Source organism: Lactuca virosa, chromosome 9 (genome assembly GCF_052849685.1).
Source record: "Lactuca virosa cultivar CGN04683 chromosome 9, Lactuca_virosa_CGN04683_v6, whole genome shotgun sequence".
NCBI lineage: Eukaryota > Viridiplantae > Streptophyta > Magnoliopsida > Asterales > Asteraceae > Lactuca > Lactuca virosa.
In genome coordinates, this window is record NC_136434.1 from 138,013,639 (window position 1) to 138,085,727 (window position 72,089).

General features: G+C 36.5%; 1 protein-coding gene, 1 long non-coding RNA gene and 1 pseudogene across 2 annotated transcripts; all 3 read left to right on the top strand.

Annotated features, from left to right (window-relative positions):
• The first annotated feature begins 31,954 nt into the window (after positions 1-31,954).
• LOC145135633 (uncharacterized) lies at positions 31,955-42,799 on the top strand. The gene is made up of 4 exons (XR_013719937.1): positions 31,955-32,393; positions 41,872-42,023; positions 42,353-42,449; positions 42,559-42,799. It is a non-coding gene; the product is annotated as an uncharacterized LOC145135633 (long non-coding RNA).
• On the top strand, positions 32,566-41,646 carry LOC145135805 (ribonuclease H2 subunit A-like; annotated as a pseudogene).
• A 5,194-nt stretch (positions 42,800-47,993) lies between the features above and the next one.
• LOC145135758 (histone H4) lies at positions 47,994-48,561 on the top strand. Its single transcript, XM_079069980.1, has one exon. It carries the CDS (start codon positions 48,084-48,086, stop codon positions 48,393-48,395), a length of 312 nt encoding a protein of 103 aa, XP_078926106.1. The 5' UTR covers positions 47,994-48,083; the 3' UTR covers positions 48,396-48,561.
• Positions 48,562-72,089: the final 23,528 nt, after the last annotated feature.

Below are 72,089 nucleotides of genomic sequence, written 5' to 3' on the forward strand. Positions count from 1 at the left end.
CTCATCTTGACCTCTTGTTTGTTAGATCCCATTTTTGGGAGCTTTTAGGGTTTTCTCTCAAGCATATTGTGTTCTTGAGCTATTTGGGCATGGTTTGAGGTTAGAACCTCAGACCTGGACTAGAAAGGACCTTGAGGGTCCAAAGATTCGAACTTTATTGATATAGAGGCAAGTCCCCATGCATTTGACCTTCCTTGGAGCTTGTGATGGCATTATGGAGCATTTATGCCATGCATAGTCATCAAGATCGAACCTTTACGTGACTTTTGGGTATTAGGAGGCTAGATCTAGAGGTTGGAGTTGCAGATCTAACCTCAGGCGTCCAAATGAGACATCCAGATGAGTCAATTCGTCGAGTCTATGAGATGACTCGACGACTCGGATCGGGTTGCCCAACGATTTGTGGCCCTGTGATAACCCGTCGAGTTAGGGGTTAACTCGACGAGCTGTGTGGGACCCTTGGAAGAATTCAGAGGATACGAGTAGACTCGGTGAGTCACCTGAGTGCACTCGGCGAGTCGGGTCAACTTAGGTTGTTGACTCATATTGACTTCTGTTGACTTGAGAGTGGGTCAATTAGGAACATTGAGACCATGGAGGGGTAAAATGGTCTTTTACCCATCCAAGAGAGTAGAAAGAGAAAATAGGACTTTAGGTGTAAATGAGGAAATGAGGGATAATTGATTGTAATGTTTGTCTAATGCGTTAGGCGGAGGCTAGTTTGGGATTCTCGAGTGCGTGTCTATTTCCTACTAGCTGCGAGGTGAGTTTTCTCGCTATACTTTACCTATAGTGGTAGTTATGTGTGACCAGAGGGTCTTATGTGCTTACTTGAGTTGTGAATTGTTTATGTGATATGTATATTCGTGCTATATTATGTGATTGCTGAGACCGGACCAGAGGGTCCAACGAGCCATGAGACCGGAGGGTTCTCACTTAGACCGGACCAGAGGGTCCAACGAGCCATGGGACCGGAGGGTCCCACTGAGACACACGAACCGGAGGGTCTTACAGTGTTATAGCCTCGAGTGGCTAATATGATATATGTGGTATTTTAGGGAACTCACTAAGCATGCGTGCTTACCGTGTTATGTATTATGTGTTTCAGGTACCTCAGAGGATCGCGGGAAGGCACCGGCATGATTGTACACACGCTATGGAGTTGGAGTTATATTTTGTGGATTCTGGATTGTGAATAAATGTTTTTGAAAACTATGTTGAACATTTGTATTTGGAGTTTTTGAGAAATGTGACATGTGTTTTTTTGATAATTAAGAAAATGAAAATTTTGGTTTAAAATTTACGTCGTTACAAGTTGGTATCAGAGCCTTGGTTTGAGGGATTCGGATACACCTTCGGGTATGTCTGGACTCAAACTGAGGATTTGAGAAAAAATTTCAAGAAAAACGATTTTTCCTAAAAACAAGTAAGAGTTTTCAAGACAAAAGCGGAAAGGAGCAGTGTGTACAATCAGCCAGCGCCCGAACGGTGATTTCCCAAAATACCCCTATTTTATGTGTTATGAGATATTATGAGATATATTATGCATGCCAGAGAGTAGGCTAGGTATTTCATATCTTAGTACTAGAGTGGCCTGATTTGTGATGCCTTAGCCTAGGAGTTACTGTTCTTGTGAGTTGCTTTGAGTGCGATTAGGTAGCAGAGAGTAGCCTGTGTTCGGAGAGGCATAAAGTACTTGCGATATGGGATCCAAGGAGGAGGACTTGGGATGAATACGGATGCGGTGTGAAAGGTAGTATTGGGCCCGTACTACTGGAAGCACCGGATCGGTAAGCAGTCCAAGTAAGAATCTTTAGGGTGCTAAGGAACAAGTAGGGGTGAGTAATCGAGTGCGAGTATTCTCGATCGAGTCTCTGATTATTTTGTGTTGTGTTCTGAGAGACATCATGGTGGGTACGCGCCACAACCCAGGGGGCAGTGGTACCAGTGACGAGGAGATACGCAGGATGATTCACGAGGAGGTGGCTGCAGCCATCCGAGCAGAGATTCCCGAGATGTTTGGGTCTATCAAGACCACCTTGATTGAGACATTTGATGAGCGTTACGCTGCGATTACTGAGGCGACTGCTGCTGCCAGGCCACATGGGGTGACTCGTTGCTGTACCGGGAGTTCAGCAACACGAAGCCACCGGAGTTTGACGAGACTCAGGATCCGATTGCCGCGATGAGATGGATCTCTGACATTGAGGGATGTTTCTACACTTGTTCCTGTCCGGAACACTTGAGGGTACGGTTCGAGCTGAACCAGCTTCGCTTGGGAGCGAAGGACTGGTGGAAGTTTTGTTGGATAAGGTCTCTAAGTCCATAACTATTTCTGGTATGTACTTGACCCGACCCGGCATGGTCCATTTGGGTTGCATGGCACCATGCAATTGGATAAACTAAAATGAGAGAAATAACACTTATGGTTTATTAATATATTATAAGTTCTAATATATTAATAATATTATTTAATTAGTTTGATCAAGAATTAATTTAGAATTAATTAAGTGATCAAAAGATAACTAATTAAATATATGGGTAGATTATGTAAATCTTCAATATCTTATATAGTGGGCTAAGAGGCTCCATGGATTATCAAGTTGGGTTCCACCCATAGGATGCTCTATGGATGCTCCATGGGAGTTACAAACCCATGGGTCATGGAAATGAAGAGTCATGACACATTAGGGTTTACATGGTGTAACCCTAGATGTGTCAACACTATATAAGAAACCCATTCTCCACCAAAATTGGCTACACATAAGAAACAAGAGGGCTAGGCCGATTTTAGAAGTGTGTATTCTCTCTAAAGTCATTCCAAAAGCATTTGGTGTTGTGTGAAGCATTTGAGGCATCACACTTGGGGTGCTAGGCTCACAAGGTTTCAAGGATCATAAGCAACAACAAGGTAAGTTATTCTATCTTTCATGCAAGTTAAAATTTGTTCCCCATGTATGCTAGATAGGAATATAACCTTGGAATTCAACTTTGCATGATAATTAGACAAACATAGATCCAAAGTTATTAGGGTTGCATGTACACTTAGGAAGTGTTAGAATGCTCAAAACCCATAAGTGGTATTAGAGCCTAGGTTTGTTTGTTGTTTTTTTTTGTGTGCAAACAGCTTGAAAAAAAAATCGTTTTTCTGTTTTCTGCTCGTATGAAAGTTTGCACATTTGTTGTTGGAAATGGACTAGAAACATTACCCTAAACTATTTTGATGTTTTAAAGCTTGTTTTAGATGGTGTAATGTTTATGCTAATCCATTTACAATGGCAATTATTAAAATTACAAGTTTTTTTAAGTGTAATTTTTTATTCTTAAAAGTGTTCATATTCATGTTCTTGAACTTATGAAGATTAGATGATCATAGGAATTGTTTGTAACCTTCATGGTATTTTAATTCATGATCATAATGTGTTTTAATGGAGTCCATAACTTGTCCTCAAGTTATGGAAAACCAAAAGTCTCACTTTTATTAAAGCCATTAAAAGAACACAAGAGTTATAAAAATGAAGAGTCTTCATTTTTATTACTCAATTAATTCATAAGTTATAAGAAATGAAAAGTTTTGGAAGTTTACAAAACTTGCCCTCAAGTTTTGGAACATGTAAAGTCTTGATTAAAACTTTAGTTCCAACCCTTAGAATTTTAAAAGTTAAAATTCAACCCTTATACTTTATAATATTATAAGTTACTAATATATATATATATATAACAACAAGTCGTCTTACCGCTAGTACGCCTCATTCACGAAGCCGGTCTATAAGGGGGTATAAGGTTGTTGCCTATAAAATGGCAACTTAATGGGTGTCCACTCTCACCCACCGCTTCCTTGATCGGTGGAGGGTCGTTAGCCGAACGGGTAAGACAAGGACTTATAAATTCTCATTAAAAGTATGATGAATATTATAAAGTAACTAAATGCTTTTATTAAATTCCCAATCTTAGTTACTTTAGGAAAATGTGAATAAGGTGCTAATCCATGAAATTACACTTTACACTTTGTTTAAGTCGTTGGTGGAGCGTGTGTGGTTAACCGGCACACTAACTTGGACTTAACAAGGTAGGTAAAGGGTGACTTAAGGTTTACCATAGCATCGGTGGAGCGTGTGTGGTTTACCGGCACATCGATTGAGTGATAAACCTTGAGGGTACCAAGTGATTTGCATGGTTACTTCACACCTCGTTTTGTGATCCTCGGTATCCCAGTCACAAAACTTGGAGGGCACACTCGAGATTGAAACATGCCTTAGAAAAGTTCATTGAATCTCAAAAGAATCTAGGAATTTCTAAGAACCAATTAAAAACCTAATATTTATATTTCGTTTTTCATGGCGGAAATTGGTGAATCGTCATTCACCTACCTTTCAAATATGTTATAGCTTGGATTACGGCATACCTCTTCTAAGTTATAATATATTGTGATTGGATCCTAGCCTTAATATTACATTTGGGTGTTTTATTAGGGACTCTCTTAATATCTAAACTAATCTTGTTCTCTTCTTTCAGATGTCTTCAAACAATGCTGCTTCTGGCTCTAATCCTAATGGCTCCTTTACCCTTATGAACTTGTGTGGGAAAGTCACTTTTGATGGATCCAACTTCAATGAATAGATCAGAAACATCAGGATGATTACCCGCTACGAGGACAAAGAATATGTCCTTGACAAGGAGCTTAAGGAGATTGATGAGACCACTGCAACTCCCCAGGAGATCGCTGACTTCCGGGCACATGAAAGGGATGCTACAAAAGTGGCATGCATCATGTTGGCCACCGTGACAGCGGAACTCCAAAAGTCCTATGAGGACTTCTACCCTTTTGAAATGCACCAAGATCTGATGGAAAGATACCATCAAAGTGCACGACAAGAGAGGTATGAAATCATATGCTCTATCATAACAACCATGATGAAGGACGGGGAATCCGTCACGAGCCACATGCAGAAAATGCAAAGGTATGTGGATCGGTTGCTGAAGCTTAATGTGAACTTCCCTGAGGAGCTTGCAATAGATATCATTTTGCACTCCTTACCATCGTGCTATGATCAATTCTGCATGACATATCACATGAATAAGGAAGAGGTCACACTCAGCAAACTTCAGGGACTCCTCAAGACCGCAGAAACAGGTCTTAAGGGTAAGTCGGTTGTTAACACTCCTACTCCAAACTCCGCCCCGGTTTTGGCAATCGGGAAAGGTAGAGGGAAGAAGAGGAAGAGCTCTTCGAAGGGTACCAAGGCTAGGACCCTTGATGGCTCTTCTTCAAGTGGAACCAAGAAAGGTTTTGTCACTCCTTCTTCTGACCCTAAAGAGGCTGAATGCTTCTATTTCCATGAAAAGTCACATTAGAAGCGGAACTGCCCAAAGTACCAACAAGATGTGAAGGATGGGAAAGTCAAACCCAACCATGCATGTATTTACACTATCTTATCTAATAACTCACCCCATTCTAACTCTTGGGTCCTTGATACCGGTTGTGGTATTCATATATGTTCTGATTTGCAGGGACTAAGAAGAAGTGAGAATGTGGAGCATGGAAGAATAAACTTAATCATGGGGAATATGAAAGCTTTACCTGTCACCAAGATTGGAGTTTATACTTTATCGCTAAGTAGTGGGTTTAGTTTAGATTTGAATAAATGTTGTTATTCGCCAGAAATGGCAAGAAATATTATTTCCTTTCATGCATTGTATAAACAAGGTTTCACATTTTCATTTGATAATGAAGTTGGTTCGATTAATGCTTTCTTTAATAATGTTCTTTATTTTAAAGCATTACCTTGTGATGGTGTGTATGAAACTGTATCTGTGGTTGATAACTTAGGAAATAATGTATTGTGTATTGATTCTGTTAATGATAATAACTTGGATAAAGCATCATTATGGCATTGTCGTCTTGGACATATAAGCAAGAAACGCATAGGCCAACTCCAAAAGGATGGAGTATTGGAGTCATTTGACCTAAAGTCAGATGATAGTTACGAATCATGCTTACTTGGAAAAATGACAAAGTCACCCTTCATAGGTTCTTGTGAGAGGGGTGAAGGTTTGTTGGATCTTATACACACGGATGTGTGTGGGACCTTCAAACATGCCACAAGGGATGCTAATCGTTATTATTTGACTTTTACTGATGATTACAGTAGATATGGATACTTAATCAAGCATAAGTCAGAGACTTTTGAGAGGTTTAAACAGTTTAAACAGGAAGTCGAGAATCAATTGGGCAGGAACATTAAGATGCTTCGATTCGATCGAGGTGGTGAGTATCTTAGTTCAGAGTTCCTCGACTATCTTAGGGAATGTGGGATTGTCTCACAATTGACACCTCCCAGGACACCGCAGTTGAATGGTGTAGCTGAGAGGCGTAATCGAACCTTGTTGGATATGGTTCGTTCCATGATAAGTCGAGCTTCGCTACCAATCTTATTTTGGGGGTATGCCTTAGAGACTGCCGCCCATATCCTTAATCTAGTTCCCATAAAGAAAGTTGCCAAAACTCCTCATGAGATGTGGACTGGTAAAGTACCCAAACTAGACCACATTAAGATTTGGGGTTGCGAGGCTTTCGTGAGACGCGAGACTCATGATAAGCTCGAACCTCGAAGTGAGAGGTGTATTTTCATCGGCTACCCACAGAAATCCTTTGGTTACCTCTTCTACAGACCTAGTGAGAATGTGGTCTTTGTAGCTAGGAGGGCGTTCTTTCGAGAGAGGGAGAGTTCATAAGCCAAGGAGACAGTGGGAGGCAAGTTGACCTTGAAGAAATTCAAGAGTCAAGTGGTGAAGGAACTTCAAACCCTAGCACTCAACTTGAGGAGGAAACTTCTGTTGAGCCAATTGACAAGTCTGTACCTCTGAGGCGTTCCACAAGGGTTAGGAATGCACCTGAGCATTACTATGGATTCCATATTACTGCGGAAGGTGATACACTTATCAGTGATGAGACACTGATAGGTCTGGATGAACCTAACAGTTACGCGGAAGCCATGGCAGGCCCTGAGTCAGCCAAGTGGAAAGAGGCAATGGACAGCGAGATACAGTCCATGTATGACAATCAAGTTTGGAACTTGGTTGAGAATGTACCAGGTCGTAAGACTGTAGGGTGCAAATGGATCTTCAAGAAGAAGACCGACATGGATGGTAATGTACACACTTATAAGGCACGACTGGTTGCAAAGGGTTTCTCACAAACTCCGGGAGTTGATTATGATGAGACCTTTTCTCCAGTGGCCAAGATTAAGTCTATTAGGGTTCTGTTAGCCATAGTCGCATTTCATGACTATGAAATATGGAAAATGGATGTCAAAACCGCTTTCCTTAATGGAAAGTTGGCTGAGGATGTTTACATGAGTCAGCCAGAGGGTTTTGTCAACACAGAGTACCCTAATAGAGTGTGTAAGCTTGAGAAATCCATTTATGGGTTAAAGCAAGCACCTCGCAGATGGAATCTTTGCTTTGATGAGAAAGTCAAGGAATTTGGCTTTTCTAGGAGTGAAGATGAATCTTGTGTATATGTCAAGGCTAGTGGGAGTATAGTTAGCTTTTTGGTATTGTATGTGGATGACATACTACTCATAGGAAATGACATCCCAACTCTGCAGGAAGTTAAGTCCTGGCTTGGGAAGTGTTTCTCTATGAAGGACCTAGGAGAAGTTGCCTATATTCTAGGGATAAGGATCTTGAGAGACCGGAGTAAAAGACTACTTGGACTTAGTCAGAGTACTTACTTGGATAAGGTGTTGAAGAGATTCGGCATGCAGGACTCCAAGAAAGGAGAGTTACCCATCCAGAGTAATGCCAGATTGAGTAAGACACAAAGCCCTAGTACTGAGGCTGAGATAGCAGAAATGAGTCGAATACCTTATGCTTCGGCTGTAGGATCGATCATGTATGCTATGACGTGTACTCGACCTGATGTAGCCTTTGCTTTGAGCATGGTTAGCAGGTATCAGGGGAACCCTGGCAAGGCACACTGGACTGCGGTAAAGAATATCCTCAAGTACCTACGGAGGACTAAGGACTGGGTCCTTACCCTCGGTGGGAGTGAAGACTTGAGAGTTGTAGGGTATAGTGATGCTAGCTTTCAGACTGATAGGGATAATTTCCGCTCTCAGTCAGGCAGGGTCTTTACCTTAAATGGAGGAGCAATTTCTTGGAAGAGTTCCAAGCAAGAGACAGTGGCTGATTCAACTTGCGAATCAGAGTATATAGCAGCTAGCGAGGCAGCAAAGGAGGCGATATGGCTGAAGAACTTCATTGGAGACCTTGGAGTTGTACCAGCTATTAAAGAGCCAATGGAAATTTTCTGTGATAGTGAAAGTGCAGTTGCCTTAGCCAAGGAACCAAGGGATCACGGGAGATCCAGACACATCGACAGAAAATACCATTTCATTAGACATTGAATAGAAGAAGGACTCCTCGTGGCAAAGAGGGTATCATCGGATGAGAATCCACCAGATCCCCTCACGAAGGGACTGACTCGGGTTAAGCATCTCCAGCATGCTCGGAGCATAGGGCTGAACGATGATATTAGATTTAGTAGTTAGATAACCTTGAAATTTGTAAAGTGTAATTGACATTAGATGATGAATAAAAGGTGTTTTATTTATGAGTAAAGTGTTGTTATCTCTTGTCGATCGTTTACTATATTTCTTTTCCATGTTTTGACTTCCAGAATAATTATGTTTGGTATATCATATTATTCGAACCTCCACAGTCGGTCATATGTCGGAAGTAGGTATGAATCAAGACTGTCATGATTGGTTGCAGAGGTCTAAGTTGTTAGACATGGCTACAACACTCATGAGTGCTCATAAGTTCTGAGCATTGGACTCAACCCACGCTCACTGGAATCACTTCATGGAATTTATCTCGAGTGATCGTGAGACGGTAATATCATATAAGTCTTCAAACCTAGATATATGATTTGTTACTTATGAGTTAGTTATGCATTGATTGTACGAAAACGCATTGGTAACTCGATGTTATAAAACGTGCTCTTGTGTATAATTCAATGAGTAGTAGAACAAACATATGAGTCGAAGTTTATCTGTTCCTTCTTGGATTAGAAGCTAATATCTGGGCCCCTCGATGATTTTGTTTTGACCTATGTACCGGGCCCGGTCAGAACTAAGTTGATGTGTTCAATTAAGTTATTTGTCAAACAAATCGGAAATCGGGAAACAAACTTATGGACAATAAGTAAGACATTGTTCCATGTATTTGTCCGGCTGATATATAGAACAGAGGATTATATGATCACTTATCTTAAATGGCGTATCATCATCTTCTCAGTTCCGAGAGACCTTGAAAGAGCTACGATTACCGATCGGTTCCTGAAGTATTGCAGTTATAGTTATTAGACTTATCCAAGTGGGAGACTGTTGGATAAGGTGTCTAAGTCCATAACTATTTCTGGTATGTACTTGACCCGACCCGGCATGGTCCATTTGGGTTGCATGGCACCATGCAATTGGATAAACTAAAATGAGAGAAATAACACTTATGGTTTATTAATATATTATAAGTTCTAATATATTAATAATATTATTTAATTAGTTTGATCAAGAATTAATTTAGAATTAATTAAGTGATCAAAAGATAACTAATTAAATATATGGGTAGATTATGTAAATCTTCAATATCTTATATAGTGGGCTAAGAGGCTCCATGGATTATCAAGTTGGGTTCCACCCATAGGATGCTCCATGGGAGTTACAAACCCATGGGTCATGGAAATGAAGAGTCATGACACATTAGGGTTTACATGGTGTAACCCTAGATGTGTCAACACTATATAAGAAACCCATTCTCCACCAAAATTGGCTACACATAAGAAACAAAAGGGCTAGGCCGATTTTAGAAGTGTGTATTCTCTCTAAAGTCATTCCAAAAGCATTTGGTGTTGTGTGAAGCATTTGAGGCATCACACTTGGGGTGCTAGGCTCACAAGGTTTCAAGGATCATAAGCAACAACAAGGTAAGTTATTCTATCTTTCATGCAAGTTAAAATTTGTTCCCCATGTATGCTAGATAGGAATATAACCTTGGAATTCAACTTTGCATGATAATTAGACAAACATAGATCCAAGGTTATTAGGGTTGCATGTACACTTAGGAAGTGTTAGAATGCTCAAAACCCATCAAGTTTGTGACAGCTCATTTCACTCCTACAGAACACGCTGCAGTGACCTGGGAGAGGTTTACTGCGATGTTTCGAGACGAGTATGTTCCCCCGGTGGAAAGGGAACGGTTGGCCCAGGAGTTTCTGTCCCTCTAGCAGAGGACATAGTCAGTGACAGTGATTACGAGGATGTGCCACGAGAGGGCAATGTTCTGCCCTGAGCACATGTCTACCGAGCAGGCACATATGATCCGGTATCTGAGCATTTTGAGGAGGGACATTCGCGAGTTCGTAGCGAACTCGACTTACCGGATATTTGCTGAGCTCCAGGAAAATGCCCGGAAGAGGGAGATAGAGCTGGAGACTCAGACCAGGGAGGAGGCGGAGTCTCATGGGAGGGATCGGCGACCGACACAGTCTCAGCCGGCAGCCAAGCGGGCGAAGCCCGCTGATTCGAGATCTGGAGGCCAGAAGGGCCACACTTGTGGAAAGTGCGGCAAGAGTCATGAGGGGGTGTGTCGAGTTGTTGTTTGCGACAAGTATGGCAAGGAGGGGCATATCACGAGGGATTTCCCCAAGGGGTTTGCAGTTTGTTTCCACTACAACCAGACTGGCCATCGGAAGGCCGAGTGCCCACAGATGCTTCAGGTATCAGCACAGGGATCTGCCCCTGCTACTGCACGAGCTACAGAGAGCCGGCCAGTGAAGGCCGAGGTACCGAAGGCTCGCGGGAGAGCTTTCCAGCTGACAGTGGAGGATGTCCGCGCAACACCTGATGTCGTAGTTGGTATGTGTTCTTTTATTTATTTTATCTGAGTTATGTTGTGCTTATATTGTGTTATGCATATGTACTTTTCTTGTGAGTTCTGTACCTGCCTTGGTGTTATTTGACTCGGGTGCGAGTCGATCCTTCGTATCATTAGCATTTAGTCGTCACATCAGTATCCGACGAGAGGCGCTGAGTCAACCTCTGAGAGTCTCCATAGCCGATGAGCATGCGGTGTTTGCGACCGATGTGATCCGGGGTTGTGTACTTGAGATTTTTGGAGTTGAGTTTCCAATAGATCTGGTACCGATTGCGATGGGGGATGGCTGTGTCATCGTGGGCATGGACTGGTTGAGTCGATTCGGAGCTATGATCGACTGCGAGCGTCAGTTGGTGACCATACGAGACCCTAGTGGAGGAGTGCTTACAGTATACGGCGAGGGTACCCGATCTGGGTCGGCATTTTGCTCGGCCGCCAGAGCGAGACAGAGTCTACAGCAGGGTTGTAAGGGTTTTGTTGCGTATGTTATGGATACGCGAGTTACTGCCGAGAGATCGAGTTTTATCGCTGAGGTTCCGATAGTGAGAGAGTTTCCAGATGTTTTTCCCGAGGAGTTACCAGGTGTGCCTCCCGAGAGGCAGGTGGAGTTCCGGATCGATTTGGTTCCGGGAGCGGCGCCTATTGTCAAGGCCCCTTTATCGCCTTGCGCCGCCTGAGATGCAGGAGTTATCCTTGCAGCTTCAGGAGATGTTAGGGAAGGGATTCATCCGACCGAGTAGCTCGCCGTGGGGAGCGCCGATCCTTTTTGTCAAGAAAAAGGATGGTTCACACCGGATGTGCATTGATTACCGGGAGTTGAACAAGCTGACGGTCAAGAACCGTTATCCGCTTTTGAGGATCGACGATCTGTTCGATCATTTGCAGGGTGCATCTTGGTTTTCCAAGATCGATTTGAGGTCCGGATCCCACCAGATGAGAGTCCACGAGGAGGATGTTCAGAAGACGGCCTTCAGGACTCGCTATGGGCACTACGGGTTCGTGGTGATGCCTTTTGGGCTCACCAACGCACCGGCAGCGTTCATGGATCTCATGAACCGGGTGTGCAGGCCTATGTTGGATCGTTCGGTGATCGTGTTCATCGACCATATCTTGGTGTATTCGAGATCCAGAGAGCAGCATGAGGAACATTTGCGAGAGATGCTTGGAGTGTTGAGATCGGAGAGGCTTTATGCCAAATTCTCCAAGTATGATTTCTGGTTGCGGGAGGTCCAGTTCCTGGGACACCTCGTTAACCAGAATGGGATATTGGTCGATCCGGCCAAGATTAAGGCAGTTATGGGATGGGAAGTTCCGAAATCCCCTACCGAGATCAGGAGTTTTCTGGGTTTGGCTGACTACTATCGGAGATTTATCAGGGATTTCTCCAATATTGTCGTCCCCCTCACCAGATTGAACCAGAAGAGCGTTGCTTTTACTTGGGGTCCTGAGCAGCAGACCTCATTCGAGACTCTTCGCCAAAAGTTGTGCGAAGCCCCGATGTTATCCCTTCCCGAGGGGATGGAGGATTTTGTGGTTTACTGTGATGCATACATATATGGGTTGGGTGTAGTGTTAATGCAGAGAGGGCACGTGATAGCCTATGCATCGAGGCAGCTGAAGCCTCATGAGACGAGGTATCCCACCCACGATCTAGAGTTGGGGGCGGTGGTGTTCTCCCTCAAAATCAGGCCCCACTACTTGTACGGGGTTCGGTGTACCATATACACGGACCACAAGAGCCTGAAGTATCTCATGGATCAGCCCAACCTGAATATGCACCAGAGGAGGTGGTTGGATGTGGTGAAAGACTATGACTGTGAGATCATGTATCATCCGGGCAAGGCTAACGTGGTAGCCGACGCCCTGAGCCGCAGATCAGAGTGCGCCCCGATCCGAGATGTGTGTATGAGGATGACCATGATGACTCCGGTCTTGGATACCATACGAGAGGCCCAGGTGGAGGCCGTGAGACCGGAGAACCGCAATAGGGACCGGGTGATTGGGCAGGTGTCCGAGTTTGTGACGGACAGCCGAGGACTTATGACTTTCCAAGGGCGAGTTGAGGTTTGTAACCTATCGTGTTGACATATTCTTATTTATGTGCCCATTCCAGTTAAAGTTGACTATGCATGTGGGTTCTATGAGTTCACAGTTGTTTGCATAACTACTTGGAAGCAATGATAAGCCCTTGTGCTGCCAGGTGGCAAGAAGTTAAGATTGAACAAGTTCAGTCCATATGAGTTTGGATTTGTCACTAACCTCCTCTTGTGGTTATGACAAATTCACATGGATAGGAACACATACACCATAAAATCTAAGTGTCATAAGGTTTCTCTCCGATTCATGAAAATGATGGTGAGGAAACGCTTTCACTAAGTAGATTTTAAGTAGATAGCAGTTGTGAAATTTGCATTCTCAAAGTCGTTAGTGGAGCGTGTGTGGTTAACCGGCACACTAACATGGACTTGTGAGAAATGGCAAAGGTCTAAACAATTGAGACTATGATTACGACATCCCTTTTCATAGTTATAAAAATTGTTTAGACACACATGTGAGCTATCTAAGAAAAAGTTTATGATTTTGATAAAGTCTTATCAAAGCATCTCGTATCATAAATCTGAACTTTGGTAAAAAGTCAATAAAGTATTGATTTCTAGAAGTCCAGCTGATTTCTGGATACATGTCAAAGCTAGTGGGAGCATAAGGGTTATGCTAATAATTATCATGTTAGTGGGAGCATGATTATTATGTTAAGTGTTGCAAGTTAGAAATGTTAATTATAGAAAACAAAAGTTTCAATTTGCAAAGTTGCAGGGTTTTAAAAGTTGTTTTGCTATAATTAAGGGAGAGGAAATTATACTTCATTCCAATTCTAAAAGCTTAAATTGAGATTTTAATCAAATTTAGTCAAGTATATATATGAATGTTATGTTGGAATGGTTCAACATAAGGAAATTCGATATATGGAAATATTAATTGCATTCCCAATATTCGATTATGATTACGGCATCCCTCTTCATAGTCCGAATTTTGAGAACATGGCTAATAGAAAAAGTTATAGCAAAAGACTGGTCTAGGATCATGTCTTTATGTGAGACATTATGAATCGTATCCCATATACTTCGGGTATAGGATTGATTGCATATGCTATAATATTTCTATATGTTCTGAATTTTCCAAATGCCTAGGGCATTAAGAGGGAAAAAGGACCAGAACTGTATATGACTAAAATAATTAAGCAATTGTCGAGGACAATCTGAGGCTTACCAAGGATTGGTTTCTCATGGACAGTTGGAAGTATAGTGTTAATTTTGGAAGGACCATATTGACATATTCTGAAAAGAGGCAACTCTTGTTCAGAAGTGATAGTCAAAATGGGAATATGGAAATGTTTCCATAAGTGGAAGTTATTCTTTAAATCTATGTAAGATTAGAAAACTTAATGCAAGAAGGATGTTCAAAGGAATGTACTTTGAATGTGAGACTTCGTTTCCATGGAATTGCTCTCCATTGTAATACTTTGTAATGTTTGTAGCCAAGTCTTTGTGACTTTTTGTGCATAGTCATTACAAGAGGATCATTGAATATAAGTTTAGAATCTAACATTTGTCATAAGGATTTGGAATTGTGAAATGAGCATCATTGAAATGTTTTCAATTGATCTATTCCACAAAGAAAGGACCATAGGTAAACATAGTGTGCATGTTTGTAGCATGGGACAACTATTGTTTTAGTTCAAGTATTAAGTTGATTATTTGAAACATTGTACAATGAATAATGAGTAATCAATATGGCTCAAAAGTTTTAGGGCCATATAGGATTAGTATTATTCTTGTGTTTCATTTTGCATGTTTTGACTTCCCGAATAACTAGGTTATTCGAACCGTCCACACTCGATCGTATTTTGGAAGTAGGTATTGAGGCAAGACTGTCATGAATGGGTCTGTAGTATATCTAGATGTTTTAGACATAGTTGCAGTATTCATGAGTGCTCCTGGAATAAGATTCGGGTATTGGATTAAACCCACGCTCATTTGAATCACTTCATGGATTTTATCACGAGTGATCATGAGACGATAATATCTTATATTCTTCAAACGGAGATGTGTGTGTTGTAGTTGTGAGTCGGTTGCACATTGATATATGTAAACGCACCAGTAACTTGGATGTTATAAAACATATCGTTGTGTGTAATTTGATGAGTGAGTACAAGCGATCATTTGGGTCGAATTTTATCCGTTCCTTTTACCCCATGTGGATAAAAGCGATATCTGTGGGCCCCTCGAAGATTTAGTGATGACAACCCTAAGTGCTCGGCCGGGCCTGGACTGATTTGATTTGTTCAATTAGTCGGTCGTCATAAATCAGAAATCGGGAAACAACAGATGGACAGAGAGAATGATTATAATCCATGTCTCAGTCCATATGATATCTAGAATGGAGGAATATATGATCCCTTATCTAATGGACACGTCATTGACTAGGTCAGAGTTCGACAACGGCTTTTAAGAGCTACGATTGCTAGTCGGGGTTTTTGAGTCGTATTTGCAATAATAGTTTTAGACTTATCCAAGTGGGAGATTGTTGGATTAGATGTCTAAGCCCATAACTATTATTGGTATGTACTCGACCCGAGAGTAGCATGGTCCATTTGGGTTGCATATCATCAGGATAATTTGTTAGGATGGACTCTTGAAAGAAAGGTTATATATGATTTATTAATATATTATAAGTTATAATATATTAATATGAAATCATATGTTTTAATTTGTATTGATCAAGAATTAATTTGGAATTAATTTAGTGATCAAAAGAGACTAATTAAATCTATGGGGACTAATTATGATAATTAGTTGTATTTATATGTGTTGGGCTTATGATCTATGTTGGACCAAGTTTATGTATGGATACATAAAGAGTTGGGACACATGAACCTTGGATCATAAACCCATGGGTATGGATTTGGGTTATACCCATGACCCTTGAAATCCAACATATAAATTCATGCTCTTAACCTAAAAAACGCCTACATGCTTATTCTTGGAGTTCATGGGTGTTTTTGGGTGCATGGAATTCTCTCTCAAGTTCCACCTTTGTCCATGATGTGTTGTGACTTCATTTGAGGCTTCCACACTATTGGGGCTAAGCTCTTTAAGGCCAAATTCATCAAGTTCTACCAGCTACATAAAGAGGTAAACTTCTAACTAGTATTTTATGTAGTTTATATCATTTGTATGCTAGTTGTAGGCTTAAAGCTTTGGAAACCATTTGCATGTATAATTAGTGAAAACATAGATCCAAAGCTTCTAGGGTTGTATGTGCACCATAGGATGTTGTAGTATACAAAACCCAACACAACAGCCATCATTCGAGTATTGGTATGTCTCCTTTTGAGCTCCTGTATGGGAGGAGGTGTCGGACTCCCATTTGTTGGGGAGAAGTGGGGCAGAGGGTGAGGGGCAGCACAGAGATAGTGCTGAAGACGACCGAGCAGATTCAGCAGGTCAGACAGAGGTTACTGACAGCCCAGAGTCGCAAGAAGAGTTATGCAGATAGGCGGCGATCCGAGCTAGAGTTTCAGGTCGGATATTTTGTACTCTTGAAGGTGTCCCCATGGAAAGGGGTGATCCGGTTCAGGAAGCAGGGCAAGCTGGGGCCCCGATATATCGGTCCTTTTAGGGTGACCGCCAGAGTGGGTAGGGTAACATACCAGTTGGAGCTACCTGCAGAGTTAAGTCAGATTCATAACACCTTCCACGTGTCCCAGCTGAGGAAGTGTGTGGCCGACGAGACGGAAATAGTATAGCTAGAGGACATTCAGGTGGATGCGAGCCTGAATTACATTGAGAGGCCAATCGTGATTTTAGACCGAAAGGTGAAGGTTCTAAGGAACAAAGAAGTGCCCCTGGTTCAGGTCCAGTGGCGGCATCGGAGGGGATCCGATTTGACTTAGGAGCCGGAGTCAGCGATGCAGGAGCAGCATCCTAAGCTATTTGAGAGGTAGGACTTCGAGGGCGAAGTCTGATTCTAGTGGAGGAAAATTGTAACATTCAGATTTCCAGGTATAATATTTTAAGTATTTATTTTGTGATATGTGGAGTGACTCGACGAGTTGGTGCCTCAACTCGTCGAGTAGAGTCGCGACTAGTGACGTGGATTAATGAGTGGACTCGACGAGTCCGTGAGTCGACTCGCCGAGTCACTGCGGCTGAAGGAAACCTAATTTCTCATGCTTGTAGCCTATTTAAAGGCCCTTATGGCATCCCTTTGCGACCACCTTCCCCAGAGAGAAACCCTAACCTGCCCTTTTCGTTGCATAGTGAGAGAGAGAGGCCATCTTGAGCATTCTTGAGCTTTTTGGAGGAAAGATTGGAAGAGTTGGTGGATCTTATCAAGAGAAGGCTGTGGATCTTGCATTCTTCTGTCATTAGCTGCTATTCAGAGGTATAAAGCTCTCATCTTGACCTCTTGTTTGTTAGATCCCATTTTTGGGAGCTTTTAGGGTTTTCTCTCAAGCATATTGTGTTCTTGAGCTATTTGGGCATGGTTTGAGGTTAGAACCTCAGATCTGGACTATAAAGGACCTTGAGGGTCCAAAGATTCGAACTTTATTGAGTTAGAGGCAAGTCCCCATGCATTTGACCTTCCTTAGAGCTTTTGATGGCATTATGGAGCATTTATGCCATGCATGGTCATCAAGATCGAACCTTTACGTGACTTTTGGGTATTAGGAGGCTAGATCTAGAGGTTGGAGTTGCAGATCTGACCTCAGGCGTCCAAATGAGACATCCAGATGAGTCAACTCGCCGAGTCTATGAGATGACTCGACGAGTCAGATCGGGTTGCCCAACAATTCGTGACCCTGTGATAACCCGTTGAGTTAGGGGTTAACTCGACGAGTTGTGTGAGACCATTGGAAGAATTCAGAGGATACGAGTGGACTCGGCGAGTCACCTGAGTGCACTCGGCGAGTCGGGTCAACTTTGGCTGTTAACTCATATTGACTTATGTTGACTTGAGAGTGGGTCAATTAGGAACATTGAGACCATGGAGGGGTAAAATGGTCTTTTACCCATCCAAGAGAGTAGAAAGAGAAAAGAGGACTTTAGGTGTAAATGAGGAAATGAGGGATAATTGATTGTAATGTTTGTCTAATGTGTTAGGCGGAGGCTAGTTCGGGATTCTCGAGTGCGTATCTATTTCCTACTAGCTGCGAGGTGAGTTTTCTCACTATACTTTACCTATAGTGGTAGTTATGTGTGACCAGAGGGTCTTATGTGCTTACTTGAGTTGTGCATTGTTTATGTGATATGTATATTCGTGCTATATTATGTGATTGCTGAGACCGGACCAGAGGGTCCAACGAGCCATGGGACTGGAGGGTCCCACTGAGACACACGGATCGGAGGGTCTTACAGTGTTATAGCCTCGAGTGGCTAATATGATATATGTGGTATTTTGGGAAACTCACTAAGCATGTGTGTTTACCGTGTTATGTGTTATGTGTTTCAGGTACCTCAGAGGATCGCGGGAAGGCACCAGCATGATTGTACACACGCTATGGAGTTGGAGTTATATTTTGTGGATCCTGAATTGTGAATAAATGTTTTTGAAAACTATGTTGAATATTGGTATTTGTAGTTTTTGAGAAATGTGACTTGTGTTTTTGTGATAATTAAGAAAATGAAAAAATTGGTTTAAAATTTACGTCGTTACATAAGAAAATATATTTTATGTACAAGAGAACATTATTCAACAAGTATTTTATGCTATGTATATACTATGTTAGTTTCTATCGCTTATTTTGTAAATAACATCGATGGATTTTTTATAATTGATTTTGATGAAAGGAGTTTACAATTATTATTCCAAATTGTTGGTGATAATGACGAATTAGAACGAATAATTTTTAATATGATATGACTTTATTATTTAAAACAAATAATTATGTGTGTTATAAAATGAATTCTTTATGTTCTACCAAAACTTATATTGATGTACCCAACTTTAAATGTTTTTATAGTAATAAAAATATATTATCTTATTACATTTGTCAATTTCTTTTTTTCATATTCATTCTTTATCGTAAAGGAAAAGTAAAATAAATAAAATATTAATATTTTCATAAGAAAATATAAGTGATCAAAATATACCTCAAGTATAACATTCCTCCTCCCCTAACCCACTATTAACATATTGTTTTTTAAGATTGGTCACAGTACATAACAATTACTATAGTTTTGAAATTCAAATTACCATTTTATTTGGACCGTTCATTCTCTTTCAATGTTTCATAGCTTTAAGAAAAAAATGAAAGTACAATAAAAAAGTATGATAGTTTTTTTTTTTAAATATAATAATGAAAATTTTCAAATAAGTAGTTTTTAATTAGTAAAAAGTAGTAATTGTTTAAAATAACGTAAAACTAAAGAATAGATTATATTATATTAATAAATTATTGTTATTTGAAATAATAATAATAATAATAATAATAATAATAATAATAAATATTCAAATAAATTATTTATAAATTAGTTAAAAATAAGTATAGTTTAAAATATTTTTAAATCAAAAACTTAATTCAATTTGATTCAAACACAATTTTTTATATCTTTCTGATCGTATACTTAAAATTATTATAATATTAGTTACAGCTTAGTGTAAAATTATTATTTCAATGATAAATATTTATAATATTATTTTTATAACATATAATTGTTAATATTTATATTACATTATTGGACACAAATCAAGAGTTTAAAACTCCCACTACAACTCAATAGTTTTTTTTTGTTTAAATGTGATTATGATTTCAAATTTAATGTAATTTGCCTTTATAATTTCTACTACATTCAAAAGTTTTTTAAACTTATGGTTATTAATGTGCAATGTTTTTTTTTATTTTCCACTTATTTATTATACACATTGTAGCTATATTAGTAGTATATAAGTAAGTTTTGATTAAAAAATCATATGTTTGAAAAGATTTGTGATCCAAAATGAAAGAGTTAAAAAAAAGTTTTGTCGTATCAATGGTTATTTCAACACAAATTTTTTTATAACATTGTTTCTATATATATAAAATGTATGTTGATTTCTAAATATTCATTTTGAATGATTTATAAGTGTTTAATAAGTTTTGTTTGATGTAAATGTTATAATATTGTAGTGTTTTTATTTTATTAAAAGCTATAGTGTTTTTCATACTATTTGTTATTTGTTTTATATACAAACCGACATACATTTTATATATAATTTCCACAACTTAAAACATTCTATAAAATCATCAAAAGTTGTAGTAGTTATTTTTTCACACTACTTTGTTTTTTTATACATATGAATCAATATATGTTTGATATATAATTTACACAACATAAAAGAGTCTATAAAATCATGAATTAATAGGGGAAATAACTAATAATATAAATTTATTAAAACTGATAAAACTAATATGTTAACTATAGAGTTTTTTTTTTGCTATTGACATTGGTTTTACATGTATAAATATTAAATTAGAATTTGTTAAATGTTATTATTTTAATTAAATAATTATATTCACGCGCAACGCGCGGAAATTCAACTAGTATACTAATAAATGAGGCATTTTTACTTCCACCACATGCATTTGAAACCTCAATGACTTTTCAATTTCTTTCTAATAATTATTATAAATTGGTTAATAATGTTAAATTAATGGAAAAACTAAATTCTTATAATAAATTAACTAAACTACAATATTAAAATATCATATTTTACTTATGTTTATAAAATTATGACTTTAATTTTTTTAAATATTATAGTTAACTTATAGTTTAGATATGTTGTTGTATGTGAGCAATTGTCTTTTTAAAGTCACAACTTTTGTATAATTTATGATTTTATGCAAAATAGCTAAATTATTAATTTCAGTATAATGTTAAACGGTTAAATTAAATCAAAAATTCAGTTAAACTTTAAAAAAAATCGAGAGACTATTCTATAAATAGCTAAAAGTTATAAATTATAGTGTTAAACTTAAATTTCAATCCTAAATTAACAAAAAAAACCATGAAACTATTTTTATAATCATTAAGAATTTTCAAATAAGTAGCTTAAATATAACTTACAATAAGAATAGTTAAAAGTAATATTATATAAAAAAATTATAATGTTATTTTTAAAAACAAAAACAATGTTTGTTGCTTTAAATAATTACAATCAAATAAACTAACAATATTCATCAAATAAATTTTAAAAAAGTTAAATTTTTGAAACCAATTTAAAATAATTAAGAGTTTCCAAATACGTTATTTAAAATAACTTACAACAACAATAGTTAAAAGTAACATTATATACAAAAATTATATTGTTAACTTTAAAAGCAAAAACAATGTTTGATGTTTTAAATAATTACAATGATAGAAATTAAAATGACAAGCAAATAAAGTTTTTAAAATTAATTAACCATAACAATAACTATAAATATCATTAAACCACATATTATATTTAATTTTATTCATGAGTAACCCGCATGTAGAGGCCATGAAGACAACTGAGATTATAGAATTTTAAAAGATGTTTATATTATCATATAATTCAAAACAAACAATGTTTATACTAACTTATTATAAGATTTATTATATAAGAGTAAACAACAACGTCATTAATATATTTAAAAAATAAATATTTATAAATATTTCAAATATATTGTTGTATTATGCGCAACGCGTGGGTATTCGCCTAGTATATACTATAAAAAATACATTTTTCTTGCATCATATGCATTTGAAACCTCCATACCTCTTCACTTTCACCTAATTATTAACAACCACTCAAATTTTTTTGTAACTTATGATACAATTGATTAATATATATATATATATATATATATATATATATATATATATATATATATATATATATATATATATAGTTGAGATATGTAGATTATGTTAGTAGTATTTAAAGAGTTGTGGTGTTTGTATGGTAGATTGGAAGCTTTAAAAAAATTTCTACCGAAGCTATAACTATATATTATATCAAATGTTTTGTTTTATGCAATGTATTTCATGTGTTAATGATTATTCCTCAATTTTAGCTCCAGCTTTTTGTCGGTTATTAGTAAGATCAAGTCGATTTTGTTTTATGCAATGTAGTTCTTATGTAAATGATTATTTCTCAATTCTATCTCCAACTTTTCATCAAGCATTAGTGAGATCACGTCGATTTTTGTTTTATGCAATATATTTCTCATATAATGATTCTTTCTTAATTTTAGCTCCAACTTCATCAAATATTAATAAGTTCAATTCCTTAATATTGATTTGACAATTAATCTATGATAATACATACAAGTGGGTCAAATAAGATGATTATAAATAAATTATAATGCATTTTGATATATTATGTTCAATGAACAAAGTATATTGTATGATTTGCAATATGTTTTTATTTTATTAAAAAAATTATTCTATCTATATATATACTATAATATATATATATATATATATATATATATAATATATATATATATATATATATATAGAGAGAGAGAGAGAGGTAGGTTCAAATGTGGATGACCATCTATGTGTGGATGTAGAAACCAATCACAATTTAAATAAAAAGAAATCATTAATTAACCCATAAAGGGTACTTTAGTCATTATACACACAATTGATTTATTTCCAAATTTATAATCCCTACAATAATGGACCAGTTTCCTTAAATCCCTCCGACATCTCAATAACCCTACATTGTGTGCGTTCGTCAAATCTGTTCCACAATCGTTTAAGAAATTTCACATCACCAGATTAACAGCACCGCCATCACCATTATATAGCATAAAACCGACCCCTTTAACCGTACCACGCCTCCTGGAAAACCTTCGTCAATCTCGTTTTCACCATATTCGGGACCATACACAAAGTCACCATCGATTCAGCCTTATCAGAAATCACCATTGTCGGTCCCCCACATGACCTCGCTAATCCGTCACCGTTGAATCCTCGATGCGCTACAGAAGTTTCGTTGAGCCGACAATGCTGAACCATAAGACATTCGCTGAACAAGAAGACCACAGGTTTGATTTGGTGTTTATGTGATTCTTTTTAATCTACATTTTATGTCTTTGGTTCTTAGTTAATCCATATACATTGACAGATACTACTCTAATTTGTATTTGTGTTTTGGTTTTGTTAAAAATAATGGATATAAATAACACACACTAAAATGCACTCTATGTGTTTGTGTTTATGTCTGAGAGAATAGAGAATGACAACTAAGGCTAGTGATTGATAATTGTATGAATTACAGTACCAGGAAGAGTGAAGCAATGTGGTTAGGAAGTGGGACGATCCTTTTTTAATTTCCTTAAGAAACTCTTAGGGAAATTACTTTTAATATCCCTTTAAATTAGGGAAATTAGTTTCATAACCTTACACATACCGACCCCTACCAGTTTCATCACTCAAATACGTCGGAAAGAATGGTGCAAAACGACGATCATATTCTATTCTAATGAAAGAAGAAAGGTCAATATTCGTTGGTTCCATGGTCGATTCTCATTTATCCTCTTGTTGTACAAGTCAACAAGGTATGACCATTTTATGTTTTTCGTTTTACCCAACCTGTTCAAGTTTTTCCTTTTCATATTTTAACTTGATATAAAATTTTCTTTTAATTTACTTATCAAAACACAATCAACCATATGTACAAGCATCCAATCTCCAAGTAATCTGCCAATAAAGTAGTTCTTTTTTTTTCTTTAAATCCAAAACACTATATATTATCACAACCCTTGTTTCTTCCTAGTCTGTCAAGAGATACATTCTTAAAAAATGTAAATCTTTTCTTAATGAATATATACTATTTTAATGCACTTGTTACGTCTCAATGATATACATTATTAAAGAATAAAAAAGTATTTTCTATGAATACACACAAATTTAATAATGCTTGAGTTTTTAGTAAAAAAGTTTATAGCTAAAGGATTCTAATCAAAAATAAAAAACTCTTGGTTTTTTTTAATAATTGATGCTACATGTAGTGTTCTTTAGAATTTGGTTTACTTTTCTTATTTACATCCTGTAACTTACTATCTTTTGACTTTCTATTAGAATTTTAAGCTTAAAAAGAAAGAAATCTAATAGAATGTGCTTGTATTTTTTATAATAATGTGAAATGTAATTGTTTTATCAGAAACTTATTCTTTAAGAATCTATATAAAAATGATTTCTGAGCGGCTGTGTATTGGAAGTGGCTGAATGACACCACCGTAAGGTTCTTACAATTTGAAATAATGTTTCGATTTGGACATAATATTATTTTTCTTATTCGATTATGTTATTCAATCTCTTTATTTCTCAATCCATTATGACATAATGCTATTTTTCTAGGAAATTCAAATACACAATATAGTGTATTCTGTAAGAATACATTACGTTTTATATAGTGTATTATGTTAGAATATAATCGGTTAGAATTTAAAATTGTAATTTCACTTTATTTTTAATGATTCTTTAAGAATGTTTGTATGATGCTATTTTGGTTTAGTCAAATGGTTCTTCTTAACTGATAGTACTAACGAGTAATGCATTCTGATAAAAAATTTTAAGAATATTAGTGTCGTATTCTGATAGAATTTTAGTTAATTATTTATATGTTTAATGTGCAGTTTTTACACATATATCACCACAAAATATTTAGCAATGCATACGTGATATGAATGGATTGAAGACCTGATAAGAATGGCTTGAAAATGAATCAAAGAATTATCACACTAACGGTTTAAGGATGTTGTTATTTTTTTAAGAATGACACTTGTTATTCTTTCAGAATATTGTTATTATTCTAATGTTGTTATTATTCAACAATCATACAACGTAATTATTTAATATATTTTTAGTTCAAGAATCGATGTTATGTATTCTTTCATAATGTATTTATTCATGTTTTATTCTTATTTATGTTTTCTTAAAGAATGTCATAAGCTATAATTCTAACAGAATATCATTCTGACAGAATAAAATAAGTTATAATCGGTTATCATTAAATATTAAATTAAAATAGAAATTGAACTAATTAAAAAATATCAAAACTATCCCTTAAATTCCGAAATTTCCCTTTTTAAATATAGTTTAATTGACAAAAATACCCTTCTCATTAATTTTGAGTTATAATATGGTACATGTTATTCCATTGTAATATCATGGACCATCAGATCATAGTGTTCATTATTTTCATCCATTGGTCTAAAAAGTATCCCTACGACCACACAATAGATGTTATTCACATTATAACATATATATATATATATATATATATATATATATATATATATATATATATATATATATATATATATATATCTAATAAACAAAACCATATGTCCACGTGTCACTTCAAAACATCAAGATTCTGCCAAAGTTAAATACCGATTTTACCCCTTCTTTGTTTCACATAGAATTCGATATCAAATCCATATAACGCCCTGTTTTGCTTCAATTTTTATCCGTGATAACAGTTGTACACATTAACTCAAATTCATTACTTACCCGATTAATCGCATGTTATTATGGAATCCGATTTCGTATATAAGGTATGATATCAATCATATCGAGTACATTTAATTGAAACTATTATGTCAATTTGATCATATTCTGCTCAATATATACTTGAAACATATGATATCAATCGTTCCTTTACAGCATCATGTTTCCAAGGTTTTGCATCATCGATAATTGAGTTATCGGATATTCAATCACAGAGTTCAATCCTTTCGGTAAGTTTCTGCTTCTCAATGTGTATATGTATTTACTTTCTTGAAGTAATTTGTATTTTGTGAGCCCCTGTTTCCCACTCATGGACAGAACATGGCGAATTTTATTTGGCGGATTGTACTTTGACTGGAATGAATACGATTAAAACAATAATTGTTGTCCCTTCCCAACATATAATACAATGTGGAATTTTACACGTTCGATTTACCGTATATACCCCTACCCCTGCCATTGTTGTCGCATGCTACTGCTGCTATTTATGTTGTTTAACCTATGATTGTTCTGTCTGTAAATGTTTACGGTGGTTGATCGGTCATTGCTTCTTAAATTTTGAACTTGATTAGTGATCTGGATTACTTCAAAAATAGCAAACTGCTAAACACTATAGTTATACAATTACATGCGCCATCAATAGAGGATCGCTTGACAAGTCTCTATAAAATTTGAAAAGTAATCAAGAAAAATAAAAATCCCTTTATAATCGATAAGACAAGGAATTAATTATTTAGGGACTTACCTTTTATTGTTGTTGAAAAGCACAAGGGAAATAGGCTGCTAAGGTGTGAGGTTCAACAACTGCCAGAGTATGTAGACACATGTACCAATACTGTAAAAGAAAATAAAGCAAGAGCTAAAAATGTAAAACGAAAAGATATAAATGTTTGAAACCAAAAAACTATTATATGAAGTTAAGACTTAAGAGTGTTGAAGAAAATAAAGCTACAATACGTTGTGGGGTCATTGAGTTTGAATAAATGCTTAAAGACTTTTTTATTAGCAATATATATATGCAATAAAAGTCGAAAAATTACCAATTAAGGCATTGTACTTTATTTTCATGTTATAAGTATGTTCAAAGGACGAAAATGCCCTCGCCAATATATATATATATGCAATAAAAGAAGGAAACAAATATTTTTTTAAACAGTACATGACAAAAAAAATGGTATGTACAAAGGACGAAAATGCCCTCGCCAACCTTATAGAAGATAACTTTATAAAGCTTGTGTTGTATCATGTAGTTCTAACCTTGACCCAAAATTGCAGCTTCATCTAGCCTCTGTATCACTATTATAGGGATTTTTAGTCGAACTTACTTTGATCTCAAATACCCTAAATAGCACATCCTCCACTACCTGCACATACAATATAAATTTCAATTACTGCCTCACACTTTTAGAAAAATGAAAAAGCAGCCCTCAGTGTTTTAGTTTACCTGCTATAAAAAGTGTTCAAGTAGCCATAAAACTTTGGATCTTTTGCATTTTTTTGGTTTCTAAATAAAATCAACGCCAAATTGAAAAGTACAACTTTCCTTTTGTTTGATACCGTTTGGTTCCTTTTTTTGGGTTTTTTTTGTTGGGACTTTTTTTTGTTTTTTTTTGGGTTTTTTTTTTCAATTTGGATTTGCACTTTTTTTGTGTTTAAACCATACTGATGGCGAGAGTAAAGTATCTTACTATAAACCGAAAATAAACACACATATTTATGTTTATAAAATGAGGGTATTACATTGTACATCAATAAATACATAGCGTACATGTATACACTACAAAGAGACAAAAAAGGACAAAAATGCCCTCCACCAGACATCAAAACAAAAGTCACTCCACCAGTTGATAAAGGACGAAAATGCCCTCGCCAACCTTATAGAAGATAACTTTAGAAAGCTTGTGTGGTATCATTTAGTTCCATGGGATGTAATAAAAATAAATCAGTTTTTATAAAAACGGTGGTGTTATTAATGATTTTAAGTCAAATGACCAACTTAGAATCAAAGTGAAAGTATATTGTTTCACCTACAAATCGATAGAAAACAACGCCCTGTTTTGTTTCACTTTTTACTAAAAGATTACAACTGTACATACTAACTCAAATTCATTACATACCCGATTAAGAGCATCTTATTACCAAATCCGATTTCATATATAAGGTATGATATCAATGATATCAATTACATTTAATTTTAATTATTAGGTCAATTTGATCATATTCTGCTCTATATAAATTTATAAATGCTTCGTAGTTTTTAAATTCAAACAATTGTGTTTATTTTTTTTATTACATTTTTTTATATTTTATTTTTTATATAGCATTGTAATTTATATTATTCATTGTGTTTCTCTTTAGCATCTATTCAAATTTATATACTTTTTTACAAATATATATTAATATTAATTTTAAATAATCAATAGGAAAACTGTTAAACAAACTTAACTCTTATTAATGATATAATTTTTATATAAATTTTTTACCCGTACGTGGTTCCCACGGGTTGTAACATAGTATATATATATATATATATATATATATATATATATATATATATATATATATATATATATATATATATATATATATATATGGAAATGATCAAATGAGAACACCTAAAAGGTTGAAACTCGAGAACAGTTATGGACCAATCAATATATAAGGGCATATTAGTAATTGTATATTTTAATTAAATTAAAATAAAATAAAATCAATCAAATTCCCTTAAATTTAGGATCAGTTACCAAAAAAGAAGGAAATATTTGATTTTTTATTTTTCTTATTAATGAAATATAAATAACATTTTTATCAAAAAAAGAATTTTAAACTAAAAAAATTTAATTTTTTTTTCTTAAAAAATAATTCTTTTCTCCTATTTCACGTTTTTTTTTCCAAAAAATTAATAGAAATCCAACCCCAATCAATACATTTGTATTCATAAACGATTTTTTTTTTCAAAAAAACTAATACTACTACAATCACAAATGAATACATATCAATTTACAAGTAATCAAATTCCTTTCTTTTAATCAACCGAAAATAAAAGGGGTGTAAAAATTATCATTTCTTCATAAAAGAATACATTTACTTATAAATAAATACATTTATTCACATATGATTACACTGCTATTTACAAATGAATACATTGTTATTAACAAATGAATACCCTAGTATTCACAAATGAATAAAAAGACCATATCTAATCATAAATAAACACACTCATTCACACATGATTACACTGCTATTTACAAATGAATACATTGTTATTAACAAATGAATACCCTGCTATTCACAAATGAATACCTCTCTCACGCATTTCATCAAACATCCCAATCGTCCCAGATACAAAGCCAATGAACCCGATGTCAAATACGCCCTCCACAACCAAAGATAATCCTTATACAAAGTTGTAAGTAACACAAATCTAATGTTGCCCCTCTTGCTCATTGGTAATTACTCTTTTCCCTTTTTACCCTTCATTTTCCTTTTTACCCTTCCTTTTGTATGTGTAATGTAACAGTGGCATAGCACAAACTTTCCCATGCAACCTGTAGAACGGATCACTTGAAGATACAAAAACAATCAATGATAAACTCTAGAGTATCTGCCATAGTGATGACCTGCAAACAAATCAATGATGTTTTGAGAAAATTGGCAATTCACAAACTTTCCCAGCCACCCTGTCAAGAATGTGTTTAGTTTTTACTCTTCAAATTGCTCCTGGGATTCCGAAATCAGAATCCACCAAGAAAAAAATATAATCAACTAACCTTAAAAAATCTAAACATCCAAAAATTGAATATAATAGAAATTTGATGTAATTAGACCTCGACTCCATGTTCTTGACTGAATCGCTCCACCACAAATAGACTATAGCGACAATCAATACATTTGTAAATCAAATTTGAACCCATGTGTGTTCGATTTATTCCCTCTGTATCTCGATTTCCTTCAACCAAATTACCTCAAATTGTGTTTGATGCTTCCAATCCACTCCCGTCTCCTCGTCTTAGATCCTCGTCTCTTCTGATTTTTAAGACCACACACACCCACCCAAAACGCAATTAGTGTTTTGTTGTTTTATCCGGGATTTTAATTGTGCGATGCTCGACGATGGAGGATGTCAGAAGATGATTAACGAAAACAGTGGTGAAGAAGGTGGGGGTGTGCGGCCGGTTTTTTCAAAATAATTAGATTAGGGTTTTCTAGTTAAGTAGAGAGAGAGAGAGAGAGAGAGAGAGAGAAATTATAGGAATTTCTATTTAATTAAATTATATGGATTTCCTATTGTACCCTTCTTGCCATTTCAAAGTAACATATTTAGCACATCAGTTTTATAAATATTCATAAATGGTCCAGTTGATAATAGTCATAGATCTAATTATTTATAAGGTTGTGATCTGTTCTCGCGTTCTCAACCTTTTAGGTGTTCTCATTTGATCCTACTCCTATATATATATATATATATATATATATATATATATATATATATGTATTACATCATATGCATTTGAAACTTCCATGCCTCTTCACTTTCACCTAATTATTAACAACCACTCAAAAGTTTTTATAACTAATGATACTTAATGGTACTTATGATACAATTGATTTTTTCTTGCACCATATGCATTTAAAACCTCCATACCTCTTCACTTTCACCTAATTTTTAACAACCACTCAAAAGTTTTGTAACTTATGATACTTAATGGTATTTATGACACAATTGACTCATATTTATGTATATATATCGTTGACATAGGTAGATTATGTTGGTAGTATTTAAAGAATTGTGGATGTCTGTGTGGTAGACTAAAAGATTTAAACAAAAGTTGTCTACAAAAGATATAACTATATATTATATAAAATGTTTTGTTTTATGCAATGCATTTCTTATGCAAGTGATTATTTCTCAATTTTAGCTCCGATTTTTCATCAAGTATGCAATATATTTCTTAAGTAAATAATTATTTCTCAGTTTTAGCTCCAACTTTTTGTCAAGTATTAGTAAGATGAAGTCGATATTTGTTTTCTATAATATATTTCTTAGGTAAATAATACACTCCGAGTATTTCTCGATTTTAGCTCCAGTTTTTATTTAAATATTAGTAAGATCAATTCATCAGTATTGATTTGACAATTAATCTATGATAAAACATACCATTCGATCAAATAAAATGATTATAAATAAATGTCAATGCAAGTTGATATATTATGTCAAATGACTAAAGTATATTGTGTGATTTGAAATATGCTTTTATTTTATAAAAAATGCTTTTATATCTATATATTTATCTACTATAAAAGAGGCCAAAATAATTATATTGTATTCATTTGAAACTTACAAATTTTCAACTTATCATCTAATGACTATAATTAAAAGGCTTTTTATAATTGTACTAGTTGTGAGACTTATGTATTACATGAGTTTATTTAAAAAAAATATATGAAATTTTAACAATTTGAGAAGTTTGAATTTATAAGAAAAATGAAATTGTTTTGAATTATTAAAATTAATGACGCTTTAATACATTGAATACATTACATATATAAATCCTTTCTAATAAATACTTTACATATTAAATGTGAAATTTTAATTTAATAAGATGAAAAATATAATAAAATGACAAGTGGAAAATAGAAAATTCAAAAATTTTAGAAAATGTCATGTGTCAAAATGAAGGAGAAGATGACATGTGGCAAAAAGATTTTGATTTATTAAGGAGAATTAAATATTAATTTAATACTAAAACTCTTTAGCTTTCAATTAATTAACTATTATAACTCAAGAGTTTTTATAACTTATGGCGTCTTAATTTGCTTGATTTAGAGTATATATATAGTTCATGGATATGGATTAGATTGTTATGATTTTAACAATAAAATTGTGGAAAAAAGAAGTAAGAATACATAAAATTCTATTTTAGGAGATATAACAAGAGCAATAATTTGGTTGGTTGATATGCATTTTAGTCAAAAGATTATTATTATGTTTTTCATTTTATTTATTTTTTTATGTTAATCTTCATTTGTTTTTACATATTGTTCCTATTATTAGAGTTTATGTTTTTGTTTGTCATTTTAATATTGTTTCTTGATTCTCTAATTAATATATATATATATATATATATATATATATATATATATATATATATATATATACTAAAAGTGGAAAAACTTACACACAGTACACTTTCATATCTGTCAGACTTGTCCCACTTATTTTTTCGAATGACAATTTGCTCCCTATAATATCATATATATTAAATCTGGAGAACGTCCTTTTAATATCACCCGGATTATGTTAATTGACTGTCCATAATATCACAACTTTTTATTGTTTTGAATTTTGACCTTCAATTTGGGGGTTTTGTTATGTCGGTCGTTTTTTTCTTTTGTCGGTCGTTGCTCCACATGTTCTTTAGTCGTATCTTTCTAGCTTACTCATCTACATCGCTTCCTCGATTCCCATCGCCTATATCTTGCTTCCTACCGCCTCAATCTTCCACAAAACATCTGAAGCGATGATCTGTTCAGACATAGAACTAAAAAATACCTCTTTGTTTCTCCTTTTGTAACCGCCTATATCTCTATCCATCTGCTCCACATCCCGCTGTTGTTTTTCAAGTGTCACCGGTTACCAAACACAAATGAGTGGATATAGTAATAATTCAATGGGTCAGGTCCACCACCCACCGTTGCTTTCTCTATTCACAAGGCTTGAGATGTCGAAACGTTCCATATGCTTCTCTGCCATCTTCCAATTAACCACCGACTGCGAGAGGGAAAATCACCGCCGTCCTAGGCAGACGTCTCCCATTACCTATTAAATCGATCTAAATGCTTGATTAGATGTAATCTTATCTCAATTTTGCTGATCGGTGAAAACCTGATATTCAGATTACCAGATACGGCCGGTCATCCAGCCAGGTAAAATACCCTAAAACCCAAATCGAGAATTTGAATAATTGCAAAATATCGTTATGAATTCATTAATTATTAAAGTTTTTTGCTTTTGTGTTTGATAATCTTCATTAGGCAACTGAAAACAACACTTATGCTAACATGGAAGTTGTATACAAATGTTTTGTAGAAGCCTACAATGTTTAAGAAAGAGACCACTATGTCTGTGTTTTGTGTGTGTTTTGTTTGTCGGATCCTCCTACTTACGGTTTCCACTATTGTACATCATCGAATTCCTTATGTGGGGTATTGATTTGGTTTGTACTCCACCTGGTTTTTAGTGCTTTCAGTTTTGAATATCAATTTTCAGTGTCGTCTGCATTTTAGATTTCAATATTGATACTTATATACATCTACTATGCTACTTAATGATTGCACAACAAACTAAAGCTTTTGTTTATTCCATGAGTTAGGTAATTTTGTCAAATCTAAGGCTTTGCTTATGTTGTGTTTTATGTAGATTCAAAGATATTGAAAGAATATGAAATAGATAATTTGTTTGAAAGTATTAAGACTAATGGAACAATTGGTTGTGTTATTGATGCCATACATCCCAAAGAGATCTCATGTAATACGCCTTGACCTTCTTTCTATAAAATATTGAAAAATTCAGCATCTAACTTCCTCCCGTAAATAAGATCTTTAAGTTAATGTCTATTCTAATTGATTTCATTAACTCTTTACTAATAGAAATCACAATCTCAATGAGATATCACATGAGTTTGCCATGGGCCTTGTCAATATTGTATTGGACATGGGGTATCTGATGGAAAACATAGGTTACAAAATAATACTCTAAGCAGAAAAACATTTAACAATTACATGATTAGGGCACATGCAACCTAAGATGATCTATACCTTTCACACAAAGGCAACATACTATGAACTATCAAACTACAAAAAAACTCTAATAAAATCAGAATTCATAAAGGAAGATTACATACCTCTTTGTTTGTTATAGTAAACAAACCTAAAATCCTTCTTCAAAACTTTGGAAGCAAGCACCAGAAATCTCGTGCCTCTGCTGGTTCACACCCAACCCTAGCAACTACGAGACTTGAAGAGAGAGGAGAGGGGATGGAGAATTTTGGCCTTGGCTCCCAAGAATGGAGTGGACGAACTAATGAGGCCAGGGAGGAGTTTATATAGTTGAAGGAAACTTGAGGCCAAAGCTATGTTTTTTTGGATAAGGCCTAGATTAATTAATATAATAATCAAGCTGCCTTATTTCCTAATCCTAAGCCCCATGAACGGAAATTATAGGCTATTCCTAGCCAACTTTCGTCCACCCCATCCCATGGGGTTCTAGAGTCTTCCTTCTTTAACTTTCAGTAAATAGCCAAACAGTCTTGTCACTTTTAATTAATCCCAAAATTAATTCTAATTAATTTTTGATTAATTATTAATTAAATAATACAATTTCTAATTAATATATTATTTTCGTAGCATATTAATAAATTCATTTATTGTTATTTATTAATCATATAATAAATCAATAAATCGGTCTCTCTTTCTCTCTCTAAAATTTATCCTTTTCAATTAATAGGTTTGATGGCAACCCAAAAGGACTTTGCTAATAATTCAAGATTATACTAACTTAGTTATTGGCTTAGACACCTAATCCAACAGTCTCCCACTTGGATAAGTCAAAAACTAAATTACTGGTATAACTTTTAAATTAAACAACAAATAGTGCTTCCATAGCAACTACCGAACTCTGAACTATACATACATTGGTCCTAAGATAACTGATCTAATATTACTCTATTCTACATGACATCATAGAGATATGATATATGGATTAGAACCAATCTAATTGTCCAAGTTTTGTTTCCCGATTTATGATTTGTGATGACGACATAAAACTTCAAATTGAACACATCAATTGAGTCTTGGTTGGGCCCAACACTATAAGTCAACACCAAATCATCGAGATGTCCAAAGATATTGATTTTTCTGTTAGATAAAAAGGAACAAATAGACTTTGACTTATATGCTTGTATCCTTTACTTGTCAAATCATACATGATACTATGTTTTATAACATCATGTTGCTGACACGTTTTCCTAATATCAATGCACAAACGACTTGTAAATTACAACTCATATATCTTTGTTTCAAGAATATAAGATATTATTGTCTCAAAATTACTCGTGATATAATCCATGAAGTAATTCTCTGAGCGTGGGTTTATCCAATACTTAATTCTCCATTTCTAAGTACTCATGAATGTTGTAGCAATATAATTGTTATGTCTAACCTCTCTAGACAATCTACAATCCAATTCATGACTGTCTTAATTCACTACTTACTTTCCAAAGTATGAGTGACTGTGGAATTTGAATACCTAAATTATTCGGGAAGTAAAACATGCAAAACGAAACACAATAATAGATAATTGACAAAGGCAGTAAAAAAACTCATAAATAATCTCTATTATTTAATCATCGAAAGTTAATTACATTTATTTTTTTACAAGTTTCAAACTAATCATCTAACTACTAAAACTAATATCATCTCTCAAACCAATGTTCCTAGCATGCTGATTATGCTTGACCCTACTCAGAGCCTTCGTCAAAGGATGTGCAAGATTTTCTTCTAATGATACCCTCTTCACAATGAGGTGGCCTTCTTCTACTCAATGTATGATATAATGGTACTTTATGTTGATATGTCTTGACTTGCCATGGTCTCTCGGTTCTTTAGTCAAAGCAATCGCACCTTCATTATCGCAGAAAAGTTTCATCGATTCCTGAATGGTTGGAACTACTCCAAGATCTCCAATGAAGTTTCTCAACCAAGCTGCTTCCTTTGATGCTCCACTCACTGCTATGTAATCTTATTCGCACGTAGAATCACCCACCGTGTCTTTCTTGGAACTTTTCCAAGTAAATGTTCCTCCATTTGATGTGAACACCCAGCTAGATTGAGAACGAAAGTTGTCTCTGTCTGTTTGAAAATTGGCATCACTATACCCAATCGCTCTCAACGTATCACTGCCTCTAAATACTAGAATCATATCCTTTGTCATTCACAAATACTTGAGATTGTTCGTCACTGCTATCCAATGAGCTCTGCCAAGATTTCCATGATAACGACTTACCGTGCTCAGAGCAAAGGACACATCAGGGCGAGTACATGTCATAGCATACATACTTGAACCTATAGCCGAAGCATAATGGACTCGACTCATATCAGCTATCTCTTCATCCATACTTGGGCTTTGAGTCTTACTAATTAGGGCATTGCTTTGAATATGTAACTATCCTTTCTTGGAATTTTCCATACTAAACTGTTTTAGTACCTTGTCCAAGTATGTACTTTGACTACGTCCAGTTAGTCTTCTCTTTCTATCTCTCAACCCTTATCCCGAGAATATAGGCATCCTCTCCTAGATCCTTCATAGCGAAACACTTTCCAAGCTAAGATTTCACTTCTTGCAAGGTTGGAACGTCGTTTCCTATAAGTAGTATGTCATCAACATATAATACTAGAAAAGTTACTATACTCCCACTAGCTTTGACATACACACATGAATCATCCTCGCTCCTAGAGAAACCAAATTCTTTGACTTTCTCATGGAAGCAAAGATTCCAGCCGCGAGATGCTTGTTTTAATCCATAAATGGATTTATCAAGCTTACACACTCTATTAGGAAACTTTGCATCAACAAAACCCTCTGGACGACTCATGTAAACATCTTCAGCCAACTTCCCATTAAGGAATGTGGTTTTGACATCCATTTGCCATATTTCATAATCATGAAAGCCAGCTATGGCGAGCATTATCCTAGTAGATTTTATCTTAGCCACTACTGAGAAGGTCTCATTATAGTCAATCCATGGGGTCTGAGTAAAGACCTTTATAACCATTCGTGTCGTGCCTTGAATGTGTGCACGTCCCATCCATGTCGGTCTTCTTCTTGAAGATCCACTTGCAACCAACTGTCTTTCGACCAGGTTCTTGATCAACCAAATTCCAAACTTGGTTGTTATGCATGGACTTGATCTCATTGCCCATTGCCTATTTCCATTTAGCAGCCTCATGGCCTGCCATTGCTTCCTTGTAGTTAGCTGGTTCTTCCAAATTCACCAGTTTACGATCACTTATAAACGAATCGCCTTCTGGAGTTATATGGAAACCATAAAACTGAGGTGGCATGCTAACTCTAATAGAACAAGGAAGAGGCAACTAAGTTGCAACTGGATCAACTGGAATTTCTTCCTCTGGTTGAGTGGTAGTGTCTTCTAAGGTTCCTTTATTGGTTGACTATTGAATCTCTTCAAGGTCAATTGTGCTCCCATTGTCCTCTTTGCATATGAGCTCTCTCTCACGAAAGACTCCTCTTCGTGCTACAAAGACCATGTTTACACTACGTTTGTAGAACAAATATCTAAAAGACTTTTGTGGGTAGCCAATGAAAATACACCTCTTACTTCTGGCTTCTAGTTTGTCATGAGTCTCTCGTCTAACGAAAGTTGCACAACCTCAAACTTTGATACGTGCTAACGAGGGAAATTTCTCTATCCACATATCGTGAGGTGTTTTGGCAACCTTTTTACTAGGGACAAGATTGAGGATATGGGTAGTTGTCTCTAAGGAATATCCCTAAAAGGAAAAGGGAAGAGTGGCTTGACTCATCATGGAATGAACCATGTCCAACAGGGTTCGATTGCGCCTCTCACCCACACCATTAAGTTGTGGTGTCTTAGGAGTAGTCAATTGTGAAACTATTCCACATTCCTTGAGGTAGTCGTGGAACTCAATACTAAGATACTCTCCTCCTCTATCAGATCGGAGCATCTTTTATATTTCTGCTTAATTGATTCTCGACTTCATGTTTAAACTCTTTGAACTTTTCAAAGCATACTGATTTATGTTTGATTAAGTAAATATAACCATATCTACTATAAGCATCTGTAAACGTTACATAAAACCGATTAGCATCTCTTGTGGTGGATATGAAGGGTCCACACACATCTGTATGTATGAGGTCCAACAAACCCTCACCTATTTCACAAGATCTAGTGAAAGATGATTTTGTCATCTTTCCCAGAAGACAAGAGTCGCATTCATCATTTGGCCTTAGGTCAAATGATTCCAACACTCCATCCTTTTGGAGTTGGGCGATGAGCTTCTTGTTAATGTGCCCAAGACGACAATGCCAAAAGCATGCATTTTCTATACCATTAGACGAATCAATGTGAAATACATTATTGCCCATACTATCAACACAAGTCACAGTTTCATACACACTATTACAAGGTAAAGCTTCAAATATAAAAACACCATTTTTATAAACTAGAATTGAATCATTTAAATCATTAAAAGAGTAACGAAAACCTTGTCTGAACAATGCATGAAATGAAATAATGTTTCGTGTCATTTCTAACGAATATCAGCAATCAATTAAACTAATCCTAACATCACTACTAAGCACAAGTTGATAAGTCCCAATCTTGGTAACATGAGAAGATCGCCTATTTACCATGATTATATTCATCCTCCCATGCTCCACCTCCTCACTTTCTTTTAGTCCCTACAAATCAGAACAAATGTGAAAACCACAACATGTATCAAGGACCCAAGAATGAGTAGATTATGAGTTATTAGTTTGAATAATCTATATACCTGATGACGATGGCTTTACTTTACCATCCTTTATGTCTTGCAGGTACTTGGGGCAGCTACTCTTCCAATGGCCCTTGTGATTGCAATAGTAACAAGTGGCCTCTTTAGGGTCACTAATAGTTCGAATGTCTGAGTTGAGCCTCACATTTGGGTCATTGCTAGATGACCCAGCTTGGGCCTTATTCTTACAGTTACCTTTAGAGCATCCTTCCTCTTCTTCCTTTTGCCTTTACCAATGATGAGGACATGAGCATTAGTGGAAGGGGTTTAATTATTTCCCTCCATTCCTGACTCATCAGTCTGTAGCATGTTGTGGAGTTGGGCCAATGTGGTTTCTATGTTGTTCAAATGATAAGCCAATATGAACTGATCATAACAACTTGGCAAGGAGTTCAAGACCATGTTAATGGCCAACTCCTCGTCAAAATTCACATTGAGCCTAACAAGGCGTTCTATGTATCTTTTCATTCTCTACACATGGTTGCACACGAACTCTCCCTTTTCATCTTGCAAGCCATGAGAGACCTGACCACTTCATATTTCTCTTGACGAGATCTCTTGTGGTACTTTTACACAAGGTCATTGTTCATCTCATATGGGCAGTAGTCCTCATAAAACCTCTGCAACTCAGGAGTCATTGTAGTGAGCATGATGCAAACAACTTTTGTTGCATCATCGTAGTGTTTCTTGTAGGAGGCTAGTTGTTCAATAGTAGTTGTGGCTTCATCGATCTCAACAAGTTTTTCTTCAAGGACATATTGTTTGCCCTCGAATTGAAGAGCCATCTCATTATTTCTCATCCAATCATTGTATTTGGTGCCATCAAATGTCACCGTGGACACGATAGAGAGTAGGGAGAAACCCGAGTGGTGAGTAGATGACGATGAAGCAGAAGCATCACCAGGAGTAGACATCTATAGAGAAAAATAATAGTTTTAGTTATATGACAATAATCCTTAATATTTTAACCCACGATAAACAATTAAGGCTAGAATCCAAAATAACAATTCGCAACTAAGAAGAGGGATGTCATAATCTTATTGCGAGTTTATGAAGGCAGGTAAAAGCAATCTACCAATTTCGAACTATGAAATTCCTAGATATTTTGAGATTCATTGAATCTATCAATGGCATGTTTAATCTCAAGTTATGCTCTACTATTTGTGACTGGGATACCGAGGATCACAAACATGATGTGAATAACCATACAACTATGCTTGGTACTCTCATGTCATTTATCATCTCATTTTAATGTGTCAGTTAACCATACACGCTCCATTAATCAATGATAATTTTTCGAGATGCTCATTATTACTCTTTAATTCTTTATATTCACTATTAGTGTGCGGGTTAACCACACGCGCTCCACTAACTACTATAAAGTATGATGTGTTATTTTGTGGATTAGCATACTTTTCATATTTTTTTCCTAAAGTAACTAAGAGTGGGATTTTATAAAATATTTTAGTTACATAATAGAATTATAATTTTAACAAAGGTAATGTCCTATCAGATTTGTTCTGCTAACGACCTCCACCAAATAAGGAAACGGTGGGTGAGAGTGGACACCCATTCAACTACCATTTTATAGGCAGTTTCCATATACCCCTTATATATATATATATATATATATATATATATATATATATATATATATATATATATATATATATATATATAATATAAGGTGTATTTTAAACAATATAAAACACTAGAGATTTGATATTAATTATTAGAATTAATCATTTATACATTTAAAAAATTAATTATATTAATCAATTAAATAATTAATCAAGTCAGAGATTTATCTCCTAATTTGTAGGCTTTTATTTAATTATCAAATAAGAAACAAATTCGGATTTGGCATATATTAAAACTCATAATTACCAAATAATAAGCATACAAAACAAATTATGTAGATAAACTCGAAAAAAAATTGAATTATTCAGATCACATGTCGTGAGCATCGATGCTTACGTCGTGAGATGCAAAAACCAAAAAAAAATTGTTTAATGAATTCACTTACATGTAATTAGATGAAAGAAAACCATAGGCTCTGATACCACTGAGGGAAAACGTAGGTTACAAAACAATACTCTAAGCGGAAAAACATTTAACTATTAAATGATTAGGGCACATGCAACCTAAGATGATCTATGTCTTTCACACAAAGGCAACATACTACGAACTATCAAACTACAAAAAAAAACTCTAATGAAATCATAATTCATACAGGAAGATTACATACCTCTTCGTTTGTTATATTCGACAAACCTAAAATCCTTATTCAAAGCTTTGGATGCAAGCACGAGAAATCTCGTGCCTCTGATGGTTCACACCCAACCCTAGCAACTAGGAGACTTGAAGAAAGAGGAGAGGGGATGGAGAATTTTGGCCTTGACTCTCAAGAATGGAGTGGATGAAATGATGAGGCCAGAGAGGAGTTTATATAGTTGAAGGAAACTTGAGGCCAAAGTTATGGTTTTTTGGATAAGGCCTAGATTATTTAATATAATAATCAAGTTGTCTTATCTCCTTATCCTAAGCCCCATGAACGAAAATTATACGCTATTCCTAGCCAACTTTCTTCCATCCCATCCCATGGCGTTCTAGAGTCTTCCTGGTTTAACTTTTAGTAAATAACCAAACAGTCTCTGCACTTTTAATTAATCCAATTAATTCCAAAATTAGTTCTAATTCATTATTAATTAAATAATACAATTTCTAATTAATATATTATTTTCGTAATATATTAATAAATTCATTTATTGCTATTTATTAATCATATAATAAATCACTAAATCGGTCTCTCTCTCTCTCTAAAAGTCATCATTTTTAATTACTAGGCTTGAGGGCAACCCAAAAGGACTTTGCTAATGATTCAAGATTATACTAATTTAGTTATTGGCTTAGACACCTAATCTAATAGTATCATCTGACCAAGGTATACACCTATATAGTTAAAATTCAATTGTTAGTAAGTTTCATGAAAACTAATCATTGTTATTACAGGTTTATATTGATACCAAAAGAGACCCTAAAAACTATAAAGTTAAGCTCTCTACTAGATTCCCATATATTGAGTTTGTGGTTGAAAATAATGATGATATTCTCTATCTAATTGTTAGTGGATCAAGTATAGTTGCCCAGGTAAAATTACAGATTTACCCATCATCATTTATGTTTTTGGGAGATTCTCAGTTGTATTGCAATATTACCCATTTGCTTAGATTCAGGTGAATAGGGACCTAGCATTGCAAAATTATGAATTTGATGAAACTACTCAAAACATGCATAAGGAATTTGGATATGGGTATCCTACATGTGATGTTAGTTTAGTCTCTTTACTTTGAAAACCTTTTAGCATCGATAACAACTTTTTTTGTATTACAATTAACACCATGCAGATCGTCAGACTAAAGGTTGGCTAAAACATCACACACATCCTGTATTTGGGTTCCTCTTAATGGTTCGTTTTAGTTGGGCCACATGTGAATCATACTTCTAGGTGGGGGTTAAAGTGTTATGGCGAGTCTTCTTTTGTAAAATCTACTTAATTATTACAAAGTCATACAAAGATGTGGCATAAGTTTCACTTTTATAATTAGGTAGATTTTTCAAAGTAATGTTGTAATCAGGAAAACAAATGGAAGCATAATGCATAACTGGGTATATTTTTAAATTATGCCTTGATAAGGATTAATTTGATAGTATGTTGCTGTAATAGAAAAAAATGAAAGTAGGATGCGATAATAAATAAGTAAATATTGTTGTTTCTTGCACTCAAGTCCTAACTGTGATGATGAAACCACAGGTGATGTGGAGGATCGTGTTATAGTTGTTGAAACTATAAGGCAACATGATACTAGAGAAGTATACTACACAATTTTTCTCATGTCACCAACAAAGATTGAGGTTTCATTTTTTGAGAAGCTTGACAAGGTTAATACCACACAGATATACCAGGTATATCCCATATCACATATGACAATTATTTTTGGCATAAATGTCTAGAAAAGGTTACTTATTCTATTATAACTTCTGCTATGTATGATGACTCCATAATTGTTAGGATAAAGGCACCTGGATGAGGACCAACAGATTGAGATGAATGGGAAATTAGTTCGTTTGTTTTTCATATTAAGATATTACTTGGGTAGATTTTCTAAGTAAGATGCTTAGATAGGAATAAATGTAACTAGGATGCTAATAAAATGAAAGTATGTTGCTATTTATTGTGCTTACCACTAATATTATTACATTTTAAAATGGTTGGTTATATATACATGGTGCAGAAGTTGTGCTGAAGAAGCATCGCGTATGCTGCAAGGAACTCAGTTAGGCGGACAAACTGTTTGACTTTCATGAGGTCGGAGTCCTTCAATTAAACAGGTTTGTTTGAGTATTCTTCTCAATACAAGTTGGTTGCTCATCTATCATTTTCATCTTTTTTGGAACTCAACTAGGTGTACACTGATCTGATGTACTTATTAAATTTCAGGGTCAGGGTTAGATAAGTCAATACAATGGTGGATGATACTAATACTATGGACACAAGAGTTATGGATGGTATGTTGTTGCTCCTGTAGCACAAGTTCCTAATATGTATTATGGACATAGAGGAGCTTATGATGGATATGGTGGTTATCCACAACAACAACAACCACAACTACATCATCATCATGTAATCATCATTAAGTACCAGTTATATTACCCACTTTCTTTTTTTATCCATTAACTGTTGTTATTTCTGCAAACAAACGATTAATGATGTCAAATTTGTAAAATATTTATTAGATTTATGACTTAATGTTTTTTTTGCTTCATTTATTCCTTCTTTATGCAGAACTTGGCAAAAAGATGTTAAAACTTCTAAATCATTTAGTGGGGGTAAAGGTAGGCTTTGGATTTATAATTTGATATTTGTATATGATATTAGTTGCACAATAGTATATAACCTTTACGTTGTTCTTATTGGTGTGGGATATTAATGTCTAATGTATACGTTTTTTATTGTTCATATATGTGCATGATAACATTGTTGGAGTAGGTTTCAGGTGGGATATTTATGAATTTTCAATAGAAAATAGTAAGTTCTATCTATCAAATAATGTTGACACCTGTATTTTAGTTGTAGATTACCCAACCTATTGAATCCAAAGAAGGACCCAACTATTCTATTGACTGACAATGTTAAATGATGGCTTCTGTTAATCCATGAAAAGTAAACCTCTAGTAATCCGAACCAAAGCAGATCCGAAGTCAACTTGAGTCCGATATGTGAAGATGTTCCAAAGCTTATCCAGTTCCGGATTGAAATAGTTTCCGAGATTAGTATTTTGATGTGATTGAGTCTGTACAAGCATTTAATGTTTTTTTGTCTTTTATTGATGGAACAGTTCTTAGGACCAAATCAGCAAATCTTTTAAGTGTCGCAATTTTCAAACACTTAGTATTATTTAGTCCTTAGAATGTTTTCTCAGTTTGTACTATGTCTCTCCTTTACTATATAAGGAGTTGAGGTTTCATGTATTATGTATCAAGAAAAGAAAGTAATCAAAATATTCTCTTCACATCAATTTCTAACTCTCTTGCAAGTCAAATTTCTCTCACTTACATTCTACTTTTCTTAAATTATATTTACTTTGTTCATACTCATTTTACTTTACTTGGATATTTTGTTGAACACTTTGTTGAATATTATCTTCAAGTCTCGACTGGTTTACCAGAATTGACTGGACCAACTTATTAGAAGCATACATTGATCTTAAAGGTTAATTCAAGGTTTGAGTTTTCAAACCTTGTCCGTGCATTGAATCTTGTTCTCACAATTGGTATCAAAGATTGAGTGGTTGTCCTTTGAATCCATAAGAACACATTATAGTTGATTTGAGATTACCTTGGTATCTCAATCATTTTTATGTTAAAGATAAAATTTATTCTATATACTGCTTCTGCTCTAATACTTTAACTTCAATGGCTACTCTTAATCAAACTCAACAAATGTTTTCAATGCAAATAACAATTAGCGTAGGTTGCCCTTCTCGTGCCCCATTGCTAGTTGTTGAAGAGTATGATCACTGGAAAATTAGGATGGAAAGATTTTACTTGGCAAGGAAAAATGTGAAGAAATATGGACGTCTGTAGAAGAAGGTCCTCATGTTCTGGTTAGATAAATGGTGAGAGATGTTGCTACAACTCTCATGGGCCAATAAGATCAATGCCCAACACCACTTACTGTAACGCCCGCATATCCGGACTAGTCAATTTAGAGACAATGAGCACCAAAAATGAGTTTTTATGGAAGATTATTTAGAAGGAGTAATCTTAACCAAGTTGTAGAATATTTCACAAGGGTTTCGTACATATAAAGAATGCCGAAATCCGAGTTATAACGAAGAAGTTATGGTCCGTCGAAGTTTCGCGACAAAACCAGCACGGCACTGCACGACGTAAATAGTGAACGATAGAGGACTTTTTAGCCTTAGTAATCTAAACAAAAGCTGTAGTATACATTAAACCGAGAGCGTGCATAAAACGAACGCACAAATCTGACTTCGTATGAGGAAGTTTTGAATTTTCTAAAATTTGGCTTAGCAGTGCACAGCCCGAAACTCAAATTTTAGATCGAGCGTTTTTTTGGCCGATGCGACCTAAATGAGAGTTGAAGATCTCATTAATAGGAACTCAACGGTAAAAAGACAGACGAAAACGGAGTCCGTATGTAGAAGTTATGAATTTTACGCATACATTTAATAGTATAATCTCCTCGTACTGTTAAATTTAAGATCGGTCAAGAATTAGCCGACGGAGTCAAAATGAAAGTTGTAGATCTTATTTTTACCTACACGTGGATATAAAGAACGTCGAAAACGAAGCTCGTATGTGAAAGTTATGAAATTTTGAAAATCGGCTGATTTCCACCTTGTGTGCGATGCCACGTGTCAGCACCAGGCTCAGACTTGGAGCTCAAGCTGGCTCACGACGTGAGCATCATAAAACTCACAACGTGAGTGACCCTCCAGGCCCCTATAAATAAGAGGTGAAGCCTCCATTCTTCCTCACACCTCCCATCACTTCCCTCTCTCTCTAGAACCTCTCTCTAGCCCCAAAACCCCCCGAAAAGCCTAGGGAACCTCCCTAGCACGAGGCGGAAGCCCCGAAGCGCCCGACGGCTCCGAGAAGAATAGCCTTTCGGCTCGGAAACGCTGCTCCTGCGAAGCCCGGTTTTTAGCAAAACCCGCTGTAAGTTAGATACGCCTACCCTAATTTAAATATAGCTTATATATAAATATAATATCGTTATTGTGAACCTATAAATAAGATTTATCAGTTATTCAAAGTCGTTATACTAATTGATTTACTTACGGGAATGATGTCTAGGCTGTGATTTAGTGAGGTGTTTAAAGTGAGATTTCCAAACAGTATACTTCGTATACCAAACGGACCTTACCTCCGATATGATCCTACCTGGTTGTTCATTACTTGATAGATCATGAAGTAGACTCTGAGTTAATGACGAATCCAGACTAATAATTATTCGCAATAAATATTAGACTAAAATCTAGTGGTAATAATACTAAGTTTCGTAGAAGGAAATCATATTTTTAAGAAACGAAGCGCTGCTCGAATTTCGAGTCGTCACTTTAACAAGTGAGTACATAGTTACTTTCATCTTACACATAGATATGAAATATTTTATATAAATTATGTGCTACGTGTGCATATTATCTGTATACTTGCTATCTATGCTGGATGAACGATTTTATACATGTTTTAAATGATTTAAACTGTATATGTATTTTATATCTACAAAATTAGTTGGGTAAAACATGGGTAGATTAGAGATGAGATAAATGATGAGCGATGAAATATGAGATGAATGATGAGCGATAATATATGAGTGGTAAATTATGGTGAGAAGCGATGACCTAAGCGATGATCCAAGCGACGACCCAAGCGATGGTCCCGTCATCTAGCAGAGTATGGATGACAACCACAAACTATTCTATACAGTCCAGTGGAACACTAGCAGGCTCACAACATGTAGGTGTTGTGAACGATGTGTTCACCCGGTGTACTCTAAACCCTGGCGACTATGCGACTTAGCGCCTAAACCCTGGCGACTATGCGACTTAGTGCTTGTTGAGTGAACCATGGCAACGATGGATTTCGTGCCGATTCCTTAGGATAATCCTTATGAATGAATGAACGAGGAATAACTAATTCTTAGGGTAGATCCTTAAGAGTAAAGAAGATAATGGGGATGGGTAATTGGGTTGATTGTTTGATGTTTAAACATAATAATTATATTATTGTGGGTTGAAAACCCTATGTACTCACCAGGTTTCCCAACCTGACCCACTCAAGCTTATTTGTATCACAGGTGCCGATACAAAGTTACATTACACTGAGAGATTAAAGAGGTGTGGATCACTAGTGTAAATGAATGTAAGTTCTGTTTATGCTTATGTTTCTGTATTGACAATGACATCCCAAATGTTTTAAAATGAATAAAAATACATTTATTCGGAAATGCTTTGATAACGTATTTATCATGTTTTACTGGGAACAAATTCCGCAACATTTTTATTAAAAGAAGTACTCCGATTTTTATAAAGCATAAACAAAATCGGTCTTTTCTAGCCGAGAAAATTGGGATGTCACAGTTTGGGTGTGATTGTGAATGCTCTATTCTATTGTACAGATGGTTTTTATTTTATGTCGGGTATTAGATATTTAGATATGGAGATTTAATGTTGTTTTCTTACTATTACATTACAGGTAGTCCCTAAAGCATAATTAGAAGTTGAAGCGTTGTTTTTTGGTTTTTACCTAAATTTTGTTTCTAATCTATGCAAACTTCTAATTTCAATGCTATTTCGGCCACTGTTTGGAGCTGTTTTTTAGGAGTTGTTCTTTTGTCGCTGTATTTTAAAAGATTTGGATGGTTGGGGTATTGCTGTTTGTTGGGAGATTTGGACAACTCAGTGCTATTTTGAGTTTGTCTTTATCTGGCTTGGTTGATGTTTCCTTCGGATGGTTTGTTTGTTTGCTGTTTACTTCAGATGGAGGTTCACTATAATTGTTTAAGCATGTTCTTAATATATTGTTTGTGGGGATTTTAGTCAACTATCTTCAGATCTGTTATAGCTTTGTTGTCACTTTACTTAATATCATTTGTATATATTTGTATATGAGATTGTTTAATAACATTGACAAAATAAAATCAACTAGAACAAAATTTTAATTAGCAACGATTGTTTAAATTTAATAAAATTATAACGACTACAACTCATCTTTAGTTAGCAGTATTTGTATAGAAAACCAATGGACCGTCCCTGATTATTATCGGTCTCAAGCAGTATAACGGATGATGGTTTATAACATTATGTATATTAAAGGCCAAAGGGCCCCAAAATTTTGATTTGCTTAGAGCCACCAAATTGGTTGAGCCGCCCCTGTCGATCATAAAACTTACATTTTATAGTTTTCAGACACAATAAATTGTTTCAAACCTGCAACGTAGTGCATGAGTTTTTACTAGGTAGAATTAAATATTACAATCGATGAACTTTTGATGTGACTATAAAAACATTAGAATTGATTTACACGAATAACTTAGAATTAATTTTATTTTTAAAGCTTACTATATTAATTAAAACAATATATTATATATTATGGGGGTGTTTTTCATATTTTTCTATCTTAATAGGGCATGAACGTCACAAACAGCAACTACCATCCCACGTCATCAATACAATATCCTAGGTAAACGATTTATAACCATCGATTATAACTTCATCAACGGTAACAAAACAAAACAGGCGAAGCACACGGATCGGTATCTCCACCGTCGATCTTATCCAACAAAACCATCCCGCTTTCGCTTCAAACTCAAAATCCCCAAATTTCTCCCCCCTTTATAAATCACACCAAATCCATTATCCCACATCCAAACCATATTCGTCTCTTTATAGAAATCCGAAGCTTTTTTTTTCAGTTTGCGTAGTGATCATTCCAACAATGTCAGGACGTGGAAAGGGTGGAAAGGGCCTTGGCAAGGGAGGAGCAAAGCGTCATCGGAAAGTTCTCCGTGATAACATCCAGGGAATAACCAAGCCGGCGATCAGGAGGTTAGCGAGGAGAGGAGGTGTAAAGAGAATCAGTGGTCTGATCTATGAAGAAACCAGAGGTGTACTTAAAATCTTTTTGGAAAATGTTATTCGTGATGCAGTTACATACACTGAGCATGCTCGAAGGAAGACTGTAACTGCAATGGATGTTGTCTACGCTCTGAAGAGGCAAGGAAGGACTCTTTACGGATTTGGAGGCTGAGATCCATAAATGGTTCTTCGTACCATTACTGTTCTGTTTTCTTTTAGTTTTGGTAGTGGGCCTATCTACCAAATTTCCATTTTTTAGATCTGGTAGCTTGATGTAAATGGATTGCTTCAATCCTTAAGAAGGACAATATTAATTTAATCTACTGATTTTGTTTTGATTCTGGCATAAACTTTTATTAAATTAACTGAATATTGTTATACAATCGCCTTGTTCATTTCAAAAATCGATTGTCGTTGCTGTGCTATTTTTTCTGTATAAATCATTAATCGGATTTGGATGTTTTCTTTAAGATATGTTTGTTTTATGTATCTTACAGTCTAAAGCGATAAATGTGAAGTACGTAATTTATCGGCTTTCAAAAACCCAAATTTCCACTTCTTTTTACCAATTAAATTTAGTGATTTTTTTGTGAGATTTAGATTTTCTTCACTACTCTATGCAACTGTCAATAAAACTTTTCCAGTCTAACTAAATGAAGGTAGAAGCGACCATTGTTCCTCTTTTTTATGGACAGAGCCGGTGAGGAAGATGATAATCTGACCAGGATCAAGCTGCCATCGAAGAACACAAATCAGGCGATATTTGAATTCGGCATTAGAATCGGCCTGCAAAAACTAACCTAGAATCACCAGTACCGACCACCACCACTGTCTCGCCGGAGAATCAGTTTAGCGATAACATGGATGGTCCCTCACTTTTCTTTACAGATTCGCCGGAGAAGACAGTCTTGCCGCCACATCTGGAAATTGTTAGAATCCCATAAATCCATATCAAATCCCTCACTCAAATCGATTTTGAAACTTGATATCAGAAACCCGTATAAAATCCCTCTCCAAGAATTCATACCAGAACATGAAATTAGATGAATCCAACAATGGTGGTTATGGCTCCCCTCTAGAAATTGAATCCTCAACTCAAATCGAGTCCACAACAGAGCCTCAAGTTCTTATCTTTTCTATGGGGAAATCGTTCCAGAATTGGACACCATTTTGGAGGAGGCGAAGGATAACAATGGAATTTTGCAAAGGGTCACCTTCAGAAACTCAAATCAAACGTAAAGGGTAAGGTCAATTGGCCTTCATTTGAAAGGGGATGCCGGAAGTACACTGATCAAGGGTGTGATGAACGTCGCCGGACCTGAAGAATCTGAAAGTCAACAGAGTAGAAGGTTGGTGATAGTGTCCGGTAGAGTGACAGAGATACTGCCGGTGGTGAAGAGGCGTTGACAAAAGGAAATTAGAGAGAATGTGAGAAAGAGTGGCATATAAATGGTAGTTTTCGATAAAGTATTTTTCATTTTTCAATAAAGAGTGATATATAAATATGTTGTTATATTTTCTTACCACAAATCCATCCATTTTAAATGGTAAAGGTGTCATATTTAATAAAAATAATAATATTTTAGTACACTTTTGTGATACATATCCACATTTAAGATGGCTAGAAAGATATATAAGAAGAAATGTAGGAGAATATTTAATTTATTTTTATTATATTATAATAAACAAATTCATAAACAATAAATATTAAAGAAAAGGAAAAAAATCTCAGTAAGGGTAATATATTATTTTTAAGTCGGTTAGAGACTAAATGCGAAACAAAAATAAACTGTAAGGATGGTCCAAGTTAAAAAACTAACTTAGGGACTAAACACACAAAATACCCCAAACTACAGGGACTTCTGTGTAATTTACTCAAGTTAAAAAGTTATTTTTATAATAAAAACCAAATATTGCTTAAAACAATTTATTAATTTAAAAGTTTTTTTAAAAAAAAAAATCAAAAGTCAAAAGGTGTTTGGCAAAAAAGGGTATTTAAAATAATTTTTTCTTAACCATTAAAAAAAGATTTTAAAAAGTTAGAATTTATAACTTTTTGACTTTTCAAGTCTTTAGACGAAAATAACTTCTGATCTTTAACATCTGTTTCCAAGATCACGACGACTCTGTATGACAATTCTGACAACATCCAAAACCTTTTATCATATTCAAGGAGATGATGATAGTAAGATTCGGTTCAATCCATTTATTAAATGTGTTAAAGGTATGGACCTAACATAATATGTTTAATTGAATGAGTTAATATTTTCTATTCAACTCAATTTGTTAGATACATGAGTTGTTATCGGGTTGGTTTTTGCCGACTCTAGTGGCCATGCCGGGTACAACGTCCCAATCTTACGTCTTGTCTTCTGCCATCAAGAATACAACACAAAGAAACGCCTAATGGAGGAGGAGAGACAACGATTATATGACCATTGAACGATCATTTTTTACTTATTTTTTAACATATAAATAAATCTCTTTATATTTTTCTTTACACCATTTTATATATTTCTTTATATTACACAGCTACAATAATTACAACAATGAATCAAAACCCAAACACCCCTCAACAAAATCTAAACCCGCACCCAAACACGTCATCCCTCATAAGATTCGTTCAATACGAGTTTGGTTTTAATTTACTTTACGCCCAAGGTTCGTCGCAATTGCCATACCATCAAAGCTATTTCAACTACACCACACTTCCGATGAAATTTTCTTCAACACCATTCAACTTGAACTCCTTTTTCTTGAACATCAAGAACATCACATTGAACTCCATAGTCTAGAACTTCAACAAACTTAAGAGCAAGAAGATCATTCGGGTTTTTAATAAGAGAAATGAAATTCTTATCAAACAAATCTTTTTTTTCCTTTCCTTTCTTTATATCTCTCTCAATCATCAAGTTATTGCAAGCTTTAGTTAAGCATTCAATCTTTGAAAGTGGTTGAAAAATCAATCCTCCATGATCATCCTTCAAACCTCCATAAGAAATCAAAGTATCCCATGAAATCATCCCGCCTTTCAATATTAATCCAATGAATTGTTCTAAACCGACTTTGTATTTGACATCTTTAACGATCACAATCCAAGAACAATACTCCAAGTACACCATTTCCACCATATTAGATCAATTTGATAAGATCTTGAGTTTTTCTAGAGAGAGAAAATGATTTGAAATGGGTTTTATAGAGAGAGAAAGTAAAAATCACTTGAATTCTAGTGAAGAAAATCGAATTATGAATAGAATCAGAGATGAATTCGATTTCTAGAATCCAAAAACTCTCTAAATCACGAAGATCAAAACTCCAAATGAAGAATCATCAAATCAAGATTGCCACCATGGATCAATTCTTAATGAAAATCAAAAAACACCCGCTCTGATACCAATTGTAGTGGTGTTGATTATGATGACATGTGCGAAATAAGAAAAGATCTAGTGAATCATCATACAAAATCAATAACACATGAAGTAAATAAATTTGAGTTTAACTCTCATTAGTATTGATAGAAAGAGTACAAATGAGTCTTTCAATTTCTCTCTCTAAACTAATGCTTTCAAAGTGTTCATTCCATAAATGAGTGTCACTCACTTCCAATTTATAAGAAAAACAACTCATTGCACAATACAAGTGGGTAAAGCACAAATACATCCAATCGTGACTTTGCACCCTAACAAAGGGTTTTTGTCTTATATGGATTTATATGTTTTATAAGTTATAAAAATTAGAAGAGTTTTTATAGAAAAACTAGCTTATTTTTTTTGTAAAATATTCAAGGAGACAATAAAGGGAAAAGAAGACATGCTTGCATTTATTTAATCATAAAGCCATGTTCTTACACTTGTAGCCTTTTGTTGCTAGATGCACGGTGTATTAAAGCATCAAGACTCAATAGGTAAGGACATGGATTAGATGATTAAAATGCTTGCATGTATTTCTTCTGCTACTAGCTAAAAGCCACGAAATTTTGTGCTTATTCTCTTTAGTTTTTGTCTCTTAAAGTGTTAAGAACATAAAGATGAAGATGATACTTGAATACTCTCTTTGAAGACAAACTAGTTTCTTTGTCTTAAGAGCTTTATAGATTCATTTATTACAAGAAGAAGACTAGCATCTTATCAAGTTGATTTATTGTTGGTGGATATCTCTAGAGAACTTCTACCTTGAAGTTTCATGCTATACTTCAACAACTTCCAATCTCCAATGAGAATCAAAGTCTTCAAAGGTTGTAACACTTTTCTTTCTATGGTTGTTTTTTTTTATCTTTCTAAGTCTTGCAAAAAGATCCTTGGTGGGTTAAAATGGTTTTAGTTTTATTCAACAATTTTAAAGATTTCGTTGCCGTTTTTACCGTTTGTGAAACCAGATTTTTGAATAAAAACCCAATAGTGGGTACCATCAAACTCTGGTGGCTTCGTGTTGTGGAACTCCCGGTACCACAACAAATCACCCTAGACTGGCCTAGTCTAGCTGTAGCGAACAGCTCAGGTGTGGGGTTGTCAACCCCGTATAGATCGATACACAAACTCTCGCTCTCCCTCCAGGAGACTCTGGTTATAACTACAAGACTTACGGCTGTACACTAGGTAGGTACGATTGAAGGACTGTCTCACAAGGGCCTTAACTAAATTTACGCGAACAATGTATTAACTTATTTATCGCTTTAAATAATATTTCGAGTATGTAATTGATTACAAAACATTGGTGAATAAAAAAAAATGTATTCGTTCATATCAAAAGTCATATATTAAATGTTATCGACCCGATTAACATGGAATGTGTTGTAAATGCCCAATAAGCATGAAGTGAGTATGTAAGCCCAGTAAACGTGTAACTGAGTATACAAGTCCCAATAAGCATGTAAATAGGTATTTAAGGCCCAATAAACATGAAGTGAATATACGAGGCCCATCAAGCGTGTAAATGGGTCAATAAGGCCCAATAAACATGTAATAAGTATACGAGGCCCAATTAAAGTGAAAATGACGTGATTAGCCCGTTTGTTATTAAAATGCTTGTTTTAGCTCAATTACTACAAAAATGACATAAAATGGCCACTTTTGTTAAAAATGACATTCTTGGCCCATTAAGTCGAGAATTTACAAATAAGGCCCATTTTTGGTAAAAATGACATTCTTGGCCCATTTAGCCGAGAATTTACATTAGAGGTCCATTTTGATAAAAATGACACTTTAGGCCCAATATGGCTGAAAGTTTACAATTAAAGGCCCATTTTGATAAAAATGACATTTCCGGCCCATTTTTGATAAAAATGACATTTTAAGTCCATAAAGGCCAAAAATTACATTTTAGGCCCATGAAACCGTGAATTTCTAAATAAGGCCCATTTTTATAAAACATGACCATTTTAGTCCATTAAAACCGAGAAGGCCCAAAAGAAGCCCATTTTGTCAAAATAACACTTTTGACCCCTACAAAACCGTGAATGTCATAAAAATCCGTTTTTATGTAAAAATGACTCTTTTGTCCCCTTTAAAACCGTGAGTCTCATAACAAGGCTCACTTTTTGCTTATTTGTCAAATTTGGCCCCTCATGAGGTTTTATTTAGTTTTCAAGTATCCCTTAACATGTTTTATCCTTTCAACAATCATAATGAGTTACATAAACTAACTTGTTTTGCTAATATATTCAAGTCTTGAAAGATATATCGAGTTTATGAGGGTTTTACACATATTCATAACATATTTGCACAACATATCATGAAAATACACACACGCATGCATAAACACTTAGATTTAACATAAAACCAACTTGTATTCTCCCCCAAAACATAGTAAAAACCGAAAACAAGGGGGTATGAAGCTCACCTTGGGTGATGGATCAATTTTGATGGTGAAATGAAAGAAAGTGAAGGTGTTCTCGGTCTTGGATGCTTCTTGAGATGAGTTTTCGGATCCTAGAGGGTTCTAGGAGCATGATCACGAAAACAAGGTGTTCATGAGGAATGATCTAGCATAAAATGGAATATAACATCTTGAATACGAAGTAACTTACCAAGAATGTGAAGCTTGAAGTGATCTTCTTGAGCTAACCCACATACAAACTCACGAAATTTGATGGAATGAATGGAGGAGTTTTCTTGTGCTAGAGAGGGAGAGTGTTTAAAATAGTTTGAAGTGAAGATGGTAGTGGGGAGGTGGCTTCGGCTGATCTTAAAAGAAGTGAGAAGAGAAAGAGAGTAATGTGGTCATTTTTTAGTGGTTAATCTTCTAATTGTCTAGATGTTTGTTGGGAAAAATGCATGGATTACCACCATACAAAACTTAGGTGTCATAAAGTTTAAATCAATTCAAGTTTTCCCTTTTTTTTCTTATCTAAAACCGATAATAAAGATGAGATGAAAGAAGAGAGTATTGGGCTTGGGCTTAGTATGCAACCGAAAACACGTTGGCCCAATAGAGGTTCTTCGACCCATTGGGCCCACACATAAGCCTACGACCCAAAATGGTAAAAGAAATGGGTTTTCGGCCCAATATGATTAATTAGATGGGTTTTCGACCCATAGAGAGAAGTTAAATGGTTTTCGGACCAATAAGGCCCATGGAGAGTTTTGTGGCTCAAGCATTAATGTTTAAGGAATTTCGGCCCAATTAGGGCCCAAATGTGGATCCTTGGCTCAAGAGAAACAAATTGAGGGTTTACTGGCCCATTCGGCCCAATAAGTGAATCCTGGTCCAACAATAGGTTTGAACCGGGAAGTTGGGGTTTCAAGCCCAAAGTTGAGTGAATGTAGTGTATTGAATTAGGTTTAGAGCTTGCACAAGTAAGTTTTGATTCGAATTGTCGTTTTTGAATGAATAACATATATAACATCATACTTAGGGTTACAAGATACACCAAAAGTAATTATACGTGGACAGAATTTCCTAGCCTTAAAATATTAGTTGTGACATCATCCCCTCGTTAGAGGGAATTTCGTCCCGAAATTCTTTTGAAGGCTGATCTTAAGAGCTAGATAATAGGTGAGGGTACTTTTGCATCATTTGGTCTTCACTTTCCCATGTGAATTCCGGTCCGCACTTAGCATTCCATCGAACCTTCACAATAGGAATGCAACTTTGTTTTGTACGCTTCACTTCTCTGTCCATGATTTCAACCGGCTCTTCGACGAACAGGAGATTCTCGTTCACCTCGATCTTATCCAGGGGAACAACGAGGGTTTCATCTGATAGGCACTTTTTCAGATTTGACACATGGAATACTGGGTGTACGTTGCTAAGTTCTGAGGGTAGTTGTAGTCTGTAGGCCACCGGACCAATCCAGACAAGAATCTCGAATGACCCGATGTACCGTGGGTTTAGCTTGCTCTGCTTTCCAAATCGTACCATCCCCTTACAGGGAGAGACTTTCAGTAGTACGCGATCACCTACTTGGAATTCCAGAGGCTTTCGCCTTTTATCAACATAACTCTTTTGTCGGTCTCGCGATGCTTGGAGTCGTGCCCTGATTTGAACTAGTTTCTTCGTTGTTTCCCGAATGATCTCAGGTCCTGTAAGAGTGCTGTTCGGTGTTTTCCCTCTTTCCAGCTGAGTGTCTCCCACCTCATCCCAGAAAAGAGGTGATCTGTATTTCCGGCCATACAAATCTTCGAAAGGAGCCACCTTAATGCTCATGTGATAGCTGTTGTTGTACGAGAACTCGATTAGGGGCAAGTGGGTATCCCATGCCTTGCCAAAGTCTATTACACAAGCTCGAAGCATATCTTGTAACGTTTGAATGGTTCGCTCGCTTTGGCTGTCAGTTTGAGGGTGATAGGTAGTACTCATATCGAGCTGGGTCCCCTGTGCCTTCTGGAGCGACTGCCAAAATCGAGAGGTGAATCTACTATCTCGATCAGAGATAATGGATATCGGCACCCCATGCAGCCTTACCACTTCTTTTATGTAGATTCGTGTTAACCTTTCCATCTTGAATGACTATTTTATTGGTAGGAAATGGGCGGATTTGGTTAACCGATCGACAATCACCCAGATAGCGTCCAATCTGTCTGTTGTCTTTGGGTAATTTGGTTATGAAATCCATGGTAATCCTTTCCCATTTCCACTTGGGTATTACTGGTTGATGTAATAATCCCGAGGGCTTCTGATATTCCACTTTAACTTTGGCACAAGTGAGACACTTGCCCACATAAGTGGCAATCTCTGCTTTCATATTCGGCCACCAATAAGGTTGTTTAATGTCCAGGTACATCTTATCGAAACCTGGATGGACGGAGTATTGCGTCTTGTGTGCTTCATTCATGAGTACATCCCTGAATCCTCCAAATTGTGGGACCCAGATACGTTCCTTGAAGTAGTAAGCTCCGTCTTCCTTGACTTCAAGATTCTTCTCCATCCCACGCAACGCTTCATTTGCAGCATTATCCGGTTTCAAGGCGTCCAATTGAGCCTCCTTGTTTTGTGAAGACAGGTAGGAATGGATGGTCATTGTTAATGTTTTCACTCGGCGGCCCGAGTATTCTTTTCTGCTTAAGGCGTCGGCCACCACGTTAGCCTTGCCTGGTGGTACTTGATCTCGCATTCATAGTCATTCAGCAGCTCGACCCATCGTCGCTGCCTCATGTTCAGTTCTATTTGGTTCAGAATATGCTGGAGGCTTTTGTGATTTGTGAAGATGCTGCACTTCGTACCATAAAGGTAGTGCGTCCAAATTTTTAGGGCGAAGACCACAACTCCCAGCTCGAGATCATGAGTGGTATAGTTTACTTCGTGGGGTTTTAATTGCCTGGACGCGTAAGCTATCACTTTTCCACGCTGCATAATAACACAACCTAACCCCTGATTTGAAGCGTCGTAATATACTACAAAATCTTCCGTTCCCTCTAGAAAAGATAACACTGGAGCACTACAGAGGGCTCGCTTAAGGGTTTGAAAAACAGCTTCTTGTTTGCCAGTCCAGTTGAAGGGTACACCTTTTTGGGTTAGATTGGTGAGGGGCTTCGAAATCTTGGAGAAATTCTGAATGAACCTTCTATAGTAACCAACAAGGCCCAATAATTGTGACAACCCGAAACTTTTTCCGTTTCCATTATGCAATTTCCGTTAATAAAATTTGAATTTTATTAATCTTCCGTCGAACCTTTGATGTAGAAAATCATCTGGTATTATATAATTAAACTTATATATGCAAGTCAGAACCAAAACCGCGCGAAACTCGAATTATCCTCGAAAAACATCATGTTCACGGCCTGACTGGAGTTCACGGCCGTAAACCTGTTTACGACCGTAAACTCGTTTGCGGCCAGCGTCGGGTGGACCCCACCCACCGACCACAAAAACCCTATAAATATGAGACCCGCACCCTCATTTGAACACCTTTGACCGAAACTCTCTCTTTCTCTCTCTAAAACTCTTGACCTTAAACACCTAGAAGACCTTCAATCTTCGAGAAAACACCGAGAAACACCGTTTAGAGTTATTTCAGGGCATCTGGAACACATTTCTCTTCGAAATCAGCACCCTTGTTCTTGAGTTTACGGCCCATCTTCAAAGACCGTAAACCCAGTTCACGGCCGTAAACTCTTCACGGCCGTAAACCACTCTTCACGGCCGTAAACCACTCTTCGAAATCAGCACCCTTGTTCTTTAGTACGAACCGGGAAGTCATGGAAGGAATGGGTTTTCAAACATGCTTTCATAAGAAAATATAGGATTTTCTTGAGGAATACTCTTCAAAAGAATCAAAGAACATTTTTCCACCAAAACTAAATGCTTATGATCTCACCAGCTTTATGCTGATATTCTTTCAAAACTGCTTGTATTCTCAGGGAATTAGTAGACAGGTACTTCCAGGAATTTGGAGAAGTCGGAGGGTTAGAGTCACGTCTTTCCATTTTACTTTTGATATGAACAAAACTATGTATTAAACAATGCAAACCTTTTTCATGTATGTGTATTCAATGTCTGGTTGTGTTTACTATGCTTGCTATGATACAATTGTTGTGATACTACGCATGACGTCAACCACCCCCGAACGTTTCCGCCGTTCCGGTTTGGGGGTGTGACAGATTGGTATCAGAGCCCTTGTTTATAGCGAACTAAGTATACCGAACCTTACATGGTATACAACTATAAATACTAAGGGGCCTAAGTGCTCTAAACTAAATGTATACTTTCAAAAATATAAGTATTTTTATAACAAAGTATATAAGTATACCCGAGTACCAGAATCCGTGTCATAAGTAGAACAAAACAAAAGTATTTGGATGTTGGACATCACGGTTAAACCTGGGCAGTTATGTAATCATGTCTAGGATCAATATAGCATGATCAGCTATATTTATTCGAGACATGACCAACATGTGCATGGGAGTGACTGTGGGTTGCAGCAAGCCTAAAACTTACCTAGATACCAGAGGAGTTCTAGAGCCAAACATACGGATTAAAATACTATAGGAGTATTTTAGGATGCTATAACGACTAAGCCGGAAACTTACCCAAGAATCTATTATTCAAGGATCAATCATGTAGCTATAATACATTGGAAGTATTATAGGATTTGATGCCTATTAACTATTCCTTTACCATCACCTCGCGTAGATAGCATGGCTGGATTCCATCTTCGTGGCGACCCATACTTTCCCAACCAAGGAGATGATGGATGGATCGAGCCAGAGCCAGAAGGAAACCATGAAATTCCATTGGATGATGACTTCGCCGAACCATTTCAGACTGACTCAGAACCCGAAGTTGAGAACATACCTCAAGTAACCCCAATACCAAATACTAACCCTCGAGTTGGATTCCAAGGTCCAACGCCTATGTGCGTCGGGAGTTTGAATAGGTGGAGCCACGAGCAAGACCAACCCCTCCCATACAACGGAAACCGCAACTTCTACAATCTGAACGAAGGAGGACCCGCAGACAGGGCTCTTCCAATCCTGATACGCCGTGTGGCTCGCAATGTGGAGCTTGGTATGGCAACCCTTCAACGAACCGTGGAGCTCGAAGCAGATTCGGACACCAGCACGGATCGCATTCGTCGCCCCGAGATTGCTCATGCGAGAGCTGCAAGGCACAATGAAGCTCTGCAACGAGAGTTAGCTACGACCCAAGCCGAAATCACAGAGCTCCGAGCACGCCAGTTAGGGTACGAGAGACGCCTACTTGGTGTGGAACGCCAGCTGGCCGAATTAAGGTTTCACTTGAGGAGTACCCGTCGCCGATAAATAAATACTCTACTCGTTCTTCCTTTTTGGTCTAAGGAATAACTTTCATGTTTATGTTCTGAGTAGCCCTTTTCCGTAGACATCTTTTCTAGATTCTATTCTTTGAGGATAATTTAGACCAATTCTTAGGTCGAGGGTTCCGAAATATGTAATCTCAATTTCAGTTGTGATGGCAACAATCACATTTCGATTAAAGATTATCATTGTCAAAGTATATCTTAGATCGGTAACACGCAAATTAAGCAAATTTATCAAAGTCCTGCCGCTCTTTGTCTTTAAGCATGTATTATAGGAGGTACTCTTACCTGAGACGATCATCCCTTTTTCCCCATCGATTTTATATCAGTCTCCATGAAAAGCTTCGATGTCCTAATCGACATGGGACGATTGAGCCTCCCATCGTGTCGATGTCCTTTGCTTCGAGAAAGCGATTCGTCTCAACCATTCCTCTGACGCGGTCCTCACTAGTTTCAGTGATAAGACTGTTCGAACCTTCGTATCATTTCCTGCGCCAAAGCCCAGAAGTGTCGGCGAAAGGGATGCTATACAATCCTGGCTCATGTTAAAGACCTCGAGAGCATCTCCGAAGTCTGCAACTTTCCCGATGTCATTCTCAAAGACATTCCAGGGATTCCTCTCGAGCGTCAAGTTGAATCCCGAATCGACTTGATTCTCGAAGCTACCCTTATAGCTAACCCTTCATATCATCTAGAGCCGGCAAAAGTGTGAGAGTTATCCATCCAGCTCAATGAACTGAGCAACATGTGAACTTTGTTGTGTTCAAATCTTTTTCTATTCTTGCTAGGTCACATCATGGGGATGTCGGTCGAATCAATGAGAGTTAGATAGCAAAACGGGAAATCTTAATGCATAGATAAACCTTTAGGATACATCCTGAGGCAGCCGCTGTTGCTCACAAACATCCTTTCTTGACATGTAGTAGATCATGCCTCCGAAGAAACGTAACCAACCCACCGGTAAGACACCAATCCTCCAGATGGACTCAGCTACGTTCCAAGCTACTGTCACAGCAGCGGTAGCAGCCGCCCTAACTGTTCTTAACGCTAACAACACAAATATGGGTGGAAGGGTTAATGGCAATCCAAATCTTGGTGTTAACCAATCTCAACAGCAAGTGACTACTAGAAAGGACACACCTGGTCTCCAACCTAACATCATGAAACGAAAGTTCCAAGGAAGTTGCTCAACCTAGGGACCTACTGAAAGGCAATGAACTGGGGCGTTTAACACCCCAGCCAACCCAGCTGTTCCAACACCAACCACACCCTACTTCGGAAATCTTCCGTACTGCAGCAAATGCAACTACCATCATCATGGAGTCTGCTGAGAGCTGCATTGCACTAGTTGCAACAGGAAGGGGCACACCTCCCGCAGTTGTAGGACCCTAGTCAAGTTCGTCACTCCGACTACCAATGTTGGGACAAGTCCAACCTGTTACCTCTGTGGTAGGGTAGGACATTTCAAAAGAAACTGTCCAAGGGCTAAGGATGGCCAGGAAGCTCGCTTCGCAAAGACCCCGACTCAACGCGTCACTTCCACTACCGATGCTAGCTTAGTTCAAGTGTGCCGTACATGTGGCGAAATGGGGCATTTCAAGATAGTCTGCCCAACAGAGAAGAACAATGAGGAAACAGGAGGAGTCTGACCTCAGGGAATGAGGAAACATCAAAGAACCCTGCTATGTTTTGGTACGTTTTCGAAAACCCCAATAATTGCTCAAAATCGTGATTACTTCCTCGTCCAAATTGAATCACGACATCCATATAAGATTTAAAGCCCTAATGAGTAATTATGATAGCTTAGTGAATATGTTAGGTTCAGTTGTAGTTATACCTGACTTGTGTACACCAAACGATCATAGATAGATCTATTAAGAACCATTTCATAAAAGTTCATAGTTTCAAAACATCAGAACCCTCGTGTTAGTAGTACCCATTAACTTCGAATCAAACGTAGAAAACACCAGATACTTTCATCTAGGGATACCAATGTGCTAACAAAACGATACTCCTGGATTAACATAACGCACGATTCTACGACGTCATCCTGTTTAGTCCGACTAAGTCTACGATATGCCAAACCCTTTGGCCTTAAATCGTTCAATCACAAAACTCTCGTCGCTCGTATCGACGAGCTAGATGTGAACTTCAAAAATTCATCTCTCTTCGAAACCCGAACGTATTCATGCGAATAGTATCATCCACAAAGAGATGAGCAGAGTAAGAGGGCAATCCAAACAATTGAAGATGCAATGTGGGACACTCATCTACCCTTAATTGAACTATCTTGCAACAACGGTGACCTTCTAAGTATCGAGGTTGCACCGTTCGAAGCCCTCTATGGCCGAAGGTACAAATCCCCTCTGTGTTGGGCTGAGGTGGGCGACACGCATCTAGTCAAGAGTCAAGTCCCCGACAGCACTTTCACGAGTCATGAAATCATCCGAAGAACGACTCAGAAGATCGTACGAAAGGGGCTACGCCGATGAGAGACAAAAACCATTGGAGTTCCAGATTGGTGGACGTGTCTCTTGCAGGTCTCACCCTGGAAAGGCCTGATACGCTTCGGAAAGCGAGGAAAGCTAAAATCAAGACACGTGGGACCGTCCGAGATCCTTACTAGAATCGGTCCCGTAAGCATACAAACTCCAGTTACCCCGAGAACTCAGCAAAGTCCATCCCGTCTTCCTCGTGTCGAACCAAAATGAGTGTCCGTCCGATGACACACCTGCGATTTCCCTTCGAAAACCTCGAGTTAGATGAGAGTCTACACTTTGTGTGAGAATCATCTGAACTCACGGATCGGGAAGTCAAACGAACGAAACAAAGTCGCATCTCGATAGTGAAGGTTCGCTGGAATGCCAAGCGGGGACCTGAATTCACTTGGGAGCGTGAGGATTCAATGAAACAGAAGTACCCTCATCTTTTTCCAAGTCCATAATTTGTATCTATATTCTTGAATTTCGGGACGAAATTCCCTCTAACGGGGGGATGATGTGATAACCCGAAACTTTTTCCGTTTCCATTATGCAATTTCCGTTAATAAAATTTGAATTTTATTAATCTTCCGTCGAACCTTTGATTTAGAAAATCATCTGGTATTATATAATTAAACTTATATATGCAAGTCAGAACCAAAACCGCGCGAAACTCGAATTATCCTCGAAAAACATCATGTTCACGGCCTGACTGGAGTTCACGGCCGTAAACCTGTTTACGCCCGCAAACTCGTTTGCGGCCAGAGTCGGGTGGACCCCACCCATCGAAAAAAAAACCCCTATGAATATGAGACCCCCACCCTCATTTGAACACCTTTTACCGGAAACTCTCTCTTTCTCTCTCTAAAAATCTTGACCGTAAACACCTAGAAGGCCTTCAATCTTCGAGAAAACACCGAGAAACACCGTTTAGAGTTATTTCGGGGCATCTGGAACACATTTCTTTTCGAAATCAGCACCCTTGTTCTTGAGTTTACGTCCCATCTTCAAAGACCGTAAACCCAGTTCACGGCCGTAAACTCTTCACGGCCGTAAACCACTCTTCACGGCCGCAAAATCTTCCTAAGTGGTGAAAGCTCGTTTTCTCGATTCAAGCAGGTTCCAGTAACATTCCTTAACCGAAAGTAAGTGTTTTTCTAACACTTTATCTAACGAAATCGCTAATTTAGATACATATACATATTTATTGATATTAGGATTCTGTTAAGTGCCACGTACAACAACCCGATGATCTTCGTTTCCAGTGGACGTTTTCGCACAACCACAGTGAGTTCATACCCCTACATTTTTCGTGTTTTTAATGTTTTCAGGGGGGAATACAAGCCAAACTCAAAGTATTTTATTAAGTTTTAAAATTATTAATACAATTCAACGATTTCCATGTTTAATAAAATATTCCGATATTTTATCCCTTTTGTTTTATGTCGAGCATAAGGGAAACTTTATTTTTGGAAATCTAACTTCATAGTTTTCAGAAAGGTTTTTACAAAACATTTTCCATATCAACTCTAATAAACTATAATGGGTATAGTTTGGGATAACCCTCTAGGCAGCTCTTACCAATTCAGATTTCATAAATGAATATATGTAAACTATGACAGATTTAGTTTATGTTATATATTTTCTAAGGAGTATAAAATACAATTATTTAAGGATGATTATTGTTTTATACTGTTTTTAGCACGTAAACTAGATTATACATAATTGTGAGGCTCTACTTCAATACTGTACTCTTAGGTGTACAGTGATAAATCCTTTTAGAATAACCAGAGTCTCCTGGAGGGAGAGCGTGAGATTTGTGAATAGATCTATTCGGGACTGACAATCCCACACCTGAACTGCTAGCTACATTTAGGCGGGCACGCCTGAGGTGAACAAATGTCATTTAGCTTAACGCCTGAAGAACGTTATAAAGGTCTCTAGGTCATATCAAGTATGGTTATACGACTCGCAAAATAAGTATAAACTAACTTTGGTTTACGGACTCTAATCTTCATTTGTTTTACTTTGAGTAATAAAACTACTTTTATATATGCTGATAGTAATCGAGGATTTCTAAACTGGCATCTCTACCTCTAGGACGGATAACCTGCTTTTAGGGAAAATATAGGATTTTCCCAGGATAACATTGGCATTTCTAAAACTGATGGTTTATTTTTCTACAAATGGACGTTTGTAATTCATTCCATGACTCCTTGGATTGTGCGTATTTAGTACGAACTGGGAAGTCATGGAAGGAATGAGTTTTCAAACATGATTTCATAAGAAAATATAGGATTTTCTTGAGGAATACTCTTCAAAAGAATCAAAGAACATTTTTCCACCAAAACTAAATGCTTATGAACTCACCAGCTTTATGCTGATATTCTTTCAAAACTGCTTGTATTCTCATGGAATTAGTAGACATGTACTTCCAGGAATTTGGAGAAGTCAGAGCGTTAGAGTCACGTCTTTCCATTTTACTTTTGATATGAACAAAACTGTGTATTAAAAAATGTAAATGTAATGCCCCGATTCCCAGGTATTGTTTAAATAAGAATTTAAAGAAGAATTTAAACGGGTTTGGTGCGCGTGTTTAGTGACCTACTCGCCAAGTCCATGAAGGGACTCGACGAGTAGGAGCTGGCAGAGGAAACCCTAAATCCCGGGGTTTTGCACCCTATTTAAGGAAGCATAAGCCTCCTTTGGCCTCTTTGCAGTTCTAAAGAGCTCTTGAGAAACCCTAATTCGTGTGGTGCTTTATTGTGTGTGTATTAAGCTTGGGAGGAAGTTCTTTGGAGAAGAGGAACTTGGAAGGCAAGGGAATTGGAGCAAGGAAAGTGTGGGAATCAGAATCTACCTCAGTTAGCATCTTCCAGAGGTATCAAGTCGCCACCTTTACTTTTTTTCCCTTCTAGATCTCTTTTTGGTTGAGTTTGGGGCTTTTATGGATCTTTGAGTTGATAAGGTGGACTATGGGCTAGATCTAAAGTTGTAACTTCAGATCTGGACCCTTCTTAAGTCCTAGAGTCATAAAGTTTCTGGTTTGGGCGTGAATGAAACCTCTTTGAGTATGAAACCCCCATTGTAAGCTTGGATTTGACATTAAGAGCCTTTGTAGCTATGCATGCACGTAAAGTTTGCAACTTTACGTGAAAAACATGCCTTAGAAGCTTGGATCTGTAGTTTGGAGCCGCTGCATGGCTCAAATGAGTCTGTATGGCAAAAAGGATTGAAGGGACTCGGCGAGTCGCATGGCCGGCTCGGCGAGTCATATGAAGATAGGCATGAACTCGGCGAGTTGGAAGAACAACTCGGCGAGTCCAATGAAGATTGCCTTAGACTCGACGAGTGTATGAACAACTCGGCGAGTCGGATGAGGATGCCCCAACCTATGTACACGTGTGTAACCGTCGAGTTGCAAGAAGGAAACTCGACGAGTGGTCTTAGGGTTCGTTCGTAAACCGAAGGAACTCGGCGAGTCACCCCGGTGACTCGGAGAGTGGGTTAGTACTTCAAGGAACTCGGCGAGTAGCCGGGGGTACTCGGCGAGTCGAGGTCAACATGGACTGTTGACCTTGACTGATGACTTTGACTTTGACCAGGATTGATTAGTTGGCTTATGGGTATGATTATGCTATGGTTATAGGTGGTGGAGTTTGTGGCAGTGATCCGAGGGTTGAAGTTTATTTACCGAGTCGACATCTGCAAGGTGAGTTATCCTCACTATATCGATAAGGTCTAAGGCACCAAGACCAGCCCTTTTAGTTGTTATTGTTATAGTATGTTACATGTGGTCATGATTGTTAGATCAGAATCAGGATAGACAATATGTTATGCTCTCACGATCCGTAGGGATTGATATGTTAGTGACCTGCTAGGTCAGTACTCTAGTTATGAGAGATTGCTATGTCTGGTGATCAGTGAGATAGATATGTTTGATGTTGTATATGCCAGTATATGTTAGTTATGCACACATGGTTAATTGCTTGTTGCTTGGGTTGAGGCGGTCCTGCTTTGTGCTGAAAGCCAACACACCCTATGAGCGGTCCGGGGAGACTGTAGGCCCATGTGGCGGTCCAGTCATGCCGAAGGCTCAGAATAGATTTAGTTAGACTGTAGGCCCTGTAGGGCGGTCCAGTCAGGCCGATGGCCCAGTATGCATGTTGATTGATTGATTATTACGGATATGGTATTATCAGTGTGGTATTGGTATTTTGAGGGTAGCTCACTAAGCCCTCGGGATTACAGTTTTTAGTTTATTGTTTCAGGTACTTCAGGAGATCATGGCAATGCGAAGGCGTGATCGTACCGCTCCTCATCCTTACGATCTGATTTTTGGGACACTCTGATTGAATAATGATTTGAAAACATTTTTGTAAACAATACTAGTGGCTTTTATTTATGATTTAAAAGTTTAAATTTGGCGTAAAATTTATGGATGTTACAAGTTGGTATCAGAGCCTTGGTTTGAGTGAATTGGGGGAAACACACGTGTAAACCTAGTCTCAAATCAAGGAAATTTTTAGAATAAATTCTAAAATGGTTTTCAAAATAAAGGATGGAGGATGCAGAGGGTACGATCAGCCGGAGCCTGTAAGTAAACCCCAAAATACCATACAGTTATTATGATATGTTAGAACAGCATGCTATTGCTAGGCTAGGGATCTTCAGGAATCGCATGATAGACTTGCCTGATTATATGATGCCTACTAGCCTAGGGTTTCTTGTATATGGAATTGACATCATTAATGTAGTCGTTAGTGTAGGCGTCCCAGCTGCGCGTAATCAAGATCGTATAGCCTGAGAATGTTTGATCCAGTCTACGGATAGGATCGGATATTCGAAAGTCTATTGGGTCCAGTGTTATGTGCGACTAGCCTGCACTAGCACTGCAGGGGTTGATGAAAGTTTCATGGATGTGTGGGTTGTGAGGAGCTGTGGGATCAGTTGTGGGATAGGCGATGTTTCCCTAGGAGTAAGGGTTGAGCGCATATTATGTTAATGATAGTGTTAGGGTGTTGTGGTGATACTTGAGACAAATATGGGTAGGTGTGGAAGGTACTATGGGCCCGTCGCCTGCTTTGTGTGGAACGCCAGCTGGCCGAATTAAGGTTTCACTTGAGGAGTACCCGTCGCCGATAAAGGAATACTCTACTCGTTCCTCCTTTTTGGTCTAAGGAATAACTTTCATGTTTATGTTCTGAGTATCCCTTTTCCATAGACATCTTTTATAGATTCTATTCTGTGAGGATAATTTAGACCTATTCTTCGGTCGAGGGTTTCGAAATATGTAATCTCAGTTTCAGTTGTGATGGCAACAATCATATTTCGATTAAAGATTATCATTGTCAAAGTATATCTTAGATCGGTAACACGCAAATTAAGCAAATTTATCAAAGTCCTGCCGCTCTTTGTCTTTAAAGCATGTATTATAGGAGGTACTCTTACCTGAGACGATCATCCCTTTTTCCCCATCGATTTCATATCAATCTCCATGAAAAGCTTCGATGTCCTAATCGGCATGGGACGATTGAGCCTCCCATCGTGCCGATGTCCTTTGCTTTGAGAAAGCGATTCGTCTCAACCATTCCTCCGACGCGGTCCTCACTAGTTTCAGTGATAAGACTGTTCGAACCTTCGTATCATTTCCTGCGCCAAAGCCCAGAAGTGTCGGCGAAAAGGATGCAAGTCGGAACCAAAACCGCGCGAAACTCGAATTATCCTCGAAAAATATCATGTTCACGGCCTGACTGGAGTTCACGACCGTAAACTTGTTTACGACCGTCAACTCGTTTGCGGCCAGCGTCAGGCGGACCCCACCCACCGACCACAAAACCCCTATAAATATGAGACCCCCACCCTCATTTGAACACCTTTGACCAGAAACTCTCTCTCTCTCTCTCTCTCTCTCTCTAAAACTCTTGACCGTAAACACCTAGAAGGCCTTCAATCTTCGAGAAAACACCGAGAAACACCGTTTAGAGTTATTTCGGGGCATCTGGAACACATTTCTCTTCGAAATCAACACCCTTGTTCTTGAGTTTACGTCCCATCTTCAAAGACCGTAAACCCAGTTCACGGCAGTAAACTCTTCACAGCCGTAAACCACTCTTCACGGCCGCAAACTCTTCCTAAGTGGTGAAAGCTCGTTTTCTCGATTCAAGCAGGTTCCGGTAACATTCCTTAACCGAAAGCAAGTGTTTTTCTAAAACTTTATCTAACGAAATCGCTAATTTAGATACATATACATATTTATTGATATTAGGATTCCGTTAAGTGCCACATACAACAACCCGAGGATCTTTGTTTCCAGTGGACGTTTTCGCACAACCACAGTGAGTTCATACCCCTACATTTTCCGTGTTTTTAATGTTTTCAGGGGGGAATACAAGCCAAACTCAAAGTATTTTATTAAGTTTTAAAATTATTAATACAATTCAATGATTTCCATGTTTAATAAAATATTCCGATATTTTATCCCTTTTGTTTTATGTCGAGCATAAGGGAAACTTTATTTTTGGAAATCTAACTTCATAGTTTTCAGAAAGGTTTTTACAAAACATTTTCCATATCAACTCTAATAAACTATAATGGGTATAGTTTGGGATAACCCTCTAGGCAGCTCTTACCAATTCAGATTTCATAAATGAATATATGTAAACTATGACAGATTTAGTTTATGTTATATATTTTCTAAGGAGTATAAAATACAATTATTTAAGGATGATTATTGTTTTATACTATTTTTAGCACGTAAACTAGATTATACAGAATTGTGAGGCTCTACTTCAATATTGTACTCTTAGGTGTACAGTGATAAATCCTTTTAGTATAACCAGAGTCTCCTGGAGGGAGAGCGTGGGATTAGTGAATAGATCTATTCGGGACTGACAATCCCACACCTGAACTGCTAGCTACAGTTAGGCGGGCATGCCTGGGGTGAACAAATGTCATTTAGCTTAACGCCTGAAGAATGTTATAAAGGTCTCTAGGTCATATCAAGTATGGTTATACGACTCGCAAAATAAGTATAAACTAACTTTGGTTTACGGACTCTAATCTTCATTTGTTTACTTTGAGTAATAAAACTACTTTTATATAGGCTGATAGTAATCGGGGATTTCTAAACTGGCATCTCTACCTCTAGGACGGATAACCTGCTTTTAGGGAAAATATAGGATTTTCCCAGGATAACACCGACATTTCTAAAACTGATGGTTTATTTTTCTACAAACGGACGTTCATAATTCATTCCATGACTCCTTGGATTGTGCGTATTTAGTACGAACCGGGAAGTCATGGAAGGAATGGGTTTTCAAACATGCTTTCATAAGAAAAGATAGGATTTTCTTGAGGAATACTCTTCAAAAGAATCAAAGAACATTTTTCCACCAAAACTAAATGCTTATGATCTCACCAGCTTTATGCTGATATTCTTTCAAAACTGCTTGTATTCTCAGGGAATTAGTAGACAGGTACTTCTAGGAATTTGGAGAAGTCGGAGGGTTAGAGTCACGTCTTTCCATTTTACTTTTGATATGAACAAAACTATGTATTAAACAATGCAAACCTTTTTCATGTATGTGTATTCAATGTCTGGTTGTGTTTACTATGCTTGCTATGATACAATTGTTGTGATACTATGCATGACGTCAACCACCCCCGAACGTTTCCGCCGTTCCGGTTTGGGGGTGTGACAGATTGGTATCAGAGCCCTTGTTAAGTATACCGAACCTTACATGGTATACAACTATAAATACTAAGGGGCCTAAGTGCTCTAAACTAAATGTATACTTTCAAAAATATAAGTATTTTTATAACAAAGTATATAAGTATACCCGAGTACCAGAATCCGTGTCATAAGTAGAACAAAACAAAAGTATTTGGATGTTGGACATCACGGTTAAACCTGGGCAGTTATGTAATCATGTCTAGGATCAATATAGCATGATCATCTATATTCATTCGAGACATGACCAACATGTGCATGGGAGTGACTGTGGTGTTCGAGCAAGCCTAAAACTTACCTAGATACCAGAGGAGTTCTAGAGCCAAACATAAGGATTAAAATACTATAGGAGTATTTTAGGATGCTATAACGACTAAGCCAGAAACTTACCCAAGAATCTATTATTCAAGGATCAATCATGTAGCTATAATACATTGGAAGTATTAAAGGATTTGATGCCTATTAACTATTCCTTTACCATCACCTCACGTAGATAGCATGGCTGGATTCCATCTTCCTGGCGACCCGTACTTTCCCAACCAAGGAGATGATGGATGGATCGAGCCAGAGCCAGAAGGAAACCATGAAATTCCATTGGATGATGACTTCGCCGAACCATTTCAGACTGACTCAGAACCCGAAGTCGAGAACATACCTCAAGTAACCCCAATACCAAATCCTAACCCTCGAGTTGGATTCCAAGGTCCAACGCCTATGTGGGCCATACAATCTCCCATGGCCATACACTAATCTCTAATGACCGTAAACTAACCTCCTTTCGCCGTAAACTCATCTTTCATGGCCGTGAACTCAAGTGTGGTCGTGAACACACTTCCCTTTGGCTGTAAACTCCCTTTAGACAATCACATGTGATTGTCACACTTCATTTCAAGTGTTTCCTAGTCCCTAAGGGTGTTTCCCTTCATATTAGTGGTGTTAAACACTAATTACATGCCTATATATGCCATTATATGTCAATTAGGACTCGTTTGTGTCTCGGGACTTCATTCGTGGAACTTCTTATCCTTACGCGAATCATCAATTGAATCACCCACATAAGGTGAGTTCATACCCCTATAATCAATCTTTTAAATCTTTTAAATGCTTTTAAGGGGGGGGGATACAAGTTGAACACAATGTTAATTGTGTAAATGTTTCGAGATAAACATCATTTTAAAAGGATTGCTTATGTGTTAATAAGTGATCAAATCATTTCAAAAACTCTTTTAAAGTTATGTTACTTTACTGTTTATAAAACTTCGTTTTTAAAGTACAATCATAACCCAATAGATAAATGAGTCTTTTCTTCAAGTCAGTAACAGTTCAAAGTAAAGATACTAGTAAACTATAATAGGTATAGTTTAGGGGTTCAGTTCATACTATAGCTAGTACAGGGAGGAACATACTATAACTGGTACAGGGAGGAACATACTATAACTAGTACAGGGAGGAACATACTATAACTAGTAAGGGAGGAACATACTAATACTATAACAGAAGAACAAATCATGATTTACATACTTATACTATAAATTCCCAGTAACCTAGGAAGGGAATGTATCATTAACTCATTGTTCTAAACAAAAGATGATAATAAACAAGGTATAAGGTTATATATATATATATATATATATATATATATATATTTATATATATATATATATATATATATATGGTGCATCTACAATATGGCATGATTTATATATATGGGGTACGTCTACAAAGTACCGGAGTTATATATGGGGTACATCTACAAAGTACTGGATTTATTTATAACGGTACATCTACAAAGTACCAGACATTAATAAATAAAACACATAAATATATAAAAAAAACTCACACCAGTATAGACTGAGGCGTTAAGAGTACAAGATTCCATTACTCCTAGTAATCGTCCAAACAATAGAACAACGCTACATAACTTACTAGTAACACAAACATTCAGTAAGAAGGGGGCCTATAATGCTAACTTTATGATTCCTCGGTAGATACATCAGGGATATATATTAATCGGATCCGACAAGTAGTAGGACGTGTGCTTTCCGCTTCATTTCCTGTTCCTTGTTTGGTTGTGGACTTAGAGCAGATTCACCCAGTCTACTATCTATTCGATCTTAGCTATATATATTCCGTATGCACCAAGTAATCATAAAGAGTACCAGGTATGGGTCAGGTCATAGTATACAAATTCAATACACCGTTTTCTAGTACAAAACATACTTTTCATATAGAACATTTGGTAAACAAAACTAGAAACTTATCCGTAGAAGGGTTTAATCCATTTTATTAAACCAGTATAACTTAAAGGACCTTTAGTGGTAATTTCTATAATACCCTAGTTTACACATCAGGGTTATATATAAGTAATATCCGATAGGTAGTTGGATGTGTGCTTTCCACCTTACTTCATGTTCCTTGTTTGGTTGTGGGCTTAGAGCA

Coding starts and splice junctions, on each gene's coding strand:
- LOC145135758 (XM_079069980.1), top strand. CDS start 48,084: ATGTCAGGACGTGGAAAGGGTGGAAAGGGCCTTGGCAAGGGAGGAGCA.